Below are 60,948 nucleotides of genomic sequence, written 5' to 3'. Positions count from 1 at the left end.
CTCACTGTGTCTATTCTAGGAAAGTCCCTTTCCACTCGTTTCCTTGAGATTCGGAAGCATCTCTACCATTCCCGAAGTCTATGATCCTTCCTACTTGGGCTCTTTCTTCCAACGCAGGGGGTCCCCAAACTTGCCAACTTTAAGACCTGTGGACTTCAATTCCCAGAATTCTGGGAGTTGGAGTCCACAAGTCTTAAAGTTGCCAGGTTTGAAAATGTCTGCTCCGAAGGGACTCCCTTAAGAAAAGAACGCATGCGACTGGGGCAGACCCGGATGTTGTTACCGCTCGCGGAAAAGACATTATGCCACGCGTAGCGGTCTTCTAGAAGGGTCCCACTTGGGGAAAGAGCAAAGACGATAGAGTTGAGCCTTGAGCCGCCACTTCCGTCCACTCAGTTCCGATCTCTGCCGGAGTTCTGGGCGAGAAAGGATTAGAAAAAAAGGCGGAGGAAGACCGACCTAAGCTGAGTTTTCTCTGGCGCTGCCGGCAGAGAAGCAAGAAGGAGCGACGGTGAGAGAGAGAGAGAAAGAGAGGGTGGAAGGCGAGCCGGTTAGCGGCAGCCTCTGCTCTTCGCCGGGGAATACGGGAGCTGGGCAGGGAGAAGCGGGTGGCTGGGAGGGTGCAGGGCAGCCACGAAATCGTCCCCCTCCCCGTGTCTTCGTTGCCCGTGGAGACGGCTTGCCGTCGGGGGATGATGGATGGGGAGGGGGGATGCCCTTCCTCTTAGCACCTTGATCGTTTCACCTGTAAGATTTCCGACGGGTCATCAGGGGGCAACTCGCATGAAGACGGACAGAAGGAGGAAGTTTGGCTCATTTTACAAACAATCGCTTCTCACTTTCTTTTTTTAAAAAAAAGAAAGAAAGAAAAGAAACCTGAAACTTTGGCCGGAAAAAAAAAAGGAGGCGCAATCCTTGCTACACACCCGGATTCGTGATCTTACCGTGAAGCAGGCGGGGCAGATATGGATGCAGAAACAGCAGGAAGTACTCTGGGAATTTCAGCTTATTTGTGAATGCACTGAATTAGGGTGGTTCCTCCCCCCCCCCCCCTTCTCATATCTTTCCTGCTTTTGCTTTGCTTTTTCATTGCTTGGTGTTTTAGGCAATTCTGACCAAACGTTTGGAAACGTGTTTGTTGTGGTCATCTAAAAGTTGCCATAGGGAAAGCTGGCAGTAGTTTTTTTTTGTTGAGAATAGAATAGAATAGGGAATAGAATAGAATTAGGAATAGAATTGAATTGAATTCTTTATGGGCCAAGTGTGATTGGACACACAAGGAATTTGTCTTTGGTGCAAATGCTCTCAGTGTACATTAAAAGTCAAGATACATTCAAAAAGACAAGAATCATAAGGCACAACACTTAATGATAGTCATAGGGTGCAAATAAGCAATCGGGAAACAATATCAATACAAATAGTAAGGCTACAAGCAACGAAGTTATGGTCATGGAGTCATAAGTGGGAGGAGATGGGTGATAGGAATGATGAGAAGACTAAGTAATAGTAATGCAGTGAATAGTTTGACAGTGGTGAGGGAATTGTTTACACAGGTTGAAACCACTGCTATATTGCAGTGTATTTTATGGCAGGGAAGCATGATGAGAACATCCTGGAAAGTAATGCTAGATAAATGGCTTATTTTTTTTAAAAATGCCATCAAAATTTCTGAATGAAATTACATAAAGCTGTAATTTCATCAGGCTGTGCTCCTTTAATGCCTTAAGCTGATACACTATGGCTTTAAAAATTGTATGTATGCTTTGAATGGAGACTTAAAATGACTTCCTGAATTGCCATCTGCTAAACAAAGTAGAATGTCCCAGCTGATACAGCACAAAGTACATGAATCTATTATAACTTCTTATTTACCTATAGAAAGTGATTGCTTCATTCTATTATAAGGGGTTATCACAATTTATCACAAATGCATATACATTGCTAATCCTATGTGTTTACTTATATAAAAGCAATCATTGTTTCTCATTCAGTTAAAAAACAGAAGTTTGCTATTAAGTACAGTAATAGCTGTATTTAACACAATCAATAATTTTTAATGATGACTGAAATGTTTTGTGGGCATGTTCAGGCAAATAAGGCTTTAGCTGTCAGTATATACAAGACTAATCTTGGTGAGAAGACAGTATACAGCAGTGATGGTGAACCTAAACAGAGCCATTTGCGCAGATTACAGTACTTTTTTGGTTTGGGTTCAGATTTTGTTTATCTATTTGTTGCCCTGGTAACAGATTTTTCTTTTGTCCTTCAAGGCCATTATTTTTATCCTCTACAATAGACCAAACTAAATCAAATTTATACAGTTAGCATTCTTTTAATGCCCATTCATGAATTTACACAGCAAATATATAGAATCCGGCAAGAGTCAGAAAGCACACTTTATTGATAAAATACAAGTAAACATCTTGTTTTTCCTTGCCTTCATCTACTCTGTTTAACACATAACAGTTACAATGGTGAATCTTAGACAATAATGCAAAAACAGCAACCCACAGGCTCAAGATTGGTGGATGAATGGTAAATGATTTTAAAATAGCTTCATAGTTTTTGATTTAAAAAAAATCAAACCTCCTTGGCACATCCTCCCACACCTTTCCTGACCCGTGCTATGACCTCCATGTACTGCAGCACTTTTTAAGCACTTTCCAGCACTCCCAGTGCAAGACCTCTGCAACCCTCAGGCATTCTTCTTGACCTGTGCTACCCTTCCACATGTTCTACTTGACCTGCATTGCGCCTCTTAGATATCCCCGTGACTCCCATGCACCCTTCTTGGCCTACACCACCCTCTACCTGACCCACACTGCACTCTCGTCCCAGGCACGCTTCCCAGCACCCTATGCTGTCTATGTGCTCTTCACGATTCACACAGCATCTCTGCTACAGACCCTTCCTAAAGAAGGAAGATAGATTTCTGCTGCTCCCTGTTAGCTTCTCATAAGGAAACTCAATAGGAAAGCTGGCAGGAAGTTGGAAGACCTTGCCCTCCCCGCTGCTTTTTTGCCCACCTATGATGATTCTGTTTTGCTCTTTACATAAAGAAATATCTCTTAAAATGACCCAATGGGGAATGAATTATCTAGTAATATTTTAAAGATCCTAATTTATTTGTAGTGCTTCCAGTAGTACTCTTCTTCTGCAAATCTGTAAAAGTCCAAAACAGTTTTGTTTTCTCTTCCTTGCTTCCCTGCTGTAAAAGTGTTTTATAGTCATCATATTTAGTTTAAATTATCCTGTAAATGTGTGTTGAATGGTTCAACAAATGCAGTTTTACTTCTCCCGTGTTTGAGTTTGTAGGAAGTGATTAAGTAGAAATATCAGTTACAGAGAAGTTTTAGCTATGAAAGAGTGTTGTTCCACTGCTTAATTTTGTAAGTATAGATCCTAGTTTTCATTGCATGCAAAGAAGTAAAAGGATTGTTTAAGGATTGAAGTTTCTTACTTTGGTAATTGTAAAGCTAGTACATTAATTTAATATATTTGCATCTATATTTTAAGGTTAGATATAAAGATGCCAACATAAAACATTTTTAACAGGTGCCTGTAGGTGCATGAACAGGTACATGCCATATAATAAAAGCATTGTCAAATACTTTATACTGTTATATGCCCTTAACTCAGTTCCTGCTCTTTAGCTTGTCCATTTAATTTTTAAAATGTGCAGTTCCTATAATATACTTTGAAATGAGGACAGAACAGTTTGTGACTCTTAAAGTATTTGTTCAAGCTTATCCAGCCTAAAATAGAGACTTATGATGTTGCTCAGAAATTGTATAAGAGCAAGTTCCATGAGAGGAAGAAGAAAATAGGGCTTTTTCTTTCTTATTCTTTTGAAATCTCATTTTCTCCTAATAATCAGCAAGTTAATTAAAGCTATTTGTAGGCCTACATACAACTGAAATACTCTTTAATCAAGTTGATAAATATCAACATAAGTAAAGTTTGGAGAATTTCTGAAATCTTTCTGTATTGTGTAGAGCATAGGGGTGTTGCTGTTTCATGACGTTTTTCCCCTTTGGAGCTAAAGTGAGTGTGCCCTGTGCATGACGCATCTGTCCTCTGGGCTGCCAGTTTGACATCCCTGGTGTAGAGGAAAATGCAAACATCTTAGTAAGCATGTCTTGATGTAAATTCTCTCTCCAATTTATTTCACTGGTTAAATAGTGTAAATCAGTACTCCACAATCTGTCCTAAGTTTGAGTGACAGTTTGAGAACTCACAGCGGGAACATTACATAAAAAAAATAGTTAAGCCCATCTAGAAGTCAAAAACCCAAACACTCCCAATATTAGTCAAAGTTCTAGGAGGGAAAAATGAGAAATGTTGGAGGCCAGCCTTTGAAGAGTTAATACATCAATATGATGGATCAGGCAACTAAGGTTTAATGTTTGATAGTTAGTTACACAGACTCATAAGCAACACATCTGATCTTAGAGAATTTTACAGTAGAACGTGAATTTCCCTATATTATGAGCCACGGTGGCGCAGTGGTTAGAGTGTGGTACTGCAGGCTACTTTCTGCTGACTGCTGGCTGACTGCAATTTGGCAGTTCAAATCTCACCAGGCTCAAGGCCTTCCATCCTTCTGAGATGGGTAAAATGAGCATCTAAATTGTTGGGGGCAATATGCTGACTCTGTAAACCGCTTAGAGAGGGCTGTAAAGCGGTAGATAAGTCTTAAGTGCTATTGCTATTATTTAATGATGCTCCATAGGTCTATCCTGGCCGCAAGGTCATTTAGCCATGGGGGTACTGTTGGCTAGATTTTAATTGCCCACAGCAATGTTAAGTTGCTGTGGCAACTCCCTTGGTGATTGCTAGTACCTTTAACATGGGTTAAGTATTGCATATGTGAGTCTAAATCAGAATCTTCCAGATCTACTGTGTAATGATTCTGGCTCAAATCCTGAGTTTGACCTTGCTGAATTGTTGGAGGATTGTTGGCTCAGTAGTCAGTTGTCTAAAGAATTATCTTCAGATGACTCCATGATGAACTATCAACAAGCCCAGGCCAGCTGTTTGTAGTCAAACACTGGATAGTGGCCAGATCAGGAAGTTTTTATGACTCATTTCAGACAAAAAAAAATGTACCTTTACCATAGTTGATCTACCACTCTCAAAATTGCTTTTTGGGATTCATTTATTATTTAACATTTAATGCTTAAACTAAAAACATTTTAAACTAACATACAGCAGAAGTCATGGGGAAAAATTAAGCTCCTAAAATAGTAGACTATCTGAAGCAGAACATTCCCAACTCTATAATCTTGTATTCTTGTATTTGTTTAGTTGTTTTGATATAAAAATAGACCTTGCATTTTTGGGGGCTTTTTTCCAATCAAACTAAACACAATGGGACTGCCCTAAATAACTTTCTCTACTTCTTTTTCCCCTTCCTTGATTGCTATGAGTTATGGTTTAAAAGAAATAGGGACAATATCTAAAAAGATTTTGTCTTATCTAGTTTGTAAATATTCTCCTTCCTCTTAGTCCTCTTAGTCATGAAGTTTCCAAGAGCTATTAATTGTTGACATGTATAATTATTATTTATTAGATTTTTATCGTACCTTTTTATAAATTACTGAAGGTGGTGAACATAACTTAATACTTCCCTGTTTGTTGTGAGCCGCCCGGAGTCCTTCAGGAGTGGGGGGCATACAAAACCAATAAACCTAAACCTTAATACACTTTCCTCCTCCTATTTTCCCACAACAATAACCTGTGAGGTGTTTTGGGCTGAGAGAAAGAGTTTTATGTATTTTTATGCCTAAAGGAGACCTAAAATTCACAATCTCTAGGCCAGCACCTTAACTACTGCACCAAATTGGCTTTCATATGTGGTGTGGTGTATTAATACATATTTATATATGCATATATAATAAAGCAAATTATAACCTCTTATAGGAGCTTCATTGGAATACATTTAGTTACTTAAAAAAAAAATAATGCATGCTCAACTTGTTTCATTTCAGGTATGTCAGAATACAGCAAGAGTTCCCCAACAATTGATGAACTTCACCAGGCTCCAAAAGAAATCCAGTCTGACTCTGAGGTGATTGGGTGGTACATATAGTGATAGCTATTCATAAGTCAACCAATCCTTTAACAGGAAAAACAAATTGAATCCCATTTCTATTATATGAATATTAATCCAAAAATGATTGGTTAAAAATATTCCTACTTTTGGGGCAGGCACTGTTGGTATTATTACCTGGCAGGTTTGCAGAATGGATGCATATTGATCCAGATTGTTTCAATGCTTACCAATGAACACATTTGTCCATAGGTAACCCCATCCTCTCTCCTTTGATAGGATTTTATGTTAGTTACTTAGTAAAACGTAGTATGTAGTGCATAAACGCTCTAGGCGCATTCTCATGAGGTAGATGGCTTTTCTCATCCCATGTTTGAAGGACAGTTAGATTTTTTCTATAGGGGTGTGTGTGAGTTTCTCTTATTTTGAATAATAGCTTATTTCATTCCTGTTTGCCTTCTTGCAAAGTAACCTAGTGAGCTGTTTGAATATGATGTTTGAGGAACAGTTATTGATTCTGTAGAAAGGTCACTTTCTTTTATTTTGAAATAGCTTATTTGGTCCCTGTTTAGCTTCTTGCAAAGTAACATGATGAGATGCAGAAAAGACACCAGAGACTGTGCTATGCAGTATTAATGAACAGTTTTAAACGTCATTCAGATTACGTGACAAAAAAAAAATATTTCAAGCTATACAGCATTGTTCCTGTACAGGTGGTCCTCAACTTACAACCACAACTGAGCCCAAAATGTCTGTTTCTAAGTGAGACATTTGTTAAATAATTTTTGCCCCATTTTATGACCTTTCTTTCAATACTTGTGAAGTGAATCACTGCAATTATTAAGTTAGTAACAGGGTTGTTAAGAGAATCAGGCATCTCCATTGCCTTTGCTTGTCAGAAGGTCACAAAAGCTGATCCCATGACCCCGGGACACTGCCACCGTCATAAATATGTGTCAGTTGCCAAGTGTTTTGATTATGTGACCATGGAAATGCCTCAACAGTTGTAAGTGTGAAAAATGGTCAAAAATCACTTTTTTATATTAATTTCAAATGATCATTAGACAAACAATTGTATGTCAAGGACTGCTTGTATCAGTTGTGCTCATTATGCTTAAATGTAAGGATAGAGTCTCTTTGATTGTGGTATATAGAAGACTTTTATAATAAGCAATGGGTGGAAACTAATCAAGGAGAGAAGTAACTTAGAACTGAGGAGAAATTTCCTGACAGTTAGAACAATTGATCAGTGGAACAGCTTAGCAATAGCAGTAGCAGTTAGACTTATATACCGCTTCATAGGGCTTTCAGCCCTCTCTAAGCGGTTTACAGAGTCAGCATATTGCCCCCAACAACAATCCGGGTCCTCATTTTACCCACCTCGGAAGGATGGAAGGCTGAGTCCACCCTGAGCCGGTGAGATTTGAACAGCAGAACTGCAGTCAGCTGAAGTAGCCTGCAGTGCTGCATTTAACCACTGCGCCATCTCAGCTCTGCCTCCAGAAGTTGTGAATGCCCCAACACTGGAAGTCTTTAAGAAGATGTTGGATATCCATTTGTCTGGAACGGTGTAGGGTTTCCTGCCTAGGCAGGGGTTTGGACTAGAAAACCTCCAAGGTCCCTTCCAACTCTGCTGTTTTATTGTATTGTATTGTATTGATAATTGGTCTACTTAGGTTTAAACATTTCGAAAGTTCTGGATTTCTTTTAAACATTTGAAAAACATATTTATACCTTTAATAAATATTGTTAGTAAATGCTGAAAAACATGACTGGTTAAACTGGGACTGATTAATAACCCTGAGCGTGCTTGTTATTGTGAAAAAGCTAACCAGGAACGCAAATAGCTCTTACACTATTTTTAGGAAGGCCATTGCAATTATTCTGTTTCACCAAACATTTTGTAGTTCAAGTAAGAGTTAAGAGTTAGGCTGCCCTACAATGGCTGCAGTTATATTTCTTAATTTCTAATTTAATTTTTATCTTTAAGTAGCCTACTCTTTAAGATTTAGGGTTTAGAGTTTATGTACTGTTTTAATTTTTTTTTTAATTGTGAACTTTGAAACTTGTCACTGTGAAAAATCTTGTGACTCGGGTGAATATAAATATTAAAATTAATTATAAAGCATGTTTCCATTATTGTGGGAATAATATTCCTCATCTCTCACATTATAACTATCCTAAAGTTTAATTGTTTGAAATAAGATATAATTTATTCTAAAAGCAAATTATTTGAGCATATGAGCCTCATGTTTGAAAATAATACTTGATTTACCACATTCCTTTTGACATGGTAGTAATATGGAATAACTGGATAGGTAGAAAAAGCCAACGAAGGACTAACTTAATGCACACTTTTGTAAATTTAAACACTTAATTAGTTGACAGATCGAAATTCCTTCTCTTGGGCATTGTAATGAGCTCAGGGATCCACCTTGCTGTTAATTTTAGTGAGAGTACCATGGTTGTTAAAACCACGTAAACAGCCTAGAATGTCTACAGTAGCAAGAAGATGTACAGAGAGTCTCCATTTTAAGAGCAAGTCCATTCCTAAGCCTGTCTTTAACTCAGATTTGTATACAGAGCAGAGTGTGTATTTATGAAGTGGACTGGCTGTTACTAAAAAATGGCAGTTCTTCCTTGAGCTGCAAAATTGCTGAAGTCACACAGTGTTTTTATGAATTGCTGAAAACAGGTTGTGTCTTAAAAACATGTGACTTAGGTGGTTCATGAAAAGATTGCGTGGCTATCAGCGGTTTGTTGGCTCAAGGAAGGAGAATGCCACCCACCAATTTGAGTAACAGGTGGCCTGGTTCACAAGTCTGTAAATCTGATGTTCTTAATCCAGGAACTGCCTGTATTATAAAGTAGTATTTGGGGGGATTCTTAACTCAAGGCAGGTTACAGTCTCCTAGGACCATACTGAGAGCCAAGGAGAAATGCAGTTCCAAGACTTGAATGCCACCCAAAAGTTTTTTTACTTAATTGCAATATTTAATGTAATAAAATAGGGAAATTATTAACTACAGAGGGAATAGTTTCATAAATTGTAATACATATTATTCCAATAAATTCTTTGAATACAGATTCTAATATTTTCTTCAGCCTGAAAAAGTTTGCTTTTGCTTTGAGTCTTCAATTCTACCACTCTAAATTGTTCATTTTCTTTCCAGTGAAACATTACAAATAATATTTTTAATATTAAAAATATTAGTTCAACAGCTAATTGAGTGTTCAACAGCTTCCACATGAGGGCACTCTGGGACCAGTTAAATTGCTTTCAGTTCTATATTCATATGTAGGTATGTATGTGTATGTATGTATGTGTGTGTGTGTGTGTGTGTGTATATATGTGTGTGTGTGTGTGTTTTAATTTGTGCTGATAAATAAATAAAGCACAAATAAATAAATAAATAATGATAAATAAAATCAGCACAAATAAATTAAAAAACACAAATATAACAAAGGCAACAGTAAAAATATTGGGTTTCTGTCGTGATGGACTCTTGTGACGAGCCGAATGACAGATGATGGAAGCAGTTAGCTTCCTCCCATAATTGGGGCTTACCAGGGGTTGTAAAAATCTAATATCTATCTATCTATCTATCTATCTATCTATCTATCTATCTATCTATCTATCTATATATATATATATATATATATATATATACACACACACACACACACACATATACACACATACATACATATACACACACACATACACACACATACATACATACATATTCAGCAATATTTATACACACATAACATACAGTATTATTTGTGTGACATAGATTGTATACCAATCTAGATATAGATTGTATACCAATCTAGATCCTACATTCTTGAAGAATACTCAGACATTAAAAGACAAAAAAGGAATAGCAGTAGTAATAATTATTGCTAATATGTACTACAACATACTTGTATATTTTTAAATTTTAAATGTAGCTTCATTTCAGTAATAAATTCAAGGGCATCTTCAAGTATTATAAGAATATCAGTTCAATATTTTTGAGTTGTTGAAAGACATGTTAAGCACACACAATCTTTGTCATTAGCTGCTTATCTAGAGCAAATAATTACTCCTGGCAAAGTAATCCCCCAACTATACAAACTTCTGTGATACATTTCTGCTTAACACGAGAAAACATTGTTCTCTTTTGTGAACAGGTTGGACAAATACATCATCTATAATATGCAGTTTGTTGCTAACGCATATTTCCCCAATAATATTAGGGTGGCGCTGAACAATTTCAAATGATATTTGTGGAGAATTGTAGAACAATTGGATTTTTTCAAATCTGCACTTCTGTAATATGTTCAACTATATTGCATTTAAAATTACTTGTTTATAAGTTTCAATCAAAGGTGGGTTCCTACTGGTTCGGATCGATTTGGCCAAACCGGTAGTGGTTTTCCAGCCTGGATCGCCAGAACTGGCAGCGACCCATGCCTGCCACGCCTCCGAACTGGTTCCCCAGTCGGGGCGTCTTGTTTCCCCCCCCCTTTTTTTAAGGTTCTATGCATGCACAGATCTATTTTTGGGCAACTGCGTATGCGCAAGCAAAATTGTCCACGCACTGAACCGGCAGTAATGCCAGCAGCAACCCACTCCTGGTTTCAGTATATTTAAATGAAATATTTGTGTATGTTTAAAAGCAAAGGTCCTTGAGCACAGAGCTTCACTTCATGAAAGGGGTATCCCTTCATGATTGCTCCAAAATTCTACAGGTACTGCAAAAGAAATAAATAATGCTGAACAGAGTGAACTCAGTGTGGCATTTTTAAGAATGATGGGTGAGCGCTGTTAGGTTTAGGACCAGGGGATTAGAAACTCATACAAACCTTATTTGTATATATAACTAAATATCAGTCTCAAAACTATAGTAGATACATTAGAGATTATCATTATTTCAGAGGGGAAAAATAACATCCAAGTTAAGGCCTGGGATGTAGCAGGGTTTTGGAAATAAATAAAACAAACAATTGGGACAAGCAACTTGGTTATTAAGCAAAGTCACTAAGTGAAAAATCATGTGGTCAGGAGTGTTTACAATTTTGAGCTTTCTTTTGCTTTACAATGTCAAAAGGATGTGACCCAAACAGCTGAGTGAGCCCAAACAGCAGCAACTGAACTCATGAAGAAGCTAGGTAGAAGGGCAAATCGTATAGCCCCTTTTCCCAACCCTGCCCTTTGGAATGCTGCTCCCAGCATTGGGATAATTAACAAGAAAAATAAATAAAATGTTTGTGTTTACATTCATTGGAGAGAAAGGGATTACAAGAGACTAAGACATACAGTGAGGTATACACATTGAGAAAAGTGTGCTAGCACCAGTTGCTTGCCTATGCGCTTGCAGCTTTGAGCTGCTAACCATTTAGAAGGCAAATAAAAAGCCTTTAGTATGAAACTGATTAGGTTCTGGTTGATTTCAGACAGCAGGGAGGATTCTGATTTCTTTCACAGAACTGAGCTTTTAAATTTGCCCTTGGCACTTTTTAGGGGGATCATCCTTGTTTAAGAACATATGCTTAAGCAATCCCTCTGCGAGATGGGAGGGGAAAAAATGTCAGGTACAGGATAACAGATACTGATTGACTGTAATGGTCAACACGTGATTGAAAAAAAGACATTACAAAAGTTGTAAATGTAATCATTGTAACTCTTAAAACTCCCAGAGGTGGAAAAACCACAAGCTCCCTAGATAGGCTGCATTACAGTTATTATCAGAAAGTTCTTTCATATTTGGATGACTAAAAGTAATGCCTATTAGTTTTCTCTCATACCAATAAGACTTAAAGGGGGGGGGGGAATCACCCTGTGTGCATGTTTTGTGTGAGTCATTACCACAAACAGTGTAGAATAGTTTCAGATTAATTAAATCTAATTTTTATAATATGTAAAAATATCGTTGTAACAGGATTTGGCTCATAAAATCAATGTACCTTAAAGAAGATATGATTTCCCAAGAAATGATTTGACTGATTATATGTAACCTCTTTGTAATTACATAGGTTTTCTCCAGGATGATATGTCTCCAACCTGGAAACAAAGGCCCTACAGTGATGTATCTATCATTGCTATAGTCCAGTCCATCAGGCTCACTTCTAGTTGTTCTCTTTCCCTTGGATCTCAATTTTTCCTTACTCAAAAAGTTACAGGGAAAAAACCATTGCTGATTTTTGTAGATACAGATACATTATGAGACCTGAATATTTTTGGAGCCCTCTATTGCTACCCAATTAAGTACTACATAACATATTTCTTAGATGCTGGTTCCTTAATGTTGGTACTCTGTGTCAAACAAAAGAAGCATTTTTTTTTTTTTTAAATCAGACTTGGAAAACCATCAGATTTCTGGTTGAGAGCTAAATATTATAAAGAATTTGAGAAGAACTGTTGCAACCAATGACAAACAAGGAATTAAATTAAAGGGGCAAAGACAATATGGCCAATATGGAAAGAGGCGTTGCATAGGTTTAAATTACAAATAACAGAATGATCAGAGAAATACAAACCAATTTCTTTCTTGAATGTAGATTATAATTTTCTGCAGCAATACTACCTTAGTTGAATGCCTAAAGAATTGCATCCTAGATATAATACACATTGACCAAAGAGGCAATAGGAAATCCCCAGTTAATCCCCTGCCATAATTGGGACAGAAATTCTGCAACTGAGTAATATCATATAGCAAAATAATAATAATAATATGACCCCACTGACTTACAGTGGCACTTCTGGTTGCTGTTGTTAATTGGACCATGGGTTTATTAAGTACAATATCACATGACCATGGCTTGCAACTTCCTGCTAGCTTTGCCTTTCGAAAGCTGGCAATGAATGTTGCAGATAGCAATCATGTGAGCGTGGGGGCACTGCAAGTGTTGTGCACTAGTCTCCAAGTGGTTGAATTTAAGGATTGGCCATAAGACTCCTCATTCAGCACTGTTGCAACTTTGAATGGCCACTGAACCAGTGGTCCCTACCTGTATTACTCCAAAAATAAATATCAGGAGAGTAAACAGGTTTATTAATGTAACAGAACATATCAACAACAAAAAAAGACAGAAATAGTACACACCTTACTTGTTGTCATTGATTTGACTTTCTGTTTCTAATCTTAGTCACATTTTTTTCACTGTGCTTCTTGATTTTCTGTCAGCTTTATTAGGTCATCTTTCTTACTCTGTATCTTTCATTACTAGAGCTTGCAGATCATTTACATTTACATTTTCATCATCAGCACAGGTTATTGATGTTTTGCCTCCAGTACTAAAACCATGCTCATCTTCCAATCCAGTCTTCCTCAATATATATTCAGCATATAGGTTGGATAAATAAGGAAAGAATATGTAGTTGTATACTGGTACAACTTTCATAGCAGCCATCAATTAAGTAGTAATAAGTTTTCAGGCTGGGCGGCTGTTGTCTAAATGGCCAAACTAGACCATGGCCTTTCAGCCCAAAAGCTCATCACTGCTTAAGTATGCATTCTGTTGCCAACCTGGAATCAATCTGTGTTGCCATTTTCTGTCCAGACAGTGGTTTCCTGACCTATGTATAAGTTTTTTTTATAAGGACAGGGATGTTGTCGGATTCCCATTTTCATAAGGACAGCCCATAGCTTGATGTCAACATAATTTAACACCATTCTGTAATCAATTTAGCACATGTTTACCTTTTTTGTTGTTGTTCTTTGGCTTCTCAATTATCTAGTGTGAATCTACAATAATGTCTTTTGTTCCTTGCCCTTTTCTAAAACCATCTTGAACATCCAATATTTGCCTTTCCATATATGGGTTTAGTTTGCATTTGAAGATACTATTATTTTGATACCATGTGAAATTAAGAATAGTGTATGATAGTTTGCACAATCTGTTAAATCTTTCTTTGACATTGATACATATGCGTCAATCTTTTAATTGGATTGGTCAGACTGTCAATCTCCAGATTTGTTACCATAGTTTGGTTGGAACATTGACTTATTCATGTTCTGTAACCTTTACTAATTTTTGTTGTGAGCTGCCCAGAGTTGTGCTCTGAGATGGGTTGATGATCATACAAATCTAATAAATAAATAATGACTAGACGTTAATTTAACTTCATCTTCTGGAACTAGAGCTTCTTGTAAATAGGGAATATCTTTTAAAGTAGAGCTTCTGAACTTTTTACCATCATATCTCTCTTGAGTATACACTGTCCCTAGAAATCTAAACACCAAAATGAGCACAAATGAACAACAAAATCAATATAATTTGGGAAACAAACGAACTTTGGGAAAAGTGGATTTATAATAATGTACTAAAAGGTTCTTCACACTTCCCCTGGACTCCGTCAGCATCTCACAGTTTTGAAAACTTTGTTCTAAGGAATCTTGAAAGTTAATAAATTTACTGTACAAAATTTCAGTGTACTTCTTCCATCTTCATTTCATCCCTTACAGTCTATTGTCTATTTGATCTTCAGAATACCAATTTGAAGTTAAAAGGTCTTTCTAAGTTCAGAAATCTTTTGGAAATGTTCCCTGTTTCTATATTTAGTATCTTTACTTGTCTCTTGTAACAGCTCTCTGAAACGCTTTGTATAATTCCTCCTTGTGATCTTTATCTTTCTTGGCTTTGGTTTCTCTTCTTGGCCATTTTCCTGATTTGTTCTGATATTCAATTTGCTCTCTAATATTTCTTAGTCTTTTGCAATCTCTTTTCATAGTCATCCTTAACAACCTTGATTTCATTCTATAGTTTCTCTGATTCTCTAATAATGAATTTCAGGCCTGGTGTGGGCTTTCAAAATGCTGTATATTGGTAACTAATCAATTTTGTCCTGCTTTTCTTTGACTTGGAAGTTGCAAATGATTACTTCATGATGTGTTGTTCCACAATCAGTCCCTGGCCATGTTTTTACTGTTAAAACAATATTTCTATCTTCTTCTACCACTAATTTTGTCATTTTTCTTTCTTATGTGTGTTTGGGTATGTGTGTGGGGGGGGTATTCATTTTGATTACTTGAATACTATAATTCAGGGGTCTCCAATCTTGGCAACTTTAAGACTTGTGGGCTTCAACTCACAGAATTCCTCAGCCAGCAAAGCAAAGCTACCCCTGCTATAATGAAGAAGTAATTTAATTGGTTTCATTTCCGTTTTCTACATCATACAACCCATCTACAGTTTCCTCCCTATTATTTCAAATTTTGGTATTCCAGTCTCCAACTACAAAGATCACTTCTTGCTTGTATGGTCTGTTGACCATAAAACTTATCAACCTCCACTTTTCCATCAGTGGCTCATACAAAAGAGTTGTCCACACAATCTATTTGATATTGTTTGATCATTGACCAAAGTATTTCCAAGTAATGCCTTACTATATTCCACCTAACTATGAAAACGATGCTGTTTCATCTTTATTTTTCATGTTCTGAATAGTGAACTATGAACTTCTGAATGAAGGTGTTTAATTCCATTCTGATGTCATTATATAATTGATTCTTTTCATCTGAACTATATTGTCCAGTGGTGTCAGATTAATAATAAGCCATTCTTACCCCTAAAAGTCCTAAGTTCTTCCTCAGTAGCATATTAAGCAATGGAGAGGCCAGTCATCTGGCATTATATTGTCAGTTACTTTAACTCATCTATTCATGTAATTTTGTTAATAAAATACAGGATCACTTTCTCCCGTTAATGCTGCCTGGTATAGGTGCTGCCTGCTTTAGTTGGGTGCCTAGTATCACCTTCATGCCTTGGGTGAGCCTACAAGGAGTATATACTTTTGGTTTATATTGTGAGTATTTTTTACTCATCCCAACAACCACCCATCACAGTGAGGTTAACATTTGTTGTAAACATTACTTGTTTAGACTGGGACACTAAGCCCTCCTAATGTTTCTAATGTACATCTTTTATCAGTACTAGTCAGAGTAGCTAAGGGTAAGGGATGCTGCTAGTTGTGGTTCATCCTGAGCGTTCCAAGACTCACATGGATACAAGAGAACTATAATAATTGTCTTTTAATCCTCTGTAAGTTTGAAGGGAGAAATTGAGCAATACAGTTTCATGTGCCATTGAGACTGTCTATTTTGCATGATCAGATATGCTTATAGCACATTAATAATTTAATTAACATATGACAATAATACTTATTACTTAATAAATATTGAGTTATTAATACTTATGATGTGATTCACTTACATTCTTTCAGCATCATTTATTCATAACTACTGTGCTAGATTGTAATTTTATATTGTGATTATATGTCATTCTACATATGTCATATGCTAGGGGGTAACTTTAGACTATAAATTTCATAAATAAATAAATATACTGTTGTGGTGGGAAACCCCGACAATGGATGCATAGTTGCTTATTTAGATTCCAGCAATATAGTAACAGAGAGCCAATTTGGTGTAGTGGTTAAGGCAGGGGTGTCAAGCTCAAGGCCCGCAGGCTGGATCTGGCCTGCAGGGTGCTTAGCTCTGGCCCGTGGGGCCAGCCTGAAAACAGCAAATGACCGGCCCACGGTGCCTCTACCAGCGAAAACAGGCTCCCAATCTCCATTTTTGGCTGGGACAGCTTCCTGCAACCCTCTGCCAGTGAAAATGGAGCTTGGGGGGCAGCCACAGGTGGCCCTGACATGAATGACATCATACTGGCCACACCCACCACAGCCCCCCAAAGTTAAACACAACCCTGATGCGATCATCAATGAAATCAAGTTTGAGTTAAGGGAACTAGAAACCAAGAGACTGTGAGTTCAATTCTGCCTTAGCCCTGAAGCCAGCTTGATGACCTTGGGCCAGACATTCATTCTCAGCCCCAGGAAGAAGCAATGGCAAAGTACCTCTGAACAAGCCTGCCAAAAAAATTAGTAAGGACTAGTTCAAGCAGTCACCCAGAGTCAACACAGACTTGAAGGTAAAAAACAAAGCTTAGTAACAGCATATCTCATAATATACATATATGATATAATATACACCTTGGATATAGCAAGATTTCTTCCATTTACTGCCCTGCCCGGAAAAAAATACTGAATGTCCAAAAACTGAATATTGATTATGTTTGAGGAAAGCTAATGCTCTTTTTTCATATTGTAGGCGTGCTCAATGGCTCAGGAATCCCCCAAAACTTCAGCAGCAGAGATTTCTGTGACAAGCAATGGAGAATTGGAAGACATACATGAGCTCGACTATAACAGGGTATGAATCTATAAATATCCCCTGAATTGCTTGACAATAATGCAGGTTTACTAATGATTAAGCAATCCGAGAAGTTGACAACTTGTGTCAGGGTATTTGGGTATTTTATGTCTAGAGCGATACATAAAACAGAACAAACTAAACAATCATTCGTATCTGTTTTGTTTTTAAAATGTAGAGGGTTTAAAAAGGGAGCTCAATCTACCAGCATGAGTGAAATTTAAAATAGAATTGATGATGATAAAATTGAAGTGAAAAATGCTAGACAGACTATTTTAGAGATTTGCATTCATGATATGTAAAAGAGTGGAACAGAAATGAATGCTGTAAAAGTCCAAGAAAAGAAAATGATAAAAATTAATGTCCTGTGAAAATGTTGAAAAATGTAATGTATCAAGATAGATATAATTGGTGCATTATTAAAATATGAATATGGTTTTTATGGGATGTTTATGGGCTGTGCAAGTTATTGAACATGCACGTGAAGATTGTGGCTGTGCCTTATTATTGTAAAAATGTTGTTTCCTATGCAAAATGAAACGCAGCAAATGTAGGTAACAAAACAACAAAAAGATTAGTTTATTAAGTCTTTACACATTTAGTAAAAGCAAGTTACAATTTTAAATTCTGCATCTCTGATGAGCAGTGAGATTTATACAGAGAGTGTGGCCCAGGATGAAAAGTTATCTAGAAGAAGTCAGAAATTATCTTATACCTCACTGTTATGTACAAACCAGGTCACTAGTAATTAATGTTACCTCAGAGGCAAAGTGATGCAGCAGATGTCCTTCTAATAAATATTGGTGTTAAAAAAGAGGTAAAAAGACAGACATAAATGAAAAATTAAGATGAAGCGCAGCTTCAGTAATAAGTACCAATTTTGAATATTCTGTACTTTGAAATAGCCATCCCATTAGTTTAAAATGGAATAAATATAAGCCTGGCAAGTGTTCTATGCCAACCAGACTTTGAAAAAAAATTGGTGAAACTATATCTGTCTGTCTGTTCTAATTTTTGGAGGCAGTCAAATGAACAATGAAGGCAGACTTCTGGCATGCTTTCAGGCCTATTATGGTCATTAACATTGAGGCTTTGAAACTAAAGCTGACAGCTTTTCCATAAAGACTGAATCTTGTAAATGATCAAAGCTTTATTCTTGCTTATTGTTCATTGCTGTAAAACTTTGGCACTTTGTAAGAAATAAGAAAATATTTTGCAGTTGCCAGAACATGGGCGTGGAAAGGGTTGAGAGAGAATCTGTGATTTATGTTATTTATGGAAATCCCCAGAAAGCACAGCACACTAACTTATAAAGATACAGGGAAGTCAAGGGATACATTCTTATGCTCAAACTTGAAAAGAATTACTGTATTTTTTGGAGTATAAGATGCACCAGAGTATAAGACACACCATGGTTTTGAAGAGGCAAATTTAAAAAAAAAAGTTTTTGCACTCTGTAAACCTCCCAAAAACAGTCCATTTTTCGCAAAAACAGGCCCATTTTTGTCAAGAAAAGAGCATTAGGAAGCTTATAGAGTGCTCCTGGGGGCTGGGTGGGGGAATTGAGCAAAATCTGCCCATTTTTTACTCATTTCTGCCCTCCCCAGCCCCCAGGAGCTCTCTGAAAACTTCCTTCAAGCTATGCACGGCCATTTTGGTGAAGGGGCGAGGCTTTGGGAGGCAAAAAATGCTGTATTCAGTGTATAAGATGCACCCAGATTTTCAGTCTCTTTTTTGAGGGAAAAGGATGCGTCTTATACTCCAAAAAATATGGTATTTAAAAAGAACTAATACCAGCCACGCACCAGTATCAATGGTGAAGATATGTGCTAGAGACACCTTAATTCAACTTCAATTAAAAATAAAAAGCTTCTTTGTTCAGTTGGGGTAGGGGAAGTAATCACCCTTCATATCTGAAAAACAGCGAGCTCTAGGGAAATTCTTTTGGTACAATGCAAGTCAAAATAGTATTTTAGTCAACTGAACCAGAAAGTAACATAACTGAAAAAAAGAGAAAATAATTCATTAATAAATTACTGTCAGGATTTATTTTAAAGACATCTTTTAAGTGTGCTATAATGCTTAATGGCAAAGGCTGGTTTCAATGCTATCTTTACAATATTCCAGTTTCTGTAAATTTTGTGGATTTCTCTATAGTTTAACCCTATTGTAAACATTGTTAATATGCATATTTCTGTTCCATCTAAATAATGGTAATGTATTGACTACGGAATTAATTACACTTACATATATCATTTGGCCATAACTATTTAGGTTTTTAGACAAATTCCAAGAGATTTCTGCACATATCACACACTGGTAACTTATTATGTATGACTGAATGAAGCCTGCCCATCAAGGTTGCATGTTGTAATGATCATAAAAGTTGGTCATGGGACCTTCAAGGGGCCCCAACCATCAATTTTGAATTCAGATCATAAGTTCCCTGCTTTGACTTGGTTGTATGTCGAGGATTATCTGTGCATAGATCTTTGTTTTGCTTGTTTCTGTCTTCATCCTCCAGTGGAATGCTATAATATGGCAGGATTTCAGTTATTTATCCAAGCAAATACAGTAGATTATCAAAGTCTGGTTTTGCAGATGTGCTGCAAATCAAAATGTCATATTCTGCTGACCTGTCAATTACAAATGGTCATCCATCATTCAGTTAAATATTGTTTTAGTTTGATGACTGGCTTAAATATTATAGAACAGACAAGTGTATAGTTCATTGTATTCATTGTATACACTGGAAGCTTTTAAGAAGATGTTGCATAACCATTGCTTGAAGTGGCGTAGGGTTTCCTGCCTAGGCAGGGGGTTGAACTAGAAGACCTCCAAGGTCCCTTCCAACTCTGTTATTCTATTATAAAATAGTAGACTGTACAGTCAGGCATCTACTCAGTAAGGTTTTGTTGACACCAGTTAAACCAGGGGTAGTCAACGTTTTTATACCTACCATCCACTTTTGTATCTCTGTTAGTAGTAAAATTTTCTAGCCGCCCACTGGTTCCACAGTAATGGTGATTTATAAAGTAAGGAAGTCAATTAAATTTTAAAAAGGAAAGTGCTTCAATATAGGACAAAACCCGTACCGCCCAGCATGAAAGCTGGAATGCCCACTAGTGGACGGTAGGAACCAGGTTGACTACCACTGAGTTAAACAATCACACAAGTACCCAGGTACTTCCAATGCATAATTCACTGTAGAAAGAAGTAGATTCAGAAGCTATTTTGTTGATGGAGAAATTTCATCAACAGAAGCAAGAGTGCAGATTATATGCAAGGACAGCTGGTTTGTTGCTCAAATACTTATTTTCAGAATAGCTGAAAGAAAAGGACTGTTAAAATTGACTCTCATTATATTTTAAATTATCTAAGATTTTTGTATCTGCAATCTACATAGATATGCACTGATTTTTGATACCAAGCCATAATTTAGTGGCTTAACTTTTCTATCTAAGCAACCCCAGTTGTTTAATTAAACTATTAGACAATAGAAGTTTTATCCATAAATGTATTTGTGATTGATCTCAGCTCTTCAAACAGTTAATCCTGTATTAGAAAACTCTTCCTTGCAGAAGGCTTACGTAGTATCAGTCTTGAAAAATGCCTTCCAGTTTGGAATAAATTGGTCCAGGTTACACAAGGGGACTCTTAAACCTGGAAACAGCTGTAATTGAGCATTGTGTTGTCATTAAAATAGAACATCATGACACCATAAAATAGATTTCAAACTGTAGAACACATTTCTTCAAGATGACTTAGACTGCTATTATGCCTAAGTGTTCCCTTATTTGGGATTTTTACATGGATATTCCCTTTTATTCAAACATTTCTAAGGAGCTGAAGCGTTCTTTGCCAGCTGGACTTGGCTTGTCTGAAACACAGATCACGTCTCATGGCTTTGACAGTACCCAGGAAGGGGCTATTGCAGTTGGACCTTTTCAAGGTAACAGAATTCACTGTGTACTATTAGTAAATGTAAGAGGCTATATAAGGAGTATTCTGTAGCCTTCAATTTAATACAGTGATTTCAGCATTAAAATGTACATGCCACCAGCAATTGGTAACAAACTGTGGTTGAGAATCTAATGAGTAGCCACAAAATAGCTCTCTATGTGATTTAGTCACCATATGAAGAATGTAATAGATTGCCTTTTGTTTAAAGTAGTCCTAAATTCAAAGTCTAATTCACTTCAAGATTTGCTTCAGTTTCACCAATATTTTGTGCATTAAAAATAGATTGATTAAATGAAGATGGATGTTGATGGCATATGTCCCATTTCCAGGTCCCTCATCATTACCCATGTCTCCTGTTATATCGCCTAGCAGTGCTGCAGCCTGCAGACTGGCTGGACAAGGGAATGATTTAGTTATTCCCAAAGGTATTCAGAGGTCTAAGCAATTAATGGCTTTACTGATTCAATACTAACTCCCATCTTTGGCAATACTTCCTTGACTTGTGATTAACTGCAATGGCTAAGTACAATGCTCCCTTTTATGCTGCTTTGGCTTGCCAAATGATTATCTTTTCTTTTCTGCATACTATCTTCCTTCAGCATTTTGTGTTAAATTTTATCACCATCATACTAAATAATGATTGTGTTGAATAATCCATTGTAATGGAAATACAATTTACAAATGTATATCAACACACATCTGAAAATTTGTGCTGGTGTTTGTACCTTTTTAAAAATTAAATAACGGAATGATTCTTGATTTTTTGAAAATTACATTACCACTGTTGAAATGCATCATAAGAGCTATAAAAATAGATTCAAAAAGTTACTAAAGCTACTGGTATCTTTTAAAAATAATAAAATAGTGAAGTTTGAAAAGGGTAGGAAAATGAAAAAGAATTTACTGGGGGTATGCAGGACATTTCAAACTCAAATTCATGCAATCGTGTTAAGTGGTCATTTGGTCATTTGAATAGAAGTTGACTAGCTTGGGAGTATTTCAAGCTCAAAAACAATGAGTATTTGCAGAAATGATAGCTAGTTTTGCATTCAGAGCAACTTATTCCAATTCAAACTGGTTGTTTGGTGTTCAAAATGATTTGTATTTCTCTAATATTATTTTGGTGTTGAAAAGTTTATAATAGAGATGCCAAGAAAGCTTTTCTGGATGTGCCCAAATGTCAACGACCAAAATATTCTGTATTGTAAGCACAGACTTGACTTTGATTCATCACATTTGGAAAATAATCTTCTAAGTTTTAAATAAACCTTTGAAATGGCAAAGCAATGGTATAGTATAATCACATTGGTAGGTGTCAAGTTAAAACTAACCAGGATGTGAGTTAGGTTATTTCTGTACATATATCAGTCTAAACAAACAAAAGGCTTGCAAACTGCTACCAAGGTAACTTTGCTTCCTATGCCTGCTGGATTTAACATTCTCCAAATGTCCCTGAATTAGAATCCTCCAGATGTTCTTGGCTTGTGTTTCTTAAAAGACCTAGCAGCTAGCCATTATAGTAAATAGTCAATACTGATTGGAATTATAATCCAAAATATTTAGGTATTATCAATTTGGGAAATGCTGCTTTAGATGGAATTCAGACACTCCCAAAAATAGATTATTAATTACGCCAACAGAGAAACCATCTATGGCAATCTGGATTATCAATGTTTTTTGTGTCTGTCATCATACCTAAATGTTTTTCAAAGCAGCCAGTCTTTCTGATGAAATGAAAAAAGAGAAGCCACTAGATTCCCTTTAGATATTGATGATATTTTAGTCACCGGTTTTATGTGGATATTAAACAATACTGACAGGGGGTGCGATGACTCCGCAGTTCAAACCCAAGCACCTCACAATGGGGTTAGCTCCTATTACTTGCTCCAGCTCCCGCCAACGTGGCAGTTGAGAAGCACACAATGCAAGTAGATAAATAGGTACCACTTTGGTGGGGAGGTAATCTTTCTGTGCACCTTGGTGTATAGCCACATGACCACAAAATGTGTCTCAGACAACGCTGGTTCCCTCAGCTAAGAAATGGAGATGAGCACTGATCCCTAGAATCGGACACGATTGGACAGGAGAAACCTTTACTTTTACCCTTTAAAAATGTTGAGGATTAAAATACACTATTTTGGAATCTACAATATACTACCAAAAATAGAGCCATAATACCTTAATATTATATTGGAATCAGTTATTCAAATTGGAGCAAAGATACTGTTTTATAATATCAAAATCTCATTTCATATTTGAAGATTTTTCTTAAATTTGTAATACCAAATTCTAAAATGAAGAAAACTTCCTCTACCTAAAGTTTGCTATCTTTATTTGTAGTAATATTCCAAACTTTACTTTACTTGTTCCATTGACATCTGTGTATAGCTGCATTACATTGCTATAATTTAATTTTGAGGATGATGGAAAACAAATTAAAAGATATTAAGCCATAAAGAAATATGAATCTGGTTTGAAAAACTCAATTATTCTGATATGTAATTGTGCTTCTAATGTTTTCTAATAGAATAAATCATAGGTATTTTCCCTTTCATAACAATGTATTTGTAGCAGTCACTGGAGTCACTTTGGAACAGAAATGTCTCCAGCTTCTTGTGCTTTGAATGACTGATTCTCAATTTACACTTGAAATAGATGAGCTTTAAAAAGAGGCCTTCCTTTTTTATCATTTAAGTGGTAAATTTTACTTAGAAAAATGTCAGAAGAGATAGCATCTGAGGAAGGAGTTGTTTATCTATGACCCCCCCCCCCTAAAAATTAGTCCTTGGCATCAGTGGAACACTTGAGTGGATAAATGCACACAAACACTTAAGTGGGTAAATATGTACATATGTGTGTGTTGGGAGGGAATAGGATTGCTGTATCCACTTGTAGGTTGGCTTTTGCTTCCTTGACAAAGGTGGGCACACCTGCCATGCAACTCTCAGGATGAAAAAGATTTCCTATCTATCTGTGTATGTCTTAACAGAACATAAAAACACTAATGCGGAATAATTGAATCACCCACAAAAGTATGATAAGCAAATTTGGAAATCTGATTTAAAGTAAAATCCAGGTTTCTGTCATGCATTCCAGAATGTTATATTTTGGTAACATTACAACATTGGAAATGGTACATTTCCATTAATCATTTCTTCATATGTTGTTGGATTTATACATTATACTCAATATTGTTTTAACCATACAGAGGCATAAATCATAATTGATGCATCACTGATCCCGTTGGGTTGAACAGTTCCACAGATAGTCTAGACCAGGGTGTCAAACTGACGGCCCATGGGCTGGATGTGTCACGCAGGCCACGCCCAACCCAGTCCATGAAGGAAAAAAATTGTGAAACATCACATGACAGCAATGTGATGCTGCGAGTTTGACACCCGTGATCTAGACCCAGACCCTACAAGGCTTTAAAGGAAATTGCCAAAACCTTGAATTGCACCCAGAAGAAGAAACTCTGTAGCCTGCAGAGCAGCAGTGTGACATGGGCCTGTCTGAGAACCCCAAGAAACAACTTTCCATGCTGCTGCATTCTGCACCAGTTGTTGCTTCCCAATACTCTTCAAGGGTAGCCCTATGTAGAGCATAGTAGTCCAGGTCTTAGATGATTAGGGCTTGAGTGACTGAGCGCAGGAAGTCCCAGTCCAGGAATGGATGCAACTGGTGCACAACAGGAAGTTACACCAAGACTCTTCTGACCATGACTGCCACTTGCTCTTTGAACAGGAGTTGAGAGTCCAGGATTACCCCCAAGTAGGACACTGGGTTTTTTCGGGGTAGTGCAACCCCATCCAGAACTAAAGATGTTAAAGAGACCCAGAACTCGGAGCTCCATGCTCTCAAAGTTGTTCGGTCTTGCCAGGGTTTAGTTGAAGTTTGTTGACCTCCATCAAAGACCCCACAGCTTCCAGGCATTGTGAGAAGGCAGCACCAGCAGCAATTGGTCACTAAGGGTGGAGATGTAAAGTTGAGTATTAGCTGCATATTGATGATACCTTAACCCTTGATAGCGAATAATCTCATCCAGTAGCTTCCTGGGGATGTTAAAAAGGAGTGGGGAGAGTACTGAGCCCTGCAGAATGCCACAAAGGAGCGGCCATGCGCTGAATCTCTCAGTCCTTATCACAAAACATAGCTTTTGATTCATGGTTGCTTTACATCTCTGGAAAGGAGTGGCCTGGTAGTAAAACATGAGCATGTGATGAAAATAGAAGGGATGATGTGCCTTTCTGTACATTTCTGGAAGAATTATTTATATTTAATATTTAATTGTCCCTTCATGGAAACAAAACATGAGAATCCTGCAGAATATTTTGCAGTTGCTTGATTCTAATTTACTGCTAGCTGTGATTTAAATGCAAGTAATGCTATTTTTCAGACTTTACCATAATCAAATTATTGTGCGATGCTGAAAATAAAGTCTTATCTTTCTTTAATACATTTAAAGAGCTCTAAATAAGCTTTGAGTCACTTACCTGTGATTTCCAAATAGGCAATCCAAGAATGCAGCAGAAAAGTGGACCCGTTGTTCTAGCAGAGGAAGTAAAGAATCCAGCTATGGAAAAACTGGAGCTTGTAAGAAAATGGAGTTTAAATACATACAAGGTTTGTATTAGTTCCATTGCAGGAGCTAAGTGATTCGGGTATTTCACCTGCCATGAAATTTTGCATTTTCCAACTTGAAGGCTGATATGCAGTTAAAATAATAATCTTCTTCTTCTACAGTAATTTAATGGGAAGAAACTTCTTGCAGTAGTGGTATTTAGCAAGGAAAGCAATTTGTTTTCTATAGTTTATTTTTCTAAGGTTATTTTTAAGCCTGTGTCACTTTCCTTGGATTCAAATGAGACATTCAGATATTACAAAACACTATGTTACTGAGCAGTCCTAAATAAGTGGGTTAAAGCGAGACATGGGGTCATTCTAAATATTCACCTAACAATTCCTGAATAGCTGAAAGTTGTCTCATTGCTGATACTTGCTTGTGGCTGCCCTTTCATGATACCTGGAAGTTGCAGGAGCCTAGATGGGTGACTTCAACTGAACCCTAATAAGATAAAGTGGTTGTGGATAAGTGAAGTCTTGGGATCTGGAAGTTTATCATTAGTTCTGGATGGGGTGGTACTACCACAAACAGACCCAGCGCGCAACTTGGGGGTTCTTCTAGACTCACGACTCCTGCTTGAAGAACAGGTGGCAATCATGGCTAAGAGACCCTTTGCACAACTTCATTGGTGCACCAAGTACTACCTTTTCTTGATAGCAATAGCAATAGCAGTAGACTTATATACCGCTTCATAGGGCTTTCAGCCCTCTCTAAGCGGTTTACAGAGAGTCAGCATATTGCCCCCAACAATCTGGGTCCTCATTTTACCCACCTCGGAAGGATGGAAGGCTGAGTCAACCCTGAGCCGGTGAGATTTGAACCGCTGAACTGCTGATCTAGCAGTAGCCTGCAGTGCTGCATTTAACCACTGCGCCACCTTGATCACCCTTTAAGAATATTTGGAACCTATAATTGATCCAGAATGCAGCAATGCACAGAGTTTTGGAGGCCCGTACTGTAACATATGTAACACCACTGTTTTCCAGAGGACTTTTGCAGGATTAGCCAGGATTGGGTATTGTAATGTCCAATTGGCCTCGAGACAGAGTTAATTTGAAGCCACGCCTCTGTGCTCCTTGCTTCTGGTTCCCAGTTTCAACTCTGTCTGGCCGAAGAAAGATAGGTTGCTTTTGGTTCCTGATTCTTCCAAAAACAATCCAGTGCCATCCTGAAAATTCCTTCTCCCTGCCTTCTTCTCCTTGCCTCCATCTGATACCTGGAAACTTCCCCTTGGTGTGGCTTGTTCCCGGCCGCCGGTAAGGGATTTAATAGTTGCTTCTTGGGACTTTAGAGGCATGACGCCATTATGATGGCCATTTTGGGGCCTCAATTCCTGCAGGCCACATGGGCTGGGACAGGCTACTATGAAGCCTTGTTTTCATCCCTGCCTTCCTGGGTGGCCATCGTTTCTACAGCAGTGGCAAGGCCCTGCAGGCCCAGGTCGACGCCAGGAGGCCCAGTTCCGTGCGGCTTGCAAAAGGGGCAGGAAAGGTTTACCAGAGGCTGATTTCATCTCATGGAGGCCGTGAGTGATTGGGGGAAGCTGTTTTTTGGTCGCTGCTGTTTTCTGGTGGGCTGAGCCTGGTGGAGCCCTGACCTGGTGCCATGGCAGATGCAGAGGAGAGGCCAGATTCCCCCCCATTGTCCCCTGAGGAGGGGACCTCCAGTGGGGCCCGAGTGAGGCCCACAGCCTCTGTGAGGCTGCGAAAAAGTGCAGCAGCTGGAAAATCCTCCAAGGCCTTGCAGAAGGATAAGGAAAGGGGGCACAGGGCTCTGGAAAAGCAGGTGTCCAGGGCTGAACAGAGGGGTAGGCCTAGTTCTCCCTTGAGGTTTAGATCGCCCATTAGATCCAAATCTAGGTCTCCTCACAAGGGGGGTTCCCCAGTGTATCTCAGGGACATTTCACCTTTCTCCCCCCAACCCACTCTCCATGGTGGAACAGGGCCCCTATCTAAGGGATCCTTTTCAGTGCAGGGGAGGGTAGTCCCATCAGGCCATCATTTGCTCCACAGTCTGAAGGCTGTGCACAGGAAGAGGAGGATTCCTTTGTTAGAGACATGGAGCAGCTTCCAGCAAGCATTCAGAAGTTCATCTCTTCTGCAATTTCACATGGAATTTCTGCTGGGTTACAGAAGGGGTCTGTGCGACCCGCAATGGTGGTAAAGGTCCCGGGGGGGAGGGGTGCCACTGTTCAGGCCAGGCCGAGGCCTTCCCCCTTGGAAGTGCGCCGGACTGTTTCTCCTTTTCTGGCTAGCAAGGGTTCCATGGTGGGGGATCCGGTTCAGAGAGAGGTAAATATGTCTGATGATGAGGATCCCTCAAAACCCGAGGCACCAGCATTCTCTGGTCTGTTTTCTCCAGATTTGTTCAAGTCACTGTTGTGCAAGGCCAGGGCCACAGTGCAACTGGGTGAGATGGAGGGCGCCAAGTCGGGTGCCAAGGAGGGTGGTCTGGAGAAAAAGCCGGAGGATCGAGTTTACTCAGAGCCTCCTTCAGCGAAGGAAGACATCCCTGCTCCTAAGTTGTTCCTAAAGGTACTTAAAAAGCAGTGGGAAAAGCCAGGAACATTTCCCAACTCCAGCAGCAGGAGGTTCTTTAACATGGAACCTAGTTTCTCTGAGGCGTTGCAGGTGCCCACAGTGGACCCTCCAGTGGTGGCATTGGTGTCCATGTCAATGGTGGTGTCTGGTGATGTGGCTGATTACTTGAAGGCCGAGGACAAGAAGGCGGAGCTGACTCTTCATAAAACATTCCAGTCTTCTGCATGGGCATCAAGGCAGCTGCCTCTGCATCGTTCTTCAGCTGCATGGCTACAACAGATGCAGGAAAGTATTCCGCCTGAGGAGGTGGGTACTCATCAAGAGCTCAACAAGCTGGTTGCTGTTGCTCAATTCTCTGCGGACGCCACTCTGCGTGCCATGAAGTATGCCTCACGGACAATGGCAGCCTCGGTGACCTCCTGACGTCTCCTGTGGCTGAGGGGGTGGCAAGCGGAGAACAAGGCAAAGTGGCACCTGGCATCATCGCCTCATTCTGGGGGATCCCTTTTCGGTACCCCGTTGGACCCAATCCTCATTGAGGACAAGAATAAAAAAAGAAGGTCATGCCTACGCTTGCAAAGAAGTCGGAGCAAAAATCTGCGCCTTACTTTCGGAAGCAGTCCTATTGTCAGTCAGATCAGGAGGCTCAGCACAGCAGGTATTTTCCGAGATCAGATAGGCAGTCGGATAGGCACTACACCAGGGATAGGCCTAGGTCCCAACCCCAGGGGAAGAGGCCCTTTTGGGGGGGGAGGTGGCTGTCCCTACCACCGGGGCAGGTAGGTCAATAGCGACCCCACCCATAGGGGGCAGACTGCTTCTGTTTGCCGACGCCTGGGCTGAGATTACCACTGACGCCTGGGTTCTGAATACCATCTGATTTGGCCTGCGGCTAGAGTTTCTCTCCATTCTGCCAAACCACTTTCGGACATTTTCGGTCACCAAGAGGAAAGATAAACGCTGTCTCATGAGGCAGGTGATCCGACACCACCTAGAGATTAGGGCGGTGGAACCGGTTCCACCAGACCAAGTGGGGTCAGGTTTCTATTCCAACCTCTTTGTCATTCCGAAGAGTTCAGGGGGATGGAGGGCGATTCTGGATCTTGAACTGCTAAATTTTCATTTAGTCTATAGAAGATTCAAGATGGCATTGCTTAAATCCATCTTGGTGGGGGTCAGGTGCAATGACTTCATGGCCTCCATTGACCTGACGGAGGCTTACCTCCACATCCCCATCTTCCCTGGCCATCATAAGTATCTCAGGTTCTACTATTTAGGTAGCCACTACCAGTATAGGGCCCTACCGTTTGGCTTGGCGTCGGCACTTCGGACCTTCACTAAGGTCCTAGCCACAATGGCAGCTTACCTCCATGAGTGCTCTGTCAGGGTCCAATGCTAAATCGATGACATTTTAGTCCAAGCAGCATCGTTTGAGTAGGCGAGGGAGGATCTTTTATTGGTGGTATCCACACTACAGCAGTTAGGTTTTCGGTTAATCTAGATAAGAGTTCCCTCATTCCCGCCACCAGGATTCCTCACCTGGGGTCCATCATAGACTTTAAGCTGGGGAAGGTGTTCCTGTCCCACGACCGTAAAGTTAGTTTGTTAGCCTTAGTTAGACAGGTTAGAAGTCAATGTTTTGTTCCTATAGTAGTGATCTCCAGCTTTCTGGGGGAATTCATTTCTTGCAAAGACGTGGTGCTTTGGGCTCGTCTATACACGAGGCCGCTCCAGTGGCATCTCCTGCCGCATCAGAGGTCAAACTCCAGCAATTCCGAGGAAAAGGTTCCAGTGACACCACAGGTGCAGCTGTCATTGGGGTAGTGGCTCTCCCCAGCGCTACAGGAGGGCTGCAAGTTCAGGGAGCTGGAGCGCCTCATCCTGACAACTGACGCCAGCTTGTACGGATGGGGAGCTCTCTTGGAGTCCCGGATGGCGCAGGGGCGTTGGACCCGGTTGGACCTCCAACACAATATAAATTGGCTGGAACTGCGAGTGATACACTTGGCATTGCGGCTCTTCAAAGACCATGTTCGGGATCGATACGTCTTGGTGCTGACCGACAACGTGGCAGCGAAGGCCCACATCAACCGACAGGGTGGCACACACTCCAGGGCTCTTCGAACTGAGGCGATGGCACTCGGTGTCTGGGTGGAGAGGCATCTTCGATCGCTCAGGGCGGAGCACATCACAGGAGTGAACAACCATCAAGCCGACTGGCTCAATCAGGCCAAAGTCGACCACGGGGAGTGGAGCCTTTCTCCGAAACTGCTCCAAGCCATCTCCACAATTGAGGCTTCACGCAAGGGTTCCACCACTAGGATTTATGATTCCACCTGGCGAGTCTTTGCAGAGTGGTGCCGGGTCTCAGGAGCGAATTCTCACGAGGCTTCGGTACTGCATGTCTTGGAGTTCCTCCAAGATGGATTGGATAGGGGGCTTTTACATGGCACCTCAGGAGACAGGTGGCGTCCCTCCCCACGATTATTTGGGGAGAGGGGCTCCTTCCACTTTTCCAGGTCCCGTTAATTAATTAAGAGGTTTTTAAAGGGTGCAGGGAATCTCCGTCCCCCGGTAGTCCACAGGTTTCCAACATGGAGCCTCACTACGGTTCTCCAAGCAATGACAGGAGCACCTTTTGAACCTCTGAGGACGGTTGACCTGAAGTTCGTAATCCTTAAAGTAGTGTTCCTTGTGGCGGTCACCTCAGCACGTCGCATCTCCGAACTGGGGGTGTTGTCCTCCAGGTCGGATCTTTGTAAATTTCACAATAATCTGGTCGTCCTGCGACTGGATCCGACTTTTGTTCCCAAGGTTAACTCCCTTTTCCACAGGTCGCAGGAGGTGGTATTACTGGATTTTGTCTGGGCTCATCTCATGATAGGGAGCGCCTTTGGTACCGGCTGGATGTCATGCGTGCTTTGCGCACGGAGGGCCTTGGGAAGTCTGAGGCGCTCTTCGTTTCTTTTTATCCGTCTTCCCTGGGGAGGAGGGCGTCCTCCTCGGCTATAGGGAGGTGGATCAAACTGGTCATCGCATTGGCCTATGAGGTTCAGCACCTTCTGGTGCCATCACAGCACACTCCACCAGGGGTGCAGCTACCTCGGCGGCGTAGGCCACACAGGCGCCTATCGTGGAGATTTGCAGGGCGGCTACGTGGGCATCCCCGTCTCCCTTTTTCAGGCACTGCAGGTTAGACGTGTTTGCATTGGCTGATGCAGTATTTGGTCGTAGGGTGTTACAACAGGTGGTAGCGCATGAGCGGCCTAGGACCAGTAATGCCCCCCCTGAGGGACGTTAACTTGGATATGTCCCAATCCTGGCTAATCCTGCAAAATTCCTCCAAAATGACAGTTGGTCTTACCTGAACTGTTGTTTTAGGAGGTTTTGCAGGATTAGCCAGGTTCCCACCCTAGAGTTGGTCCCGGGGTTGGGGAGTTCAGGGGGTAGGGTGTGTTCCCTTACGACTTGTTTTCAGGTGTTTTGCAGTGATCTTGACTCGTTGAAACTAGGAACCAAAAGCAATTACTGGGAAATTAATTAATTAATTAACTGTAATGCCCTCCTATTCCCAAATTGAGAGCCGATTTGAAAACAAGATTCAATAGTTCTTCCCGGTGCATGACCAGTAATAGAGTGATTGAATGGTGCTTTATATCCTATAGAAGTAGGTAATTCTTTTAGCCAGTGCTTAGAACTACATATTTTGCTGTCAAATACAATTGCCAGCTAGATACGTTGAGTTTGAAATTGGGTATAGCATATACTTCCCGTATTTTAAATGTTCATATTTATGGCCTGCAACATATTATTTTAGTGACTTGGGAATTGTATGTGCATTCATTACTATAAGATTTTATAAGTAACTTCAGTTGATTTTCAGCATAGCTTTTTTTTCTTATATTAGATGATCTTACTCTTTAAAATAGTTAAACTTTAAGAAGGTATGTAGAGAATTTTTTAAAAGCAAGTGCAATATTTTAGAACAATTTATAATAACTCTGTAACATGAATGATATTAATTTAAATAATTCACATAAACTGTATGGGTGAGAAACTGAAAAACTTAATTTAAGCTTCTGTCTCAAATTTTACAGTGTACTCGTCAAATAATCTCAGAGAAGCTGGGCCGGGGATCACGAACCGTAGATCTTGAGTTAGAAGCTCAAATTGAAATATTGAGGGATAACAAAAGAAGTATGAGAATGTCTTGAAACTGGCGCAAACTCTATCAACTCAACTTTCCCAGATGGTGCATACTCAAAGACAGCTTGGAGAGGCCTTTGCAGACTTAAGTTTGAAATCATTAGAACTCCATGTAAGATTTCATTTGTATTAATTATCTTCATCCTCTGCTGAAATGCCTATATTTATGTTTAATCCAACTGGTAAAAAGACATTGGGTCCATTAACTGGCAAGGTAAAGGTTCCCCTCGCACATATGTACTAGCCGTTCCCAACTCTAGGGGATAGTGCTCATCTCCATTTCAAAGCTGAAGAGCCAGCACTGTCGGAAGACGTCTCTGTGGTCATGTGGCCAGTATGAGTAAACGCCAAAGGCACACCGAACACTGTTACCTTCCCACCAAAGGTGGTCCCTATTTTTCTACTTGCATTTTACATGCTTTTGAACTGCTAGGTTGGCACAAGCTGGGACAAGTAACGGGAGCTGTTACGTGGCGCTAGGGATTCGAACCACTGAACTGCCGACCTTCTGATTGACAAGTTCAGCGTCTTAGCCACTGAGCCACCACATCCCTATAACTGGTAGCTTAATGGAAAAAATCCAATAATTCCTGCTTTCCACATTGTGTACCAATATGAATTAATACTGCTAATTAATTCGCACAAAGTGTTCTAGGATTGGAGATGGTTATTTTGAGACATTGACTTCACTGTTTTGTAAAAGTATTCTGTATTTCATTAATTTTATACCCCAAAAAAAGCAATCCATCCATGCTCTATTGAAATCAAGAAGCATGTGCTATGCTCCTGGGAGTACCAAGAGGATTAAAATATCTTGATCAGGTTGCTTTCATATTGAGGCTTAAAATATCTTGATCAGGTTGCTTTCATATTGAGGATTAAAATATCGTGATTACTGTTATAATGCCGGTACAATTTAATAAAGAAGAATTAAGTGTTCCTAAATTATATATTAACAGGAGGAATTTGGATACAATGCAGATACACAGAAGCTACTTGCTAAAAATGGTGAAACTCTGCTTGGCGCAATTAATTTTTTTATAGCTAGTGTGAACACTTTGGTAAATAAAACTATTGAAGATACTCTACTGACGGTGAAGCAGTATGAAACTGCCAGGTAATGGCTTATATATTAGTATTTATCTTAATTTAAGTAGTTATTTATTGAACATTGAATCTACTTCTTAATACAGTGTAGTGTTGGATCAGAGACGTATTCTAAAGCAGTCCTGTTAAAATCAATAAAAATTTTGTAATTTGTGAACAATACAGGTATGGCTGATTTTTGAAGTTTCCATTTTATTCATTTGTTGGCTGCTTCAATCACTAAGTGTTTGTAGGGACCTTACGCAACAGGATCAAAGCATAAAATAAAATAAAAATAATAAAACATTGAACAGGAGTGTACATTGCAATAGAGAATAGTTTTTGGTCACTACAAGTTTTATAACTGTGGTACAAAATTAAGTTTGTTTTTACTAGATTTATGTTCTCCCCAACAAAACTCAAAATAAGATACATAACTTTCAATTGTTTTTCCTAATAATCATTTAGAACTTGAGTTTACCCAGTTCTAGTCCAGCACCATAACCACTGTTCTATATTAGCGCTCTAATTAAATTTTGCAGTTCATGAATATTTGTGCATGTTAATTCTTTTATTCTCAGGATTGAATATGATGCTTATCGTACAGATCTAGAAGAACTGAATCTTGGCCCCCGTGATGCTAATACTTTGCCAAAGATAGAGCAATCACAACAACTATTCCAAATACATAAAGAGAAATATGACAAAATGCGCAATGATGTATCAATTAAATTGAAATTTTTAGAGGAAAATAAGGTAAGGAACTCTTTTAAATTTCTGTCAGAAATCAGTTAATTTTCACTGTTTAAATATGAATAATATAGGAAATTCAACCTTAGCCCTTGAGTTCACTTGGTCTATTTCTGCTTCAAATAAGTTCAACCTGCTGTGTATAAATATTACTAAGTAGCTGATTGATTGATTGACTGATTGATTAATTACCTGCCATCAAGCCATGTTATACTCCTAAAGACTACAAGACTGTTCCATTTCTGTGATATGCTACCAATCAGTCATGCAATTCTTCAGATATTAATGTGAATTATTTTTGTCTTCCCAATAAATGTGCACAAGCTACGGACAAATAATTTCAAGAATCCTTGGGAATTATTAACACTATTATTTTAGCCTAATGTGTATTTTCAGAGTTTAAGTTTTATTAAGTGCAAATTTCATCTCCATATTTCCAGGTATCTGTAATTCTTCATAGTGGGCATGAAAGAAATGAAAACAGGTAGTTATTGACCTACGACTAGTCAATAAGTGACTATTCCAAGTTATGATGGCACTGAACAAATGGTGGTGTTTTTTTTACCAGTCTTCACAGTTCCCACCACCTCAGCATCGGTCACATGATTGTGATCTGGCAATCCATTTCTACTTTTGACTAGTTGCTAGGCACCATGCAATCACATGATTGCTATTTGCAGTCTTTTCTGCCAACTATCCCAGAAAGTCAATAGGGAAGTTGGGAAGGAACGTAAGTCTCTCCTCCCACATAACCTCCCCCAGCCCCGTTGCCCTAGGTTACAACACCTCATGTACTCCATGCATGTCCCAACCCATGCAGCCACTCTCATGCACCCTCCCTGACCCATCTTGAATTGCCCATGTGCACTCTTCTGACCTACACGATACCTCTCATGTACCACTCACATCTTTGCACCCCTTCCCCATGTCATCCCTCTTTTTTACCCTCAACCCCTCATTCTCTCCCTACTTATCTCTCTGTGCTCTTGGGACTTGCAACCTCCTGCCAGTTTTCCCAGTGATTTTGTTGTGGGAAGCCAGCAAGAGGTTGCCTTGCCTAATGATCATAGGATTCAGTTAACGCTGCCCTCCAAGACTGCAGGGAATTGCTATCACTAAAAGATATGAGCATGCTTTATGACCGCATTCCTTAGAGATGAAAATCCAGGTCCCAATTGCCATCGTCAATCAAGGACAACCTGTATTCTCAAATGTCGAATTCCCACATTTGGTAGAAATAGTTTTCTAGTGAAGCAAGGAGTGCCAGTTTAAAAGTTTTGGTATGTGCTTATAACTAAGTGTAGTCCTGTGAGGTTTGGGCAAAATCCTCAAAGGATCTGATATCATAAGAGTTTTTAGTGCCAAAGTTTATTTATTTCTATACAGAAGTCTTCAGTGAATTGATGGCCTCAAGACATGTAGAACTACAATTTACACTGTTACTTAAGATCGCTGATGTGGAACTCATTTCTACATATTTCTCTGATGAATAAAGCAGACACCAAAGGGGGGGGGGATTCTATCCTAATTTTCTCTACGATATGCTTGATTTTAATTAGTTTCAGAAGGAGCATTGTTTTTGTAAATCCCTATTTTTAGTCTAAAATAATTATAGATTCCTCTTTTGATATCTAAGGTTGATGATTCCCACGTTAAAGGAAATTATAGGTTTTATTAGAACTTATAATTGTAACTGAAAGGAAGTTCCTAACTGCTAAACGATAGTGGATTATTTTACTGTTCAGTGGATCGTAAAACTTTTCATTCAAGTAAATTTCTTTGATTTAATGGAACTTGTAGAATGATCAGCTCTTCCCAACCCCAAAGGAACAACGTGTTTTTTGCAGTCTCATCAAGGTGAATTATAGCTACAGGTACTCTGTACATAAATGAAAAATATTTCAATTAATTTTGTTCCATAGTTTTGAATAATCAGTTGATAGATTTGTGGACTTTTTTGCATATTGTTAAATGAAGTAATCAATTTGTTCTTGGTTCTACTTATGATTTTTCCCCCCTCAAAATCAAGATTTAAAAACTCAAAATGTCTATGGAAATAGGGAGAGCCTGTTTTTCTTACCTTATGCTTGCCTCAAGAGATTTTCTTCCTTCAAACAAGCAAAAAAGTCACGTATGTCCTGTTTTGCCTGCAAATCTACAGGAAATGTTATTTATGTGTTAAGCTTTGGTGATGCAGAAAAGGAAGTCTATCTAAATTCACACCTTTCTCAAATGTCTTGCTTTGACTTATAGTAAGTGCTCATTAGCAGCCAATGTGTATATTATACTTTACTACCAGAACCTTGATTGACCTGTTGAAGGAATTTTATCAGTATTTTCTTCACAATCAAAAAGGAGCTTGTCAAGGCTACATAAATAGAGGGATAGAATCAAGATCACGTGAAGTGTTAATATCACTTTATAATGCCTTGGTAAGGCCAGACTTGGAATACTGCATTCAGGTTTGGTCTCCACGATGTAGAAAAGTTGTGGGGACTCTAGAAAGAGTGCAGAGAAGAGCAACAAAGATGATTAGGGGACTGGCAGCTAAAACATATAAAGAATGGTGCAGTGAACTGGATATGTCTAGTTTAACGAAAAGAAGGACTAGGGGACACATGATAGCAGTGTTCCAATATCTCAGGGGTTGCCACAAAGAAGAGGGAGTCAAACTGTTCTCCAAGGTACCTGAGGGTTAGAACAAGAAGCAATGGGTTGAAATTGATCAAGGAGAGAAGCAACTTAGAACTGAGGAGAAATTTCCTGACAGAACAATTAATCAGTGCAACAGCTTGCCTCCAGAGGTTGTGAATGCCCCAACACTGGAAGTCTTTTAAGAAGATGTTGAATAGCCATTTGTCTGAAACAGTATAGGGTTTCCTGCCTAGGCAGGGGGTTGGACTAGAAGACCTCCAAGGTCCTTCCAACTCTGCTATTGTATTGTAACTGCATTGTGTTGGTCATCTCAATGAAACTCATAACTAGGTTACTATTAACTGGGTAAGGCTAGATGCAATATATATTTATGTTTTCTCCCTTATACTTATTTTTCCCAATCCTTAATATTAAGTCTTGTGCTGAAGGGGGTCATTAGTGCCAACCCAACTGGTTTATACTGTAGACATAAAAAGGTGAAGGCAAGGGGATTCATAAGAGTTATTTCCATGACCAGATTTGTATTTTATTTCATTTCATTATTATGTTATCTTATATTAATATCCTATGGTATGGGTAAATTCTTGACAACTATTAACATAATTAATGAAGAATGTTTTAGAATAGTCTACCTTCTAGTAGGTAACCTAGTATATTCATCAACTCTAGAAATTGAAAAAAAATACTCAACAATTCAATGCCAAATTTGAGAGTGTTGATTATATATCTGGGCTATATGTGTACCAAATTTCATTTTCCTTGGTTCAAGTTTCTTACACAGGTTTTTGAGAGCACTTTGGGATAAATTATATAATTATATAATTGTACAATTTAATAAATAATTATATAATGTAGATTATATAAATATCCATATTGATGGGCATCACAAACCACTTAGACAAGTTCACAACAGATCCAATCCAGCTTAGCCATAATAGCAAACATTTTAATACCCACTGTGTTTCAAGGATAAGGCCTTTACACAGGCCTTTATTCAAAATGTCTTCCATACTTTCTCCTTCCTGCCCTATATGACAAACTACGCGGCCCTCCCTATTGGGCAAGTTAAGCTGTTTCTATTTGTTTCCGCAGCTGTCAGATTTGCTCCGAAGCTATTGTCTGCTATCAGAAATACAAAATGTGCACATATTACAATAATTGTTATATTCCTCAAAGGGGTAATGTGACCCAGTAAGTAACTACAAATATTAATGCTTTATATTTGAAAGTATCTATAAAAAGGTGGTAATACTATCATGTAGTGCGTGTAAAAATAATTTGGGCTTCACACTAAAATATTCCACCTGTTAGCTCACTTCCAGTTCCAGGGTGCACATATTTGTGTAATTGCAGTGCCCAATAGCTCTCTTAGGGTGCGTTGCCAGTCCTGTGATTGGGATACCGCTATCAGCTGCAGCATATTGTTTCCTGTGCCTTGTTTGTTCAGGAATGCCTGTTGGGTGACTGCTGTCAAGAGAATGCTGAATGAGCAGGGATAAAACTAAGTTGTGCCCTGAAAGCCTTTCTAATCAAGTAATTGAATTATGAATCCAGAACTAGCTATAAGAGGGGGGGAGGGGGGGGGGAGAGAGAGAGATCTGTATGTATGTTGAATCCATGTTTTAAGTATTGCTGGAAAAGGGATAGGTTCTCCTGGATTGAGTGGAAAAGCAGGAGCAAAATCAGTACAAAGTTGCTTCTAATTCTTCATCGGGAAGAGTATGAAGTAGAAGATAGAGGTGAGGGAAGAAGAGAGAGATAGGAGAGTGGGCGGTGGGGAGAGGAGGAGAGAAAGGAGGAGTGTAAAGGAGAGAGAGGAAGGAGAAATAGAGAAGAGAAGGCTGACAGGGAAGAAAGAAGGTAGGGAAGGGGAGGAGAGAGGGAGAAGAAAGTGGTGGAAGGATGGTGTATGGAGAGCAGAACAGCCAATAATTGATTTTGGGGGTTGATGACAAGACGAATTGATGTAAACATTTAATAATACATACGATGTTGGCTATGTATAGTATACATGTGATCATATGTTATGAAAATGAAGAAAAACTATAATTCTTCATTTGGTTGGAATGAAATCTAATACTTTCTGCAAGCGAATTATTCACCTTGGTATCATTTTGCTACCTTTAACCGTTTCTGAATCATGATTAGAAAATTGGGCCTTTAGGAGGCAGAAGTTCTTTCAGAAAACCAGTAGATTTGCAAAAGCTGTAACTCCCGTAACACTGTACCTACTGCTGATTCCATGAACTTGCATATGTCTAAAAAAGGCTAGATAAGGATACTTTGCCATATATTGAGAAAGCACTTAACTATTGCATGTACTAACCTTTTAAGATAGTTATCATTGGAAAAGGGTTGTTGATGCATTAGATACAGCATTGTCCTGAATGTCCAGAATCTACTTTCAAATTGAGTTTTATAGTTATACATTTCTTGTAGTTTTAAATGAGAAAGATTAATGGATGCAGTAGGAATCTTGCTATGAACAAGATGAAAATGTAAGTCTTCAGTCAAAGAAAACATTTTTTTTACATTGTGAAGTCATAAAAGATGAAATTATGCTGTGAAAATTCCGATTTGAATTTTGGAAGAAAAGGGATTGCATATAAAAAAGAAGAACCAACCTTACGGGGAAAACAAAATCTTTCCACTAAATAGTACCTTATAATAGCTAAATAAGATTTTTAATAGTAATATTCAAGTTTGTTCTCATGCATTGGTATGTATACGCGCACACACATGCGCACACAAACACACACGCACAATCTTTTGAGTTACTAGATAGTATAGTGTAAAAGGAACAATGTAAGAGGAACTTTATGAGTGTATTAACAACTTGAAACAGCTAAAAGAATAGGAAACTTTCATTTGATGCTATGAAAATTATTTTAGCTGTAATGGAAGTAAAAGATTAAAATGTTGGAACAGTTGAATTGATTCATTTTTTTGCTGTGCTATCATTTTATGTCCTGTTTGTCCAGATTTTTAATAGTACCGTTTGTCTTTCATCACCAGTTAGCCAATATTATGGAGGCACCAGTTGTTTAACTGCCTGGAATGTAACTCTATAAGTCACTACAAGCTACCTGTGTCTTTTTTCCCTTGATATTTTGTCGGTATATGGAAGTATTGCCAGAGCTATTATGGGATGTGTCTTAATTGCATAACGCATTATAACTGCATACATATGTCTAATTCATAAAACTGGATTTTAAAATCCTGTTCAGTCAGTAAAACATAGTGGTGTCTAGGTTTGCTGTCTGATTGTTGTAATTGCAAATTACTTTTAAGTATGCCCATCCCACGTACTTCACACAAATCTGCTTTCCCAGTTGCTAGATATAAGCATGTAATAGATGCAGACTAGCAACAATTGTGGAAGAAGTAGGTAGTTATGGAGTATAAACATTTTTTTTATTTATTTGCTTTTGAATACTTCACTTCAAGACCTTTTTCCACACTTAGTCTTAGTGTGATGCATTGCAACATTTCTGTTCTGGTTTATACAGTTGGAAAGTATGCTTACTAAAATCTTGTAATCTAAATTATTGAAAGCTTTGGGATGGGTAGTTACTGTAAATTTGTTAAATTTAAATTGTTAAGAGTGAAATTGAAATTTCACTGATCATGACATTAGTTGGGGATGATAAGCGATAGAACAATCTCCAGCTCATCCTTCAGAATAGGGAACCCCAGAAACATTCCAGTTGAATGTCCTGAAAAACTATTTTTTTGTTTCAAACTCCGCTCAAATTACTGTTTTTAAGGTTTCAAACAAAGACTGCAGAGTACTCAAGGCATCCAGGGCTGTGTTGAGAGTGGGTTTAAAAAAGTTCAACTGAAGAATTGAAAGGATTTTTCTATGGGGTTTGACCTTAGACTTGAAAATGGAGATTGGAGGACAATGGAAATGTTACTCATGTGAGGAAGTTGGCAGGGTGTCTGGATTGAACCAGATTGGCCTGACATGAAGATTTCCCTTGAGTTATGCTAGCAGGGTGGAGACTTGCAATCAAGCAATTTCAGGTACTTGCATTTCTCTGGGAAATTCTTTTCAGTCTGATTTATTAGAGGATGCACATACTCTCCCTTGGCTTAATCAACTATGAGAAAGATAACAATAACAATTACGGGGCTCTTGTTCTTCAGGGTTGCATACGCTTCCTTTTTTCCCCAATATCTTATTTTCAATAAGACAAAAAGAATTTTTTTGACCCAAAGATGTAATTGGTAATGATAATGTGACAAATTCCAAAATATGCATGAATGGAAGATCAGCATAAACATCTAATCCAACCAGGGTCTGGCTGTAAATATGACAGATCTAATACATGTGGGACAGCGGTATCATGTCTTTAGTGGTTATTTTTTAATAATAATATGTGCATGGAAATGACAGTATAACATTGGTTAAGTCTGGATATAGGCTCATATTTTGATGACTTGATTATGGGCGAGAAAGCTGACCTGCCATGTATTACTGAAACCTGCTGTGCCCAAGTGAAGCAGTCCCCTCTGTAATTGTTTCAGATGTGAGATTAGCCAGGACCACACAATAAGGGTCCCTGCAGATTGTATTCCATTAGTTGTAGGTGGTGCTCATCTCCATTTCTAAGCCAATTAAACCAGCTCTGCCTAAAGATGTTTCTGCAATCGTGGTGCAGTCACACCACAGTGCAAAGCACACGGTGAAACATGGAGCCCCGTTGCCTTCTCACTGATACTTATTTATCTATTTGCATTTACATGCTTTAGAACTGCTAGGTTGGCAGGAGCAGAGGCAAATGACAGGAGCTCACTCCATCATGCAGGGATAAGGCTCAAAGTGCCAGAGTATAGACCAGGGGTGCTTAATCTGGCCCATGGAGCCGGCCTGGAAATAGCAAGGGACCAGCCCATGGTGCCTCTGCTGGCCAAAACAGGGTGCAGGGTGCCCGCCTGCATCACCCTCACCCCATTTTCAATCTGGATGGCCTCTTGCAGCACTCTGCCAGCCAAAATGGGGAGTGGGGAGCTGCACATGGCTTCCCGTGCTCTGTTTTGGCTGGCAGAGTGCTGCAGGAGACTGTCCAGATCGAAAACGGGGCAAGGGGTACATGTGCCCCCCCACACCCTGTTTTGGCTGGCAGTATCCGTCCTGTTTCCACCACCACCATCATCACCCAGCCGGCCCACGGAGAACTATAGTGCTGATTCAGCCCTCAAAGAAATCCAGTTCGACACCCCTTCTCCAGCATCTTTTACGTCACTGGAATTGCTAGATGCAAGATCCTATTTGTTAAGTTGGACTCTGGGAATTAGTATGACTTTTGCTATGGTATGTACCTTTCTGCTGCATAGTATTCTCCCTATCTGAGCTCTTTGACTCTGTGGTTGGGTTGGCAATGGGGTTTCCTAGGCTTATGGCTTGTCTTGTTACTTGAGGGGCCATCTCTCCCCAATTATTTCTACCATTCAATCCAATCAGGCAAGATAAGCATGCTTGGGGTCCATTGGCTAAGATTGTCAGTTGGCAGAGTCTAGATATGCCTTTTCTGCGTAGCACCAACCTTACGGAACATCTTCCTTCTGGAGTTGGCCCTGACCATGCAGATCTTTTGTAAGGCCTCGAAGACCTGGTTCTGGACCAGTTTTTTAGTTACACGAGTTATTTGGGCTGATCTTGATCAACTGCTTTGTATTTCAACTTTTGAAACATATACAGTTGTTTGTATTTTATTTTAATTTTGCTATCTGCCCAGAGTCAGTTGTTAAAATGAGTAGCCCTGAAGAAAGAGGTTGTAGTTTGGAAAACATTCAGTGTTTAGTACATCTGCAAAATATTAAAAGTTGAGTACTTTTCTTCTACATCACAAAAGTAGACGACAGTTACAAAAGGAAACTATCAAGAGGATGAAGAATTATACCCTAACCAATTTAAAGATAATTAGGATAGTAATATATTCATTTTACAAAGATTTTTGTAACCTATTAGCCTTTTTGTTCTTTTTAGTAAATTGGTTAATTAGACACAGGAGAATCTAGCTTGTTTATTATTCCATGTTACAACATACTGTATATTAGGTAAAAAGCTACACCATCAAAAAAATAACCCACGTAATAACTTAATATATGATCCTATCCAATGACTAGCCAAGAGCCTAACTAGCAAGCTTCATGACCAAGTAGAGTGTTATATCTAGATTCCTTAGTGTTATTGAAATATTCAATTTACAGGTAGTCCTAGACTTACAACCACAATTGACCCTAACTTTTCTGTGATTAAATGAAACATTTGTTAAGTGAGTTTTGCCTTATTTATTTTTTTACTTTTCTTGCCATAATTGTTAAGTGAAATACTAAATTGTTAAGTTAGTAACACAGTTTTCAAGGGAATCTGGCTTCCCCGTTGACTTCGCTTGTCAGAAGGTCACAGAAAAGAGGAAGAAGGCGGGGCTTAGCAGTGAGAAGACGGAGTTTCAGGCTATTCCTGAAATTCCGCTATTCCGAAGGAAATTGGATGGTTCGTTTCAGACCCAAGCTGTCCCGGAGAGACAGTGAAAGGTTGGAGGAGATCCAGTGACCTCAGAGACGTTCGCAAAGTCTCTGGGGGGCTTGGAATTTAACCTCCTTTGCCAATTCCTTCTGGATTAGCTGTAAGCTAACCGAAACTGCAGGTTGCCCCTAAGAATGGTGTGAGTGTTTTCAACTGGTAAGCTGATTTTATTACTCAAAGAGATACGGTCCGCATAAAATTTAAGCTAATTGAAACCAAAGAACAAGATTCTAGCGGCAAATGTTTTTTTTTATGGGTTTATGGACAGTGGTTACCCTATTACTTAAATGTTTTAAATGCTACTTACATGGATAAAGGAAAGATTACTTCAACTTCTCCTCTGACTCTCCTTAAGCGGGCTGTAAACCAATTTACTATAATTTGGCTCCTTACAATTTGACACTTTTATTGCTTGGCTGTGTTGGTCTAAGATCAGATAAGATTGCACAGCTCCCAGCGTGTTCTTACTTGCAAATATCTTAAAGCTTCTAAGGGAAAATAGCTGCGTCACAAACATGGCGTCTATACAAGCTTCAAATGATTCATTTCAAATGATTTTCTCCGCGTTACAAAAGTTGCTTGATACATATGATAGATTTGGAAAAAAAGCTGGACTATTTGTTGGTTTTAACATCAAAATATGAAGAAAAAAGTGAGAATGTTGAATGTTTGAGTGTTCCTGAAATACAAATGAAGAATGTCAGAAATGAAGTTTCCAATTTGCTGACATTCCGGGCATCTGGTTTAAAGATTCTCAACTTGCTGACACTTCGGGCGTCTGGTTTACTTCGGAGGGAGAAAGAGATGCAACGTTTGAAGGGGGGGCAGCCATACAGAAGATTTATTTCAAAAGACAGAGCGCAGGAGGAATGAGAAGCATTAAAGAATTTATACTTTATGAAACATCATTTGCAAAATTTCCGATACCACCACTGAGAATTAAAGACAAGCTGAAAAGGGCAACAAGCGTAGGACAACGCCTAGGACATTATATGAGAGGCATCATAAGCAAAAAGGTGCGAAGATATTCCAGTTTGGACTTGCTTATAAAGACGTTTGTAGAATTTGATCCATGAATGGTAATTGGATTAAGGAGGCTTTGTTATTGGAGAGACACAGGCTGATAGATGGAAGAATACAATTCAAATTAGCTAAACCTAATTATCTTATTGTAATAGACATAGCTGAATAATAATTGATATTGATAATAATGTATATAATGTGGAGTTGATATGATAAATAATAATGGATATGAGAAGGGAAGGTTGGAAATATTTTTGGACCATATACAAAGGTTATTAATCACAATAATTATCACTATTAAAAAATAAAATAAACTATATACAGTTAGATGTTAACTAATATGGGGAAAATGTTACGATATACGAAATAATACCATAAAGAAGGGAGAATGATAATAAACTATATGCATGGAAGATGGAATTTTTGGTATTAAATATTATAGATGTTCAGCTAAACAGGATATGAGGATTTGATGTTAATAGAGGATTTTACAAACAAGTAAATGAAATGCTAGCATGTGGTTATGGATTAAATCTTTGGCATAGTTAAGGATGAAGGATGTTTGAATAACTGTAGTCAACTAAAAGTGGAGGTATAATGATGTCAATATGGTAAACATTTGAGGTTAGGATATTTGAATTAATATGAATTAATGGAAGAGATGCACCAAAACATGTTGTAACCACCTGATATACTTTTTTATAATATATACCTGTGTTTCTTTTTTTTTCTTTATTTTTCCTTTTTTTTTTCCCCTGCCTTGTTTTTGTTCTTTTTGTCTTCTCTGTGTTTTGACTTTTTGATTTTTTCTTTTCCCACTGGTGTGGGCATGTGTTGTTTAAGTAACAAATAAAAAAAATTAATAAAAAAAAAAGAAGGTCACAGAAAATGATCACATGATGCCAGGACGCTGCAACCGTCATAAGCATGAGTCAGTTCCCAAGCATCTGAATTTTTGATGATGTGACCATGGGGTCCTAAGTGTGAAAATGGTCATAAGTCACTTTTGTCAATCGCTAAATGAACTGTTGTAAGTTGAAGGCTACCTATGCACATTATAGTGGCTATCACTATTATAGACACTACTTTGTGTATAGATTATTGATCTACTTTGTTCCTACTATACATATTTTGTATTTATTTTCTTTGGTGAATTAAAACTTTATCAAATGATAATAGCGATATGTTGAAGTAATCGGTACAATTTCATTATTTGCCAATATCCTTATATATCTCTATCCAACTGATAAGCTTGCACCAATATTTCCTCTAATTGATGATGGCTGTTAACAATCAAATGCAACAATAAAATACAGTAATGTCCTTATCAGAAAACAAAATAGATGAACAGATGCAACTGATGAAACAGACACCTGATCAGCGTATCTGTTGGATAAATAATCAAACACTCTTTTTGACGTGTGGATGAACAACCGTAACTCTTAGAGCAACGAGAGTAAACAAACAATGGGGCGTATTTGTGTGTGGTGAAAGATATAACATGGATGACTACAAATGAGCAAGATTGCACACATAAGCCCTCCAATTAGCTATGATTTATGTCATTCATAGTTCATTCAGTGCACCCACTCACAGGAAGGAGCCTGTGGCAGGGGTCGGCTCATCTGTCACTAAGCCAAATTATGCTTAGCAGTTCATGTGAGTGTAGTCAGTTAAGCGCAGCTATGCAGGTAAGGTTATATTTATCATACACAGCCTCTTCATTTAATTTGGCTGTCGGTATTAATGTAATTGATATTTGCTTCCGTTGGTGAAACTGTTTGTTTTGCTTTGCTTTGCTTTTAATCTGATCGTTTCACTGTAGAGAAATTTGTAAAAAATAAACATTATTCCTTGGGTGTCCCCCTTTCAATATTCTGTACATATATTTTCATTTTCAATTTTGATTTTTCTCCACAGGTGAAGGTGCTGCACAATCAACTTGTTCTGTTCCACAATGCCATTGCAGCCTATTTTTCAGGAAATCAAAAACAGCTTGAACAGACCCTTAAACTATTCCATATCAAATTGAAAATACCTGGAGTGGATGCTCCTTCTTGGCTCGAAGATCAGTAATTGAACCACGCACAGAGATCCATTGTTTCAGCCCAGGATCTTCTATATCCTGGAAGAATCAAGAAGCTTTCTATAAGAAGGACTGTTTGTAGTGATACTTGCACAAGCAGCTTTAATTCCTCCCCCTCTCCAATAATGAATACTATAATAATTTGGCAGGGTGGATGGGTGTAACCAAATTAATGTCATTTCAGAATCAAAATATTTTGTATTTAAGGGTGAATGGTTTTCTGTAGTAGGGAAGTATAGATTTGCACTGACATAAATATTTGTGATCTTTGGTAACCGTGGCAAATAGAAGGTGAGAAATTTTCCAAAAGAGATGCTCATGATTATATATGATATTTTATATAAATGTATTAAACCTCTACAGATTCTTTTTCATGTAACTGTGTTCAAAAGTATTTTTTTTTAAAAAACATTAAGGCCTTTGAACAGCTTAATCCACAAAATCAGTGACTCACTGACAATGTGGATTTGCAAAAAATAGACCATTTTTACACCTAGATCTTTTTATATATGATTAGAAAACACTAGAGGTTGAGTTTCCATTTTGAGCTGAATCCATTTTTTATCATTATAAAGGAACCACTTAAGAAAGGAGTCTTAGTTGTACTACTTCAACGTTTAACTTTCTATGAAATCATACCTTACTTGTCTTAAATTCAAAGTGCCTTGTGAACATGCTTTCTCCTCTTCTATACAAAATAACATCTTTACAAAACCCTTTCTAGATTTATGGTTTTTTTTAAAGAGACTAAGGCCAGTCTAGTTTGTGTTCTTCTGTTTGACTCGCAGACCATGTCACTTGACAGGGACATAGTCTGTTTTCGAATCAGTAGCTATTGCAAGTACAAGTTTGTTACTTTATCATAGCTATTCAAAATTTATTGTTTGGAGCATCATTGTTTGCACACTTTCTACTGCTTTTTCTGTTTATACAAATGAAGTACTTAAAATAACTTATCTCAGCTAAACGAATTGTATAATTATGTATTATATGTTGAAACAAATTAAGTTGCTTTTAAATGGTTTTGTTTCAGTCTTAAAGTAAAATGTTTATCAAGTATACCGTAAATCATTCCTCATTGCATTCTTGTCCATTATGGTGTTTTTTTTGCCAGGTTATTTCTTGAAGTAAAATTGGTGCTGTTTCCCAGAGTATGGTTCATTATTAGCACTTATTCACACCAAGAGAAATTAGCACAATACATATATACCTAGAAGTAAAGTCTATCTAGGGCAGGGCTGTCAAACTCTCGGCCCACAGGCCAGATGTGTCACACGCTGCTCATTGCCCGGTTTAGCGAATGGGGGAAAGTCACGAAACGTCACGTGATGATGCCGTGACAATGCGAGTTTGACACACACACACACACCCCAAATCTGGGGTCTTGCCTAAAACCAAAAAAAATACTTTGTAGTTTGTTTCTTGTAACTAGAGATTTAATGCTTTGATTTTTATTAACACTGAAGAATAAAGTATCTTATATTGTTTCTGTGATCTTATTAACTATAATAAAAGAAGCAAACTTCACCTCACTTATTCTCCAAGTATAAAGCATACTCGAACATTTCTATCAATGATTTCATCTCTATTCTGATGCAAACTTCCTGATTCTAACAGAGTATTTAGTGACCACACTTTTTAGCTAATGGGAAACATGTGACTATATCAAAGAGTGAGAGTTGATGAGATCCAGCTTGGTATAAGCACAAAAAAGGTCATTCAAAGCTAATTAATTTTGCTTTTAATTTTGTTTTTAAGGAAAACTAATAAAAGCTTGTAACTTCATTATAGTGGCTACATATCTTAGAAAACTAGAATCAGAAAGATTTATAAGATTTTTTAAATTTTGTTAGTAGCATCTGATTATATTATCTCACTTTTTAAAAAAAAATAATCAGTTTGTCCTAAAGAGTTGCACAACTGGCTTAATTGGTAATGTAACATAAATAACCTCATAATTCACTGTTGCAAATAATCATAATCCTGAAAAAAGGCAAACCATTTCTAAATTTTCATGGAAAATAATTATGTGAACCTTTCTAATTAGCCTTCAGGAGCAAAGCTAATTCAAAGAAAGCTATATTTTATGAATTTCTATGCTAGTTTTGCATCTTTATCTAGACTCATTATACCAAATAAATGCAGTTTTTTTAATTCCTGAAAAATTAGTCAGATCGTCAAGGTTCTGATTGGTCCAAATTGTTAAGGAAACCTTTGGAGGTAGGTTTTCAAGTGATCAGACATGCTGTATGCATTGTTACATTTGAATATTATAATGATATGTCAAATATCGGTAATCATATTGCAGTGTCTTGAATATTTGATTTATATCCAAGCAATTTAGGTCCTAGCTTTCAATTCTTGTATCACAGAAATAAAATGTTTGAGCCAAAATAATTATTTAGTAACTGCAAGCATTAAAATACATACTTTAATGCTATTGCTTATATGAAACATAATGGACATGTAGGAAAAACGTTTTTTCAAGATGTTTGGGAATAAGCTATTACTTACTGCTGCTATTATGTAGAAAAGCAGAGTCTTAATCTCTGACAGTATACTTTCAAAACAACCGACAACATTAAGGATTGGCTGAACTAAATTCCACATTATACACAAAACGAATTTAAACCTTCAATTGCCTGTACACCATGGCAGTAATGTTTTGTTTTGTTATAATTGATATTAATGGTAGTTTGTTATTAGTTCAAAGAAAATAAGCCTTCATGTATATTGGAAGATTTTTAGAGTGGGTTTATTTTGGATGCTAAGATGTTTCAAATGGACAGAAAGATAATGACTCATAGCTAAACATGTATCTTCCACATTTTTAAATACAATAAAACCCCCAAGCAATAAATATTAAAAGGTTACTATGAATTTCTTTCTTGGTTTCTTTTTATGAATTACATCTATAGCAATGTTAATGTATATGTACTGATAGTAATTGTTTTATTTGCTTCTGAGAATAGAGTCCTGCAGAATTAAAAGAGAAACTGATTTCTTAATTACTTAAATTCAGATTTTTAAAAATTATGTCTGTTTCATGTATCTTTGAATGCAGTGTTTGTATTTCAATGTGTAGCTGAAATACAGTGAGATTTATTTAATTCTAGGATTTATCTCATGTAGTAGTGGTTCATCTAACAATAATAATTTTCTTTATAAAGAATTATAAGAAGTCACTGAGGACTAATTATTCATCCTCCATACATCTGAAATAGTAAAAACGGTATTGCCTCATTATAACTAAAATAGAATCCCAGTGACGACATCTGGCTTCTGCAATCCCACATGTTTTGCCCATTGCCGTCACCATCTTGTTTGGAGATTATGTATAACAATAACTTTTGCCTACATTTTACCAGCAAAAAAATATATAATTGTTATTTTAATTAACCTCAGTGGAAATTACTGTAATATCAAACCTTGAGCCGACCTTAAACAACAGGCTGCCTGGTAACCCTGTCTGCCTCCTTTGGAGCTTCTGGCCACTTGACTTTTTTACAAAGATTCTTTTTGATTAAAAATAAGGAATATGGCAAAACAAATACAAGCCACAAAACAATATAGGTGAGATAGTGTTTAATGACAGTTTAATGAAGTTACAAGTAAAATTATAAATGAAAGGAAAAATAGGAAGTGAATCAGCACAGTAACAAAGAAACACAGTTGAACTGGATAAATTGAGAATGGGTTTATCAAATGCTTTTCATCTTTAAGATTCACTGTTAACTTTAAATTTGAACAGAGTGGCTCCATGCTGTACTTAGTTGCAGGGCCAAGAGTGGAAGGAGGGTATATCTCTGCCTCTTTCTTGCAAATAGCCCAGCAGTACTTGGCCCGCCTTAATGAGAAATCAAGTGTTAAACTATGATGGGCCTTGGCCTGGATCCAGCAAGAGGATTCTTCTTCTATCCAGGGGAAAAAATTAAAAAAATAATCTCTATATCAGTGATGGTGAATGGTTTTCTGCTCGGGTGCCAAAAGAGTGAGCATGCACATGATAGTGCGCATGTGTGTGTCCACACCCATAATGCAATGTCCTCCCCCTGCACATGCATGCACAACCCCCTGTGCTCCCCTTGCACATGCACACAGGCCTCACTGAAGTCTCTGGGACTTCCGGTAGGCCTGTTGGGCCTCTTTTTCGCCATTCACAGGCTCTGGAGCCTGGGGAGGGTGAAAATGGCCTCCCCCTGTCCTCCGGAAGGCTGAAAATCAGCTGCCCAGAGCACGCATGCGGGCTGGAGCTGACAATAGGGCAATGCCTCGCGTGCTCTCAGATATTGCTCGCCATCAGGGCTCTATATCTTCATGTTCAATTGTACAAATTTCCCAGTAATAATTCTGAGTTTAAGTCATTATGTTTATACTGGTGATACAATAACATTGATATAAACATTATAGTCCCTTTAAATCAAACCATCAGGATGGTTACTGATGGTCTTCAGAGAAGTTTTATAGCATCTTTGAGGATATGGTTTGTTCAGTGCTCTGATTGGAATACACATGTAGACTTTTAGATAAGAAGTAAAATATATATGTAAATCAAGAAATTTGAAGATAAAATTTCAGAAGCCACTTCGTATCAGCCAGAACACAGAACAACCAAACCTCAGGATCCCACAGTTCATCTTGAACTATCTCCTCCTCTGAAATAGCGCAAGGAGACCTAACAAAATGTTGATCTTTCTCATTTTGTTTTCAATAGATGCAGTGAAGTGGGTTTCAGCTTTCTCTGTAGCCTTCTCTGACCTCCCGGATACTCTCGAGATTTGTCAACAACAGTTAAACATTTGTGATTTGTGGAGCTCAGCCATTTAGTCTTTTAACACACTCTTAACGTTATTAAACAGGTACACATCCCACATGTAAGCCCAGGGCATGAACTCAAAGTAAATATTCTCCAAATTAAATTTTGGTTTAATGTGTTCTTTTCATTAAGAAAAGCAAGAAGAAAAACTGTCAGCTCCTGATGACCCCGTGGACAAATCTATACAGTTCTCTTGAGTTCAGAAGTAATTTGACTTCTTCCAGTAAATTTTTCAGCTTCACACACTAAGCCCCAACATCTCTGGGGAAAAAGATACCTACAGGAGGAGTCAAAAATTAGGGACTGCAGGGGGCAACCACATCAGAGGTGGTATTCAGCAGATTCTGACCAGTTCTGGAGAAACCGGTAGTGAAAATTTTGAGTAGTTCGGAGAACTGGTAAATACCACCTCTGACTGGCCCTGCCCCCATCTATTCTTTGCCTCCCAAGCCCAGCTGATCGGGAGGAATGGGGATTTTGCAGTATCCTTTCCCTCCTGCCACACCCACCAAGCCATGCCCACCAAGCCACAGAGTAATCCCACCACTGAACCACATGATTGAAGTTCCATTCCCTTTTCTTAAAAAGTATTGCATGCACTAAAAGGAAGCTTCTACCAATATAAGATATTGGGGTGCAACTTTACTGTATTTTAATAGAATAGAAATTAAAAGATAATATATGGTTTGCCATTATTGCTATAATACGGGGTGCTTCAAGCTTCACTTAACTATGCATTGCTCTTGGGAACCTCTGAATTCTTATGAAGCTGCACGGACAAAAGATTTTGGTATTTGCAATGAGGGCAGAAATAAGCTCTTCTTGCCAGTGGACTGTAAGTGTGCTAATCTTTTATCCACCATGTACTAGAACTTTCATAGATGCATACTTATGTATTATACTTTATGTGAAACAGATTGGTAGGGACATAAAGAATGATGCATCATCTGGTTTGAATCACAGGGCTGATTAGAGGAATTAGAATTAAACTTAGTGGGAAATGGTAACTATTTATTACACTTATAGGCCACCCATCTCACTATCAGCAACTCTGTACTGAAGTCCAACATTTGAAAATCTGTAAAGATTCCCTTGCACATATGTGCTAGTCATTCCCGACTGTAGGGGGCGGTACTCATCTCCGTTTCAAAGCCAAAGAGCCAGCGTTGTCCAAAGACATCTTGCGGTCATGTGGCCGACATGACTAAACGCCGGAGGCACAGAGAATGCTTTTACCTTCCCACCAAAGTGGTCCCTATTTTTCCTGATGAATAACAACGATAAAAGATACAAAAACAGCAGCTACAAACATCTACCTTCTTACTATGTTTGCTTTTGAACTGATGTGTACAGGACTCCCTTTCCCTAAAGTTATACAAAGAAACTTTTTCATAGTATTCTTAATTTCTCACAAGATTCAGCTGATTCCAAGTTTTAGTCCTTCTGACACAAGTTCTACCTTTTCTGGAACCTGCCTTGCACGTTGGTTATGTGCTACTTATTGCATTTCCTATGTATACATATTCCTCCCCCCCCCCCCCTTTCATTATTTAATAGAGCTCTGCTTCTATATTCTTTTTAGACTTCTCCCATCTGGCCAAAATGTAGTTCCAGCAACAATTGCAAGACTGTGATAGAGGAGAATTAGTCGATTGGCAAATATCCTTTCGAAGAGCCCAGAGGCTGGAAGGCTGGGAACTAGACCTTAGAATATGAAGAGCAGTGTCCCAAATATGTTGCCTGAGGATCCGGTGGTATTCTCAAAGCTTAAAGGGCAAAGGCTGTCAACTAAAGTCTTAGGGAGTAAAACTTGCCAAAAACCTTTATTCCTTTGATATCATAATATCAAGAAAATAGAAGTCCTTGTTCTTTCTTCACTTTCTAAGAAATGTAGTTGGAGAGGGGGGAAAATTGATAGTTTTCTATTTCTTGGCAGTTAGATCACTGGCGATGTCAGATTTATATTGTGTTTTTATTTAGAATATGCATTCCAGGGTGATTCACATATTCAATAAATAAAAATGTACTATTAATTGCTTTCTACAAACTGTATTCCTACTAGTAAAACTAGTTTAAGCTAGTGTGTTGTACAAATCAAGAAATTTGTTTAATTAATCAAAGTAATAATTTTAAATATAGTTCATTGTTTTAAACAACCTAGGTATAGTAATACCATGCTGTACATGTTTGCATGTGTCATGTATTAGGTGAATCCTTTTAATTGAAATACTAAGCATGAGAGAATGCTTGGAGTTGTAATCCACACAAAGATGATCCATCCATCTTTGGGAAGTTGACAATACACAGCCAGTTGCATTGAGTGGCCCTTGATTCTGAAAAGTCACTATACAAGATGATTCAAAAATGGCAGTTGTGAGCAAAATAAAATCCCTTTGGGTTATACTTACATGTTATATTCAGTCCTAGATTACTTAATAAATCGATAGTTTAACTAGCTTTCTGCATACATTCAGATAGTTGCGTTTTACATAACACATAGAATGAAAACACATTACAGTAGCCATTGTCTTAATGGTACCAAACCTTCCTCCAAAGAATCATTTCAGTAGTATTTTCCTAACCAGATCTCCATTCCCATTTCCTTAGTTCTCCGTGGGCAGGTAAGATTTATAATAATTTATAAGAGTCGGTGAGATTCGATTTTTTTACTACCAGTTCTGTGGGGGTGGCTTGCTGGGTATGGCGTGGCTTGGTGGGGCGTGGTAGGGAAGGTTACTGCAAAATCCCCATTTCCTCCCCACCTCACTAATCTGCTTCCAGCTTCGTTCCCTGTGCAGGGCACCAAAAGAAGACCTAGCCAATCAGCTGGGACTCGGGATGGCAGCAAATCAATTGAGAGTGGGGCCAGCCGGAGGTGGTATTTGCCGGTTCTCCAAACTATACAAAATTTCCACTACGGTTCACCGGCGAATACCACTTCTGATAAGGGTACTTATTAAGCACACAGATAGCCCCATTTGATAGTGATCTCCATCTGAAGCAGTGGTGGGTTCCGGATCCCATCGCAACCAGTACGCTGTGACGGGGCCAGGCATCCACCCCGTACACATGTGCTGCTCACACGTATCCACCAGCCTGCGATGCTCCAGCTGCTCAGCATCGTGTCATGCAGGCACCATACACTGCGTGTGTGTGCGCTAATGGCCCGGTTGTTTGTTTGTTTGTTTGTTTGTTTGTTTATAAAATTTATATGCCGCCCAATCCCAAGGACTCCGGGTGGCTTACAAAAAAAAGGGAAAAAAAGACACATAACGAACATATAACAAAAAAAAATACAGGTAAGCTCAAATACAGATAAGAAACGCAGGAAGGTGGGTGGGCCCTCCAAAGCACCGTTCTGGGGCGTACCTGCCGGAACCCACTACTGATATGAAGGAAGAAAGGGTGTTTTACCTGTTTTTAGTAAGAGTAATATTTGTAAGTTTCCATAGCAGAGTAGTGATGTCCCTGGTTTCCACACCAAATCTCACAGAAAGGCAATGAAAGGGGGAAAAAGAAAGAAAGAAAAGAAAGAAAGAAAGAAGAGAATATCAAGATGTACAAGAGCACAAATTCTTAGTGAAAACAGCGGGGCTGAAAAACGACAGGGAGAAAACATCATCAGGAACAGAACTTTTAGAACTGTTTTCAGATCAGTCTTCTATGTACACCCATAGGGTCCACCACAAAACCGCGGTAGACAAAAGTGCGCTCGACGAAAGCGCGTACGTGACGTCATCACAGCGCGACGAAAACATTGCGCTGTGATCGATGAATGTAAAATAAAGCAAAAACCTTACCCTAACCCCCCCAAAACCTAACCCTAACCCTAACCCTTAACCTAACCCTAAATCTCACCCTAAACCTAACCGTTAACGTAACGCTAAACCTAACGCTAACCCTTAACCTAACGCTAACGTAACCCTAACGCTCTAAACCGAACCCTAACCCTTAACCTAACCCTAACCCCTAAACCTAAACCTAACCCTTACCTTTATGTGAATCGGCTTGCTTTAATTTTATTTTTATTTCAATTTTTAATTTTTTTCGTCGCGCTGTGATGACGTCAATGCGCGCTTTCGTCGAGCGCACTTTTGTGGACCGCAGTTTTGACGGGTCACGCACCCATAGACCAGTTGTAGTAGAAAAGTCTTCCTCTATAAGGAGTTGGCCTCTGGCTTAAGTTTGTCTAATGATCCCTTTGTACAAGAGTAGCCTGTATATTTCTGAGGCATTTATTTTATGGATATATAAGTATGATTGAGTAAAAGTGTGGAATGTCAGGAATGTATCTTAATTAGAATTTAAATGGTTGCTCAACTGCCTTATTAGCAGGTATCAAAAGAAACAATTAATCTTCACATTGTGCAATTTTTAACCTGTTGTGTTTGTTTACTTTGGGGAAAATAAGTATTTTTCTCCTTCACATTCAAGTCCTTTGATTCCCCCCCCCTTTGCTTTCTTCTTGCAGAGTAATTACTATTTTGCCCTAGTTATTTTTAAATGCTGGACAACTCAATGCCACAACTGGTTAGGCATTTGGAAGTTGAAAACCAACCCTGCTGGAGGCTAGAAAAATGTTTTTTCCCCCCTGATGAAGTATTTCTTGCTCTGCTTTCAAGAGTTATCTTTTTGAAGTACTCATTAAAATTCAGCAGCAGTAATAGATTCATCTCTGTCTTATATGCAGAGTGGATTCTGACCTTGTGGTTGTTGTTAGTTGTGAAGTTGTGTCCAACCCATCGCAACCCCATGGACAATGTTCCTCCAGGCCAGGGGTGGGTTCCTGCCAGTTCTAACCTCTTCTATAGAAAAGGTTCCACAAATCTACAGTGCCGTTACAACCAGTTCCAGCTCCCTCCCCCCCACCCATTTGCATATCATCAAGATGAAGAAAGAGAGGAGGATTCTGGGAGTTGAAGTCCACAAGTCTTAAAGCTGTCAAGTTTGAACTTCCCCTGGGTTTTTTTTTCTAAAGGGTTAGGGGTGGCAGGGGTTTTGTAACTTGACACCTTTAAGACTTGCACGCTTCAGTGCCAGAGTTCCTGAGCCAACAGTTTTGGTTGCTAAGCAAGAGCGTTGTTAAGTGAGTTTCTCACCGCATTTTCAAGTTGGCCACGCTCACCCAGTCACATGGCCGGCAAAGCCACTCCCACCAGTCACATGGCTGGTAAGCCACTCCCACAAAGCAGGCCACACCTACAGAAAAGGTTCTAAAAAATTGAAACCCACCACTGCTCCAGGCCTTCCTGTCCTCTACCATCCTTGGGAGTCCATTCAAGCTCACACCTACTGCTTCGGTGACTCCATCCAGTAACCTCATTCTCTGTTGTCCCCTTCTTCTTTTGCTCTCAATCTTTCCCAGCATTAGGCTCTTCTCCAGTGAGTCCTTCCTTCTCATTAGGTGGCCAAAGTATTTGAGTTTCATCTTCAGGATCTGGCCTTCTAAAGAGCAGTCAGGGTTGATCTCCTCTAGAACTGACCGTTTGATTGCCTTGCAGTCTAAGGGACTCATAAGAGTCTTCTCCAGCACCATAGTTCAAAAGTCTCAATTCTTTGGCACTCAGCTTGCTTATAGTCCAACTTTCACAGCCATTCATTGCAACTGGAAAAACCATAGCCTTGACTATACACACTTTTGTTGGCATTCTGACCTTACAAATATGTAAAGAGAATAGGGGATTTATTTCAATCACACCCAAATTGAGTCCAACTAGGTGCAAAACAGTTTATTATATCAGATTCTGTGCCCCCAACATCATAAAACTTTAACCCAGTATTACCAGTAAGGCTTTACTTCCCTTGTGAATAGTCCCTGTTTGCTTTGGTTATGGTGGGTAACCATAACCAATGTGACATGTTAATCATGGTTGGTTGTTTTAGCGTTATGGATACAACCACAGAAATTATACTAGAGGAGATAGAATATTTCTTAGATCGAGCGTTAATTCAGTTCAAATGCAAAGTTTGAACTCTACGTGGAAGTAGAGTTTGAGCTGTTCTTTTACAGTAGGTTCCTATGTTGCATTATATTGCATTAAGCCATAATGTAATACATTTAGATTTGACCTAGTGTAATACATTGATTTTACTTTTTTGATTAGCCATTGGGCCATATCAAAGTGTAATATGCGATTCTATGTATATGAATTGTTGAACAAGCCATTATTTTCATTGACCAGCAACTGGCTTTACATATTCCATTGAAGCAGTATTTTCACAAAATGTTAACCCTAATAGCTGTATTTGTGAAATTAAACTGGTTTCTGCAGGTAACTGAATCAAACCAGTTAGGCTTAATATTAGGCTAAGCCTGTGGCAAAAACAAGCTTCATTATACCTTGGCATAACATGAGAATCCTGCCTATTGTGTATTTGCATTAAACAGTGTCCACTAACCAGGCAGCTGTGTTTCAATTTAGCATGTTGTGCAAATCCAGAATCTTTTAATATAACTAAAGGGGGTCACAGAAGACTTGTTTTCCCACAGAGACTTGATCTTTGCATACTAATTTTTTTTTGTATCCCCACCCCCGCCTCTTAGGGGAGGTCATCTTTGAGGTTCCAAGCCTGCTCTTTGTCCAGGTCCTTTTAAAGATTTAATGATAAATTGTTCCTTAGTCCAACAGCATTTGCATATTATTCTCCCTTGAATTTTGGTGTGTTTGTTCCTAGAAGTCAGTGGTCCAGGAGCCCAGAGACTGTGGGAAGGGGGGAGGGGAATATAAGGATACTTAAGAAATTCCTAGGAACTTAGTCCTACTGCTTTGAATAAAAGTGTTTGATTCATCAGTTCCCTTAAAATATATATATATATATATATATATATATATATATATATATATATATATATATATATATATATATATATATATATAATATATATATAAATATATAATATAAAAAGGATAAGATGGGGATTCCTCCTCCCCGTATCTGCCAATATCCACTTTGCACTTTCTCTCTCTTTTTCTTTTTTTTTTGCACGTCACAAGTCTAACAAAGGCAGGGTGTGAACAACGTGAAGGAATAAATCTTCCTTGCTTGGCTCTGGCACTATGTCAGTGGTAGGTTGCAAGCGGTACGCCCCAATACGGGCGTACCGGAGCCTTCCTGGACACCAGATACCATTCTGGTATGGTGCTCCTGAGGGCCCACCTGCCCGCCCGAGCTCCTTACTGGTCTTTTAAGTTTTTGGTGCTTCCGCACATATGCCTGGCATGTACAGCGCCTGTACGATGCTCCGCTGAGCAGCTGGAGTGTCGCAGAGGCTCGCAGAAGCGCTGAGACTCATGAGCGTGCTGCGCACGTCCATGTGGACGCCTCCGGGCCCGTTCCAATCATACCAGTTGGAACGGGATCCGGAACCCACTACTTCACTATGTATAGGTAGTCCTCAACTTACGACCCCTAAATTTATGTTGCCAAGACATTGGTTGAGGGGATCACATGACTGGGGGGCACACAAAAGGGGGTCACATGACTGGGGACACTGCAACCATCATAAATGTGAGTCAGTTGCCAAGCATCCAAATGTAAATCACGAGACCATGGGGATGCTGCTGCCACCATTAGTGTGAAACCTGGTCATAAATCACTTTTTCCAGTGCAGCTGTCACTTTGGAGGGTGCCGTTGTAACTCCGAACGGTCACTAAATCAGCTGCTGTAAGTTGAGGACTACCTGCACTACCGTTTCCCAAGAGCGCGTGGGCGGGAGGGCAGGTGCAGCAGTACAATTCTCGGCACGTCCACTCGACAGTAAGCTCTTTGGGGTTTAATGGGATTGCTCTCTCGGAGCGTCAGTTGCTGCGGCTGCTGGGGAAAGGCGCTGCCCGTCAGGCAGGGCCGATTCTGTACCTCCGAGCTTCGCGATTCGTGGCCACAAGAGCGGGGACGAAGGCAGAGGCCGGGAGGGCCCTCTGAAAACACCCCCAAAGCGCGAGTGAAGGCGACGAGCTCCTCGCCTCTCCGCCTTAATTGCTACTTGGCGAGCAGGCTGGTGCTGCTACCTGAAACAGCCCCGCCTAAAGCTGCGCTTGCGCAGCGTCTCCGCCTCGTCCGGCTTAATCCTGGGCAGCGAAAGAGGCGGCGGCGACGGCAGCGGTGGCGTCCGGAGGCTTGAGGAGTCCGCCCGCTCGGCGTCCGGACGCTGCGGGTTCGCTGGCGGAGCCCCGGGTGGCAGGGCAGGTAGGTCGATCCAAGTTTGCTCCTGGTTTTTTCCGGCCTCAGATTTTAGCGTTCCTCGGCTCGCTGTCTATTGGAAGCGCAACTCCTCGATATCTCTATCTAGACTACACTTCTCACCAGGCGCAGCTGGAGCGGCTGCTGCCTTGAAGGGGGAGTCGCCGTCCTCCCAACAGATCGGAGGTCTGGGTCACACGGGCCGATGTGTGGAGGTCAGCGAAGACTTCAGGCGTCCCTTTCCTTCCTGGGGTCCCCGGGCCGCGGCTCCTTCGCGTTTGCTTCGGAGGGAACCTCCCCCCCCCCAGCCGGTTTTCCCGGCATCCGATTTCTCTCTTTTTCCCCTCGCTTTGCCCTGACGCCCCTTCCAGTAATAGAAACATCGACCCTTCCCCCCCCCCCCAAGCTCGGTGCTCTTATCTAGGCGACTACAGTTCCCATCATCCGAGCCAGCAGGTGTACTAATTGGGCACTTGAAAGGATGCCCCGTGGTGTCGGGAGAGCCCTGTCTCGGGGAAAGCCGAACCATTCGGAGGCGGGGGGGATTTCGGGAGGAAGAAGGCGGTTGCGTATTTGTTCGAATGAAAAGGGTCATTGGCTTCGGTTAAATTTCTCTCCCTTCCCCCCCCCCCCCTAATGAAATTAAGACACATTCCCGCCAGTCCGGCATCTTTTCGCATCTTTGCCTTGGAAATGGTATTCAGTCGGAGAGAGACTTCTCTCAGTTCGTTTTCTTACTCCGGTGTGGTGGCTTCAGAAAGACCTTGAATTCCCACAGAAGTTGTAGACCTGGAGCTTTGCCGAAGCGATGCATTCTATGACTTGAACATGACTGGGCTCCCTCAGCGGGAGGGAAGGGGCTGAGTCGAGCAAGGCTATGGCTTCTTCTCCCCCCCATCCCCGCCTCCCCGGGAGTAAGTAGAGAAGGTCCAAAATGAGGGAGGGGCAGAAGCGCCCTTCAGCCTCTCCTTCCCCTCCTCAGATATTCTAGGAGAAACGGGAGGGAAACGCGGAGCTCCGGATCGCTCGGTTGAAGCCGAGAGGCAGCCGCAGCTCCTCTCCTCCTGGGAACTAAAAGCTGGGGTAGCGGGGAGGGAGGGAGGGGGGCGCTGAGTGCGAAAAAGCTTTAGGTGGGGAGTCGCTGGGTATCCCCGGATGGTTCGCCGCCGCCTCCCCGGTCAGCGTTTCCCTTAGACTGCGGGTGGGAACGGGGGACGCCGCCTCCG

General features: G+C 39.3%; 1 protein-coding gene across 1 annotated transcript; it reads left to right on the top strand.

Annotated features, from left to right (window-relative positions):
* Positions 1 to 207: 207 nt before the first annotated feature.
* ARFIP1 (ADP ribosylation factor interacting protein 1) lies at positions 208 to 49,597 on the top strand. Its single transcript, XM_032223837.1, is given in 12 exon segments — positions 208 to 511; positions 860 to 987; positions 5,991 to 6,070; positions 17,155 to 17,256; positions 21,100 to 21,208; positions 21,549 to 21,644; positions 25,730 to 25,842; positions 32,481 to 32,574; positions 32,577 to 32,701; positions 33,549 to 33,706; positions 34,257 to 34,431; positions 46,559 to 49,597. Coding segments are annotated over 11 exon segments (1,230 nt in total). The 5' UTR covers positions 208 to 511; positions 860 to 965; the 3' UTR covers positions 46,715 to 49,597.
* The last annotated feature ends 11,351 nt before the right edge of the window (positions 49,598 to 60,948 follow it).

Source organism: Thamnophis elegans, chromosome 9 (assembly GCF_009769535.1).
Source record: "Thamnophis elegans isolate rThaEle1 chromosome 9, rThaEle1.pri, whole genome shotgun sequence".
Classification (NCBI taxonomy): Eukaryota; Metazoa; Chordata; class Lepidosauria; order Squamata; family Colubridae; genus Thamnophis; species Thamnophis elegans.
The sequence above is the reverse complement of the archived record's forward strand: the minus strand, read 5'-3'. Positions and strand labels throughout refer to the sequence as shown.